Here is a 72,089-nt window from a genome sequence, read left to right as displayed (position 1 = left end):
TTTCCTTGATAAAAACTTCCACACAGCTTCTAAACTGCATCAGTCTCCTCTTTCTTGGGTCTCCTTCAGAAACACAACTTATTTTTTTCCTAGTTAAATACTTTCTCACACTGTATTATTACTGCTATGACTCTTTCTCTAAACTCTATGAGGACTGAGTTCTTAAACTGTGCTTTTTAAAATCTGAACTAACATAAGTCAAAAAGTTAGGTATGTAGAAAACCAAAAAATCTCATTATATATGGTAAGGAAATAGACCTCATTAATTTATCATTTTACATAGTGTTACTTTCTCTCCAAATATTTTTCTGTGGTGATGAGTAATACACTATCAAAAACAACTTTTCTGGAAGTAATTTAATTGCCTTTAGTTGATTAATGTTTATTTTTAATAAACATATTACTCATATTCTGAACACAAAACATTTTAACACAATCGTAATCCTATCAATATTTTTAAAGACAACAATCCTTTCTTTTCCACTAAAATTGCCATTTTATAAGTTAAATATTAATATTTTAAAAATATTATTCCATTAAACATAAAACTGACATATCTTTAGATGAAAGTAATGAGAAATATATACCTATTAGCATATAGAAAATGTCAATCACTATTTCTAAAGAAATTTTAAGGGGGGACAGAGCAAGATGACTGAATAGGAACAGCTCCAGTCTCCAACTCCCAGCGCGAGTGACACAAAACACCGGTGATTTCTGCATTTTCAACTGAGGTACTGGGGTCATCTCACTGGGGAGTGCCAGACAATCGGTGCTGGTCAGCTGCTGCAGCCCGACTAGTGAGAGCTGAAGCAGGGCGAGGCATCGCCTCACCTGGGAAGCGCAAGGGGGAAGGGAATCCCTTTTCCTAGCCAGGGGAACTGAGACACACAACACCTGGAAAATGGGGTAATTCCCACCCCAATACTGCGCTTTAAGCAAACGGGCACACAAGGAGATTCTACCCACACCTGGCCGGGAGAGTCCCACGGCCACGGAGCCTCCCTCATTGCTAGCACAGCAGTCTGCGATCTAACCCAAATGGCAGCAGCGAAGCTGGGGGAGGCGCGCCCGCCATTGCTGAGGCTTAAGTAGGTAAACAAAGCCGCTGGGAAGCTCGAACTGGGTGGAGCTCACAGCAGCTCAAGGAAACCTGCCAGTCTCTGTAGACTCCACCTCTGGGGACAGGGTACAGCTAAAAAACAACAGGGGAAGCAACAGAGGCCTGTGCAGAACCGAACGACTCTGACAGCTTTGAAGAGAGCAGTGGATCTCCCAACATGGAGGTTGAGATCTGACAACGGACAGACTGCCTACTCAAGTGGGTCCCTGACCCCTGAGTAGCCTAACTGGGAGACATCCCCCACTAGGGGCAGTCTGACACCCCACACCTCACAGGGTGGAGTACACCCCTGAGAGGAAGCTTCCAAAGGAAGAATCAGACAGGTACACTCGCTGTTCAGCAATATTCTATCTTCTGCAACCTCTGCTGCTGATACCCAGGCAAACAGGGTCTGGAGTGGACCTCAAGCAATCTCCAACAGACCTACAGCTGGGGGTCCTGACTATTAGAAGGAAAACTATCAAACAGGAAGAACACCTATACCAAAACCCCATCAGTACATCACCATCATCAAAGACCAGAGGCAGATAAAACCACAAAGATGGGGAAGAAGCAGGGCAGAAAAGGTGGAAATTCAAAAAATAAGAGTGCATCTCCCCCTGCAAAGGAGAGCAGCTCATCGCCAGCAATGGATCAAAGCTGGTCAGAGAATGACTTTGACGAGATGAGAGAAGAAGGCTTCAGTCCATCAAACTTCTCAGAGCTAAAGGAGGAATTACGTACCCAGCGCAAAGAAACTAAAAGTCTTGAAAAAAGAGTGGAAAAATTGATAGCTAGAATAATTAATGCAGAGAAGGTCATAAATGAAATACAGAGATGAAAACCATGACACGAGAAATATGTGACAAATCCACAAGCTTCAGTAACGGACTTGATCAACTGGAAGAAAGAGTATCAGAGATTGAGGATCAAATGAATGAAAGGAAGCAAGAAGAGAAACCAAAAGAAAAAAGAAGAAAAAGAAATGAACAAAGCCTGCAAGAAGTATGGGATTATGTAAAAGACCAAATCTACGTCTGATTGGGGTGCCTGAAAGTGAGGGGGAAAATGGAACCAAGTTGGAAAACACTCTTCAGGATATCATCCGGGAGAACTTCCCCAACCTAGTAGGGCAGGCCAACATTCAAATTCAGGAAATACAGAGAACACCACAAAGATACTCCTCGAGAAGAGCAACTCCAAGACATATAATTGCCAGATTCACCAAAGTTGAAATGAAGGAAAAAATCTTAAGGGCAGCCAGAGAGAAAGGTCGGGTTACCCACAAAGGGAAGCCCATCAGACTAACAGCAGACCTCTCGGCAAAAACTCTCCAAGCCAGAAGAGAGTGGGGGCCAATATTCAACATTCTTAAAGAAAAGAATTTTCAACCCAGAATTTCATATCCAGCCAAACTAAGTTTCATCAGTGAAGGAGAAATAAAATCCTTTACAGATAAGCAAATGCTTGGAGATTTTGTCACCATCAGGCCTGCCTTACAAGAGACCCTGAAGGAAGAAGCCCTAAACATGGAAAGGAACAACCGGTACCAGCCATTGCAAAAACATGCCAAAATGTAAAGACCATCAAGGCTAGGAAGAAACTGCATCAATTAACGAGCAAAATAACCAGTTAATATCATAATGGCAGGATCAAGTTCACACTTAACAATATTAACCTTAAATGTTAATGGACTAAATGCTCCAATTAAAAGACACAGACTGGCAAACTGGATAAAGAGTCAAGACCCATCAGTCTGCTGTATTCAGGAGACCCATCTCACATGCAGAGACATACATAGGCTCAAAATAAAGGGATGGACGAAGATCTACCAAGCAAATGGAGAACAAAAAAAAGCAGGGGTTGCAATCCTAGTCTCTGATAAAATAGACTTTAAACCATCAAAGATCAAAAGAGACAAAGAAGGCCATTACATAATGGTAAAGCGATCAATTCAACAGGAAGAGCTAACTATCCTAAATATATATGCACCCAATACAGGAGCACCCACATTCATAAAGCAAGTCCTTAGAGACTTACAAAGAGACTTAGACTCCCATACAATAATAATGGGAGACTTCAACACTCCACTGTCAACATTAGACAGATCAACGAGACAGAAAGTTAACAAGGATATCCAGGAATTGAACTCATCTCTGCACCAAGCAGACCTAATAGACATGTATAGAACTCTCCACCCCAAATCAACAGAATATACATTCTACTCAGCACCACATCACACTTATTCCAAAATTGACCACATAATTGGAAGTAAAGCACTCCTTAGCAAATGTAAAAGAACAGAAATTATAACAAACTGTCTCTCAGACCACAGTGCAATCAAACTAGAACTCAGGACTAAGAAACTCAATCAAAACCACTCAACTACATGGAAACTGAACAACCTGCTCCTGAATGACTACTGGGTACATAACGAAATGAAGGCAGAAATAAAGATGTTCTTTGAAACCAATGAGAACAAAGATACAACATACCAGAATCTCTGGGACACATTTAAAGCAGTGTGTAGAGGGAAATTTATAGCACTAAATGCCCACAAGAGAAAGCTGGAAAGATCTAAAATTGACACTCTAACATCACAATGAAAAGAACTGGAGAAGCAAGAGCAAACACATTCAAAAGCTAGCAGAAGGCAAGAAATAACTAAGATCAGAGCAGAACTGAAGGAGATAGAGACACAAAAAACCCTCCAAAAAATCAATGAATCCAGGAGTTGGCTTTTTGAAAAAATCAACAAAATTGACAGACCACTAGCAAGACTAATAAAGAAGAAAAGAGAGAAGAATCAAATAGATGCAATAAAAAATGATAAAGGGGATATCACCACGGACCCCACAGAAATACAAACTACCATCAGAGAATACTATAAACACCTCTACGCAAATCAACTAGAAAATCTAGAAGAAATGGATAATTTCCTGGACACTTACACTCTTCCAAGACTAAACCAGGAAGAAGTTGAATCCCTGAATAGACCAATAGCAGGCTCTGAAATTGAGTCAATAATTAAGAGCCTACCAACCAAAAAAAGTCCAGGACCAGATGGATTCACAGCTGAATTCTACCAGAGGTACAAAGAGGAGCTGGTACCATTCCTTCTGAAACTATTCCAATCAATTGAAAAAGAGGGAATCCTCCCTAACTCATTTTATGAGGCCAACATCATCTTGATACCAAAGCCTGGCAGAGACACAACAAAAAAAGAAAATTTTAGACCAATATCCCTGATGAACATCGATGCAAAAATCCTCAATAAAATACTGGCAAACCAGATTCAGCAGCACATCAAAAAGCTTATCCACCATGATCAAGAGGGCTTCATCCCTGGGATGCAAGGCTGGTTCAACATTTGCAAATCAATAAACGTAATCCAGCATATAAACAGAACCAAAGACAAGAACCACATGATTATCTCAATAGATACAGAAAAGGCTTTTGACAAAATTCAACAGCTCTTCATGCTAAAAACGCTCAGTGAATTCGGTACTGATGGAACGTACCTCAAAATAATAAGAGCTATTTATGACAAACCCACAGCCAATATCATACTGAATGGGCAAAAACTGGAAAAATTCCCTTTGAAAACTGGCACAAGACAGGGATGCCCTCTCTCACCACTCCTATTCAACATAGTGTTGGAAGTTCTGGCTAGGGCAATCAGGCAGAGAAAGAAATCAAGGGTATCCAGTTAGGAAAAGAAGAAGTCAAATTGTCCCTGTTTGCAGATGACATGATTGTATATTTAGAAAACCCCATCGTCTCAGCCCAAAAGCTCCTTAAGCTGATAAGCAACTTCAGCAAAGTCTCAGGATACAAAATTAATGTGCAAAAATCACAAGCATTCTTATACACCAGTAACAGACAAACACAGAGCCAAATCATGAATGAACTTCCATTCACAATTGCTTCAAAGAGAATAAAATACCTAGGAATCCAACTTACAAGGGATGTAAAGGACCTCTTCAATGAAAACTACAAACCACTGCTCAGTGAAATCAAAGAGGACACTAACAAATGGAAGAACATACCATGCTCATGGATTGGAAGAATCAATATCGTGAAAATGGCCATACTGCCCAAGGTTATTTATAGATTCAATGCCATCCCCATCAAGCTACCAATGAGTTTCTTCACAGAATTGGAAAAAACTGCTTTAAAGTTCATATGGAACCAAAAAAGAGCCCGCATTGCCAAGACAATCCTAAGTCAAAAGGACAAAGCTGGAGGCATCACGCTACCTGACTTCAAACTATACTACAAGGCTACAGTAACCAAAACAGCATGGTACTGGTACCAAAACAGAAATATAGACCAATGGAACAGAGCAGAGTCCTCAGACATAATACCACACAAAGCCATCTGATCTTTGACAAACCTGAGAGAAACAAGAAATGGGGAAAGGACTACCTATTTAATAAATGGTGCTGGGAAAATTGGCTAGCCGTAAGTAGAAAGCTGAAACTGGATCCTTTCCTTACTCCTTATACGAAAATTAATTCAAGATGGATTAGAGACTTAAATGTCAGACCTAATACCATAAAAACCCTAGAAGAAAACCTAGGTAGTACCATTCAGGACATAGGCATGGGCAAGGACTTCATGTCTAAAACACCAAAAGCAACGGCAGCAAAAGCAAAAATTGACAAATGGGATATGATTAAACTGAAGAGCTTCTGCACAGCAAAAGAAACTACCATCAGAGTGAACAGGCAACCTACAGAATGGGAGAAAATTTTTGCAATCTACTCATCTGACAAAGGGCTAATATCCAGAATCTACAAAGAACTCAAACAAATTTACAAGAAAAAAACAAACAACCCCATCAAAAAGTGGGCAAAGGATATGAACAGACATTTCTCAAAAGAAGACATTCATACAGCCAACAGACACATGAAAAAATGCTCATCATCACTGGTCATCAGAGAAATGCAAATCAAAACCACAATGAGATACCATCTCACACCAGTTAGAATGGCAATCATTAAAAAGTCAGGCAACAACAGGTGCTGGAGAGGATGTGGAGAAATGGGAACACTTTTACACTGTTGGTGGGATTGTAAACTAGTTCAACCATTATGGAAAACAGTATGGCGATTCCTCAAGGATCTGGAACTAGATGTACCATATGACCCAGCCATCTCACTACTGGGTATATACCCAAAGGATTATAAATCATGCTGCTATAAAGACACATGCACAGGTATGTTTATTGCAGCACTATTCACAATAGCAAAGACTTGGAATCAACCCAAATGTCCATCAGTGACAGACTGGATTAAGAAAATGTGGCACATATACACCATGGAATATTACGCAGCCATAAAAAAGGATGAGTTTGCGTCCTTTGTAGGGACATGGATGCAGCTGGAAACCATCATTCTTAGCAAACTATCACAAGAACAGAAAACCAAACACTGCATGTTCTCACTCATAGGTGGGAACTGAACAATGACATCACTTGGACTTGGGAAGGGGAACATCACACATTGGGGCCTATCATGGGGAGGGGGGAGGGGGGACGGATTGCATTGGGAGTTATACCTGATATAAATGACGAATTGATGGGTGCTGAGGAGTTGATGGGTGCAGCACACCAACATGGCACAAGTATACATATGTAACAAACCTGCACGTTATGCACATGTACCCTAGAACTTAAAGTATAATAAATAAATAAATAAATAAATAAATAAAAAGAAATTTTAAGTAAACAACTCTTTTATATGTAGGTTTGGGAGACTTTCTTGTAATTTAAGTGAAATCCTCCTACACGTTTCTTTCATTGCTTTCTTTAGATGAATGCTAGAAATGTGCAGATCTAATGCTAATGTATTAAATTATTATTCATTTAAGATATTCCAAGTATTGTAGGTTTTCTTCTTAGCAAAGTCTGTAGTTGATGCCTTAACATTTATTACAGGTAGTCACCTATGTAATGGCACTCAGTTTGAAAAACATCAAGTTAATTCCTGATTGTCAGAGGTTACTTAGTATCTCTAATATATTTTAAAAGATGACCTCAATTCAAGAAAAATGTCAACATAACCATTTAAAGAATTGTGCAAAATACCTAAAGATAGTTTAATCAGGCCTGAATTTTTCCAATAATGTAGTCAAAACACTGCTCAAATCTGGTAGGAGAAACGGCAGTAACATTTCTTTAATTTTTGTTCTGTGAAATCAGTTGCCAAGATAAGACTTTTTCTCTTGTCACTTTTCGTCATATTCTTAAAAGATTGTGGCCAGAGTATGTTCAAGCCCAAATTCAATAAAATATATTAAACATATTATGCTTATATTTTTGTGAATGTTGATCATTTTTTGTTATTTGAGATTATTCACATATATACAAATTAAAGTATTGTAAGGTGAAAAACTATTTTTGTAATAAAAGACGGTTTGTGTAACAACGTGCTTACATTTTTCAGATTTCAGTTTAATAGTAGTTGATTTCTCATTCTATTCCCAGGAAATCACATTATTTTAAGTCATTGCTTATGCCACTTGTCACCATTTTTGCAGGTACTGCTCTGAAGTCGCCATGACCTCTAACCTAGATGGCTGCAATACCTACTACAACTTCTCCCTGCCTTCGCATTTGCTCCTCTACATTCTGTTCTCAACAAAGCAACCAGGGTGATTCACTAAAAACATACAAGTCACATCACGTCACTTCATGTTACTCTGAAGCTCTAACAGATTTTCATCTTCTCAGGATGGAAATTAAGAGTTATTAGAATACCATAAAGAGACTATGTTTTGTCTTCCCCAAAGACCTCCCCCCTACTATACTGGCTTCATATTATACTCTCACCCTTTCTCTTTCTGCTCTAAGCTGTTAGTTGTCTTGCTGTGTCTCCACTATAATATATATGTTGCTAACTCATGGCCTTTATGCATATGGTTCGTTCTGATAATCTTCTTCCTCAGGTAATGTTTCACACTCATTTTATCCTTCAGGCATTTCTGCTATATGTCATCTATCAGTGAAATCTACACTGGCCACTGTATAGCATGCCTCCACTCCCTAACCTTGCCTTGACACCATCTCCCCAATTTATTGCTTCAATTTTCCTCATACAGTTCATTGCCACTTGACTTGACACGTATTTACTCATTATCTGTTTATTGACAGTCAATCACTGGTAGAATATTTAATGAATACAGAATAAATACGTATTAAATGAATGAATAAATTAATACATAAAAGACAGGAGTTGCGTTTTTCTTTTATACCAGAGGCAGATAATCTAAAGCCCTCAGACTAAATCTAGCTAGCCATTTGTTTTCTATAAGTACATATAATTTTGTTGAAAAGAGTCCTCCAAATTTGTTAACATACTGTTTGTGGCAACGTTCGCACAATGGCAGAGTTGAATAGTTGTGAAAGAATGGGAAGTTAGCAAAGACAAAAATATTAAGTGCCTCCTCAAAGAAAAGGTTTGTTCATCTTTTAACTTTTGTTAAATCTTCATATAAATGACCTTTATTCTCCTACTCTTCTTTTTCAAATGGGCAAGAGTAGCTGTTTTTGTATCATTCAATGTTTTCAGCAAGTAATTGAAATAAGATTTTGGTAATTTGTGGGAACCAAGATTTACCTTAGATAAGGGAACGTACTTCTGGAATCACAATTTTCACATGAAAATTGGTGACTGCAAAATGAGAAGTTTCATATTTCTGTAACCATTCTCTAGGAAATATTCCATAACTATATCTGATAAAACTGATACAAAAATACCACAGGCTAGCCATTTAGTGAAAGCTGTTAAAGAGATCATTTGAAAAATAAAAGGGAAGCAATTTGGATGCAAGAGATGACATTTTACTCAGATATGTTGCCCTATCTTTCATCTTTCTGAACTTACATGGACAAGGACATGAGATGTTTAGTTCCACGGAGCAATTAAATATTTAAGGAGAAAGAGCACTAATTGGTAGGTAATGCTCTCATTGATTGTTTCCTAACCAGTTAGTAATTGCATATAAAAGTCATATATTAAGGACTTAATTAACAATACAAATTACTCTGCCAAAAATGGCATATCATTATCACAGAATCTGTGTTGAAGCTGTCTTCATTTTCCCTCATGGTTTTGAAACTTAGTAGAAGAAAGGACTCTAAATTTAATTTGACTATTTCCATGGTTTTTTTTTTTTCTAAATCCATTTGATTGTTTAATTGCTAAAGCCATGTATTCTTTAAGATCTGTGCTTATATGTAGAATATCTTTAGGGAATATGATTGACTGCCCTAGTTTCTGGAAAATGAACTCATATGATAAATGAAATACGATGAAGTTCTTGGATGGAAACAATCAAATTGTCAATAATTTTACATTTAGTCTTAGGAAATCTATGCCATTATTAACAAATCTAACAAAAGAAAGAATACAATAAAAGAATTTTTATCTTAAAATTGGTGATTTTGAATTTTGTGATACTCCCTCTGAATTCTCTTTATTTTACTTAGTGTATTATTATAAGTTGCCCTTACTTGTATTCCCTGTATACGTTAAGAAATATAACTTTTCCACCCATTCCAAAAGACTCCCTTTGTGGCCCAGACCACTAAACTGCTCTTTCTCTCAATAGCTAACCACTGTCCTGATATTTCTTTAGGTTTGTCAAGCAAATTTGTATCTTGAGACACCAGAATATAGTTTTCCCCATTTTTGCTGTGTCTAAATCTCCATCCTTTTCTTTTCTTTTCTTTTCTTTTCTTTTCTTTTTTTAAGAAGCTGTGAAGTTTGCCTTGGAAAGTTTTCCTGACTCTGGGTCAGGCTGATAACAAACTCATGGTGTACTTTAGTATATTTTAGAAAGGATTTGATTAAAGTCTTCAGATGATTTCTTTTAACAGGAGGCTCAGTATATCTGCCTTCTGGCTTTTATTTTTATTTTTCTCCAAGCCATTTATTGCCTGCTAATTGTTCATTTCATCTACCATTTGGTGTTAAAAAGTGGTTGCAATTTAATTCTATCATTTTATTTTAATTTTTTTGGGTGGAATAATTTTACAAAGGAATACTACCTTTCATCTACTATTTGATTAGCCAATGATACAGTTAATACAGGAAAGGTGGAAAAATCACCTCGATCCTTTCTGTCATTTAATCAGTTTTCCAAAAGTGATTTGGATCACTGTTTTTTCAGCAGTTGATCAATTAGTTTTCACATTTATATGAACTCATGGATTTATGATGAGTTTCAATTCATTGTGCCTCTTATCCTTATTGAAGTTCAGTTTGTTCCATCTATGATGAGCAAAACATCAGAAGTTTGGCTCTTGAATTCTTCAGGCATGATCCTAGCAGTCATTGATAGCTTCCTTTCTGTCTGTTTTGTCAAGATGGTCTATACTCAATCCTGTACATTTTCTTCCATAGGCATGAACACATCTATTTCTACACAAAACACATTCTCTTTTAAATTGGGCAGTACTACAACCTGAGTTTATTATATTTTCTAGTTCTTGTCAGGGAATTTAGGATTAAAAGATAAAGACAAAGTTACACAGATAAAACGCTTGTGAAGCCATACTGATATTTTCATCTTCATATCCAATTCAAAATTATAAGACTTTTGTATGACTTCTTCTATATTACCTCTTTGTTGCAATTCATATGCCTTGATAATTCTGGCTCTCAAAATACAAGAGATGATAGAATGAGAACAGCCTGTAATTATTCATTTGTTTGATTTCTCATTGTACATACAACTATCTCAGAGTAACAATACTAATACTACCATCTCTAATTATGATTACTAACAAGAGTTTTGTTATTTTGTTTTGCATTTCTCTATTCTCCAATTTATATTATTTCTAGATTGATGATTTGTATCTTCTTTCCTTGTTCCTGATCAGTCTGACTAGAAGATAATAAATTGTATTAATCTTCTCAAAGTATACATTTTGGGTAAATTGATGTTATTTATCTGTTGTTTTGTAGGGTCGGGTATTCTAAGTGTGACAGGTAGATCAGTGTGGCTTTCTCTCATGCTTTCCTGTCAACCTTGCTGACTTTATTTTATTTTTATTTTCTAGGCTTTCAGCTATTCATCCATTAAAGGTCAAACAAAAATTGCTCCTCAATGTCTTCCCATCTATTTTTAAGGTTGTTTTAAAATAAAATATATTCCTTATTTTAAAAGATTTTACTCACTTAAGATTACAAGTTAATTGCCTAGTGAACTTAAATATGCCTTGAATGTTTCTCAACAGAAATCTTTAAATAGGTAAGTTTACCAATGGCTCATTAAAAAAATATTTAGTTATATTCTTGAAATGTAACAATATAATTAATGCTTTAGAACAGTGCCTAGTACATGGTAGGAACTCAAGAAATGTTAGCCAATATGATTTTCATCTTTTTTAAACTAAAAATGCCCATATATGCGATGCTGTTTGTGAAATACTTGCCATGTGTATTGTTGTAAATTTTTTTTGGAAATAAATAACTCAGATGAAGTAATTGTAAAGTTTTCATTAATGTGACTTCCAAGCCAGTTTTATACTACAGTCGCTGAAAATAATAGGTATGTGATAGATTTTGCTTGGAAAACATTTCCAAATTAACAGAATAAAATAGAGAACCATTTGAAATTATTGTTAAAAGAAATCTGTGAGATTGGGATTTATGCTAATGTGGTCCCCCATCGTAACCCCAAGGGATCCACGTAGAAGCTGAGAATTAGCTATATTAGAAAGAAATAACTTCATAATGATTATTTTTTAAAATAATAATTTCATGTTTCATGAAACTATGCAGAAATTTTGAAAGTGTTTTCCAAGTTAGATCTCAAAATATTTTTCTTTTAAAAGTGAAATAAAAAAGTTTGATATAATAAAAAATCAAATTAGTCCAATGTTTGACCTTTTAAAATTGAGACAATGATAAGAAAGAAAAGGTTATCAAAAAATACAGAGACAGAGTTGAAGGAAAGAATCGTTTATGAAAAAAAGAAAACTCTGATACAAAAATAGGTATTAACAAACTATAATGCACCATACGGTGTAATGTTTGGAAATAAAGTTAATAATAAATTAAATTTCCAAAGTATGGAAGTTTATATATTTTCATTGCATTTATGAAAGAGAAACACCTATTCATTGTCATCTTTTTACTACATTTAAACAGTGTTTTATATCATGTGTCCACTGCTACTGACACTCATAAATTAATTAGTTTAAGATGACATTTTGAAACTTAATACCCACGTTTTGCCACCATTATGTAAAGGTTAAAATGATATGTCAGAGGCTTCTTGGAGCAATTGAAAGGCTAGCAATAAGTAATAGTTCAAGCCTCATGACAGTTGATACAGATTTCCTTGTGATCCCCTTCAACACCACCAGAAAGTTTTATTATTTCCAACTACAGTTTTATTTTTCATACACATTTCTTGACTTCAACATTTTGTCTTAATCATAATCTTTTATAGCTAGACCTATTTAACTTTACATTAGTTTTACCTTGATCATTTTTATGTGCAAATTCTAAAGGAGATGTTTAACTATAAGTATTACTGAGCACATTACTTTCCTTAACTCTTAGCTTGTTGGGATCGGTCATTGGACCCGTTATCTGCTCCTGTCACCTTAGCCTCCTAACTCTTAGCCACTATGTGTGAGGGCATCTCCATCCACATTGGCCAGCCCGCTGTCCAGACTGGCAATGCCAGCTGGTACCTCTGCTGCCTGGAATATGGCATCCAGCTCCATGGCCAGATACCAAGTGACAAGACAATCCAAGGGAGAGATGACTCCTTTAACCCCTTCTTCAGTGAGACAGGTACTGAAAAGCACGAGCCCAGGGCCGTGTTTGTAGACCTGGAACCCACAGTTATTAACAGTTTACTCTGACATCTATAAGCCACCTCTTCCACTCCGAGAAGCTCATCCCAGACAAGGAAGATGCTGCCAATGGCTATGTATGAGGCCACTATATCATTGACAAGGGGATCATTGATCTCATCTTGGACTGAGTTCACAAGCTGGCTGACCAGTGCACAGGTCTATAGGGCTTCTTAGTTTTACCCAGTTTTGTTGAACAGACTGGTTCTAGGTTCAACTTCCTGCTGATGGTATGTCTTTCTGTTGCTTATCACAAGAAGTCCAAGCTGCAGTTCTCCATTTACCCAGCAACCCCCCATCCTCCAGGTTTCCACGGCAGTAGTTGAGCTCTATGACTCCATCCTCACCACCCACACCACCCCAGAGCACTAAGATTGTGCCTCCACAGTAGACAATGAAGCCATCTATGACATCTACCATTTGGTTAGCCAATGATACAGTTCACACAGGAAAGGTGGAAAAATCACCTTGACCCTTTCTATCATTTAATCAGTTTTCCAAAAGTGACTTGGACCACTTTTGGAAAGCTCAATATTGAATGTCCAAACTACACTAACATTAACCATCTCATTAGCCAGACTGTGTCCTCTATCACTGCTTCCTTCAGATTTCAGATTTGATGGAGCCCTGAATATTGATCTAACAGAATTCCAGACCAATCTAGTGCCATACGCGCACATCCACTTTCTTCTGGCCACGGGTGTCCCTGTCATCTCTGCTGAGAAAGTCTACCATGAACAGTTTTCTGTAGTAGAGATCATGAATGCTTATTTTGAGCCAGCCAGTCAGATGTTAAGATGTGACCCACACCATGGTAAATACATAACTTGCTGCCTCTCGTACCCTAGTGATATGGTTCCCAAAGACATCAGTGCTGCCACTGCCACTGCCACCATCAAAACCAAATGCAGCATTCAGTTTGTGGATTGCTGTCCCACTGGCTTCAAGGTTGACATTAGTTACCAGCTTCCCACTGTGGTACCTGGCGGAGATCTGGCCAAAGGACAGAGAACTGTGTGCACACTGAGCAACATCACAGCCATTGTTGAGGTGTGGGCTGACCTGGACTGCAAGTTTTACCTGATGGATGCCAAGTTCCTTTGTTCACTATTCCGTGGGTGAAGGGATGGAGGAAGGAGAGTTTTGTGAGGCCCACGAGGACATGGTTGCCCTTAAGAAGGATTATGAAGTGGTTAGTGTGGATTCTGTTGAAGGAGAGGGTGAGAAGGAAGGAGAGGAATACTAATTATCCATTCCCTTCAGCCCTGCAGCATGTCATATCCCCAGAATTTCAGCTTCAACATCAGCTGACAGGCATTCAGGCTTTTTGGTTAGAATGTTTTCACTCAGTGGTGATCATGTCTTTCCATGTGCATCTGTAAGATTTTTTCATCATGTCTCAAAATAAAGGCTTTAGAATAAAAAATGAATAAAATAAATAAATATGAATATTATTCAGTTACACAGGATACGTTTTAATTTCATGAAGAGATTAACGTAGCCCCTACAAGTAATGATAATTCACACCACTATTCACTGGATTTGGATATACACCTATTTTACGTTTTGGCAAACATAAAATACGAGAAAGATCAGAATAGAAGATGAATGTATATTAATAAGGACAGTATTTTATGAGTATACAGGATCCGTTATATATCCCTACCCATTATGTAAGTCAATCTATCATCTATATCCAGGGTCTGCAAACAACATCCTGTAGGCGAAAACTGGCTTACTGCCCGTTTTCAGAAAAAAAGCTTTACTGAAACACAGCCATGCTCTTTTATTTACATATTATCCATGACTTCTTATCTATTACAGAAGCAAAGCTGAGCAGTTATGACAAACCCACGAGCCATTTAAAATACATATAGCTGGCCGAGAGTGGTGACTCATGCCTGTAATCTCACCACTTCAGGAGGCCAAGGCAGGCAGATCACTTGAGGCCAGGAATTTGAGACCAGACTGGCCAACGTGACAAAACCCCATCTCTACTGAAACTATACAAAAATTAGCCAGTTGTGTAATTACAGCCAGGCATGCACCTGTAATCCCAGGTACTCAGGAGGCTGAAGCAAGAGAATCACTTGAGCCTGGGAGGTGGAGGCTGCAGTGAGCTGAGATAACACCACTGCACTCCAGCCTGAGTGAAAGACTGAGACTCTGTCTCACATACATACATACATACATACATACATAATAAAATAAAATACATATGGTCCTTTGCAGGAAGAAGTTTTCTTATATCTAATCTGCAACATCAATATTTATATATATTGAATCATTTATCTAATCTCTTAATATATATTCACATATGTACACAAATGTGTATACATACATATATATGTATGTCTGAATGTATATACACATATGTATATATTTTTCTGAATATCATTCTTCCAAAAAGAGTTTCTGATGGCACACACATTTGAAACAGAAATAAGATATAACCCTATAAAATAGAAGCAAGACAACAACAAAAATAACAAAAACCAAAAAGAGCAATATTTTAAATGGGATGAATCATTCAATTTGAGCATGATTTTGGTCTGAGATTTCTGGCAGATATGACAATAAACAAAATATTGAGCTACATTGTTCTAATTAGAAAATGTGGTAAATTAAAGCAAATTCAAAAGAACACAAGAATAATTTCCTTCTTATATTCTTCTGTAGATTTATGGATCACAGTCAAGTTGACCATAGAAATATAATCTCTCTCTGTTATTTTGAAGACTTGAGTTTTTATACAGAATGCCTTATAAAGCATATTTCCTGAGGGCTTTATCAATCAACAAATTTACAATAAACGGAAGTTCACTTTATGTGATAGGAAAAAATCTATGACAATATAAGGAGACATATAATTTAATAACATTTTTACACTTTCAGTAATAAAGGAAAATATTTGTAGTAATCTATTGAAATGGGATAAGTAAATATATATTTTGAGTGTCTTTTTTACTTTCTATATTTTTGTGCCTGAATGCTAAAGTTAACATGTATTTTCACACACAAAAAGTCTAATGTGAAGGGTTTATATAAATGATTTTAGTAATATTTTGACTCCATTTAGCTCAGAAAAATGTTGAGTCTTAGATAAATTGTAAGGGTGAAAATAATACAAAAAGTAAGAACTGTTGATTGATAGTATCCTAATCTTTCCCTTGTAAGAAGGAAAATCAATGCACTTATAATTTCTTATTTAGTTGCAATATTCTACAATAACATATTAACATAATTTTGATCATCACATTGACAACTCATGGATTACAGTTGACTTTATGTGATGTGATCATTGTAAATATTAGATTTCTATTTTCTCCATATTGCAATGGATAATCTTATCTATTAAGTAGAATAGGAGAAAAATGTGTTTTTCATCATTTCATATAGAGAAGTTGGTAAGCTTTATACACTTGTTATTTGTTGTTAAAATATAAAGAGACAGCTAAAGTGAAGACAATAGAATCTTTTTTCTTCAAGAAACCATGGCTATTATTATTAAATAATTATCTGGCTAAGTATCGTAATGCAACAAAAAGATTTTGTAATGTACTCCTAATACTTAAGCGGAATAATAAAAAAAAGTATTGCCTCACTTCTTAAAAATGTAAGCAGATATTTTACTACTGTTGTTAAAACTCTCTTTGGAGCCAGGCACAGTGGCTCACACCTGTATTTACTGCACTTTGGGAGGCTCTGGCAGATGAATCATTTGGCCAGGAGTTTGAGACCAGCCTGCCCAACATGGTGAAACCCCCGTCTCTACTAGAAATACGGGAAAATTAGCCAGGTGTGGTGGCATGCGCCTGTAATCCCAGCTACTTGGGAGGCTGAGACATGAGAATTGATTGAACTCCAGAGGCACAAGTTGCGGAAGCTGAGACGGCACACTGCACTTCAGTGACAGAGCAAGAATCTGTCAAAAGGAAAAAAAAAAACTCTTTGGCCAATTTGGCAGTACAACTGCATCTACCACTGTGACCTACTGTGTGAAAAGTTCACAGAGACCTGAATGTCAGTTTTCACAAGTGAGAAAGGAGACTCGGGGTGATATGTTTATATACTGCATGGAGAAATGGTTGTTTTTTTTTTTGAGACAGAGTCTCGCTCTGTCACCCAGGCTGGAGTGCGGTGACGTGATCTCAGCTCACTGCAACCTCTGCCTCCTGGGTTCAAGTCATCGTCCTGCCTCAGCCTCTCAAGTAACTGGGATTATAGGCATGTGCCACTACGCCTGGCTAATTTATTGTATTTTGGTAGAGACAAGGTTTCACCATGTTGCCCAGGCTGATCTTGAACTCCTGAGCTCAGGCAATCTACCCATCTCGGCCTCCCAAAGTGCTAGGATTACAGGTGTGAGGCACTGCAGCCAGCCAAGAAATGGTTTTTCTTATAATCTCCATTGGCCTGTCATGATACCAATAGCCCTTTTTCTTTATGTAGGGAATGTTATTTTATGATTACTCCCCTTTTTAGGAAATGATACACGATCTACTTTCCCATGCGTGCTCCCTGTCACATTTATATGCCCAATACAAAAAAAAAAAGGAAACAGAAAAGGAAAGAAAATAGTTTTGACACGTTAGGCAACTGTCACATCAAGTTTACCAAGACTTTGATTTTAAACAGATAGCCTTTGACTAATAAGAACTGCATTTAGGGGCAATATTTTATTTTCTCGGAAGTAAAAATAAATTACATAAGCTGTTACTAGACTTAAAGAGGCATGTTTTCATGTTTTCCTTTTCTTTATTGTTTTGATACATCTTTGAGGAAATAATAGTAACAGAAACAACAATAAGTAACAGTAATAGTTGGCTTCACTTAATTGAACTCTTATTCTGTACAAAAATCTCTTCTAAATACATTATATGCCCTATCACAGGGAGGTATTTACTAATTATATTCCCATTTTCCCAACAAGGAAACCAGGTCACAGAAAGGCATATTAACATGACCACGGTCACACCATTAGTGAGAAGATGAGCCAGAATTCCAACTGAGGTAGGCAGGTTCCAGAGAAGCTGTATTACTTCTCACTGTAGGAAATGTCTTTTTTGAAAATTCTAAATTCACTATTGTGGCTCAATGACTATGTTAATTACACTGAAAGCTACGTAGCAGAAGGTAAGCTTTCTTTGCTTAATTTGCTTAAATAAATAACACTTTTAGAACTGTGGCAAGATAGACATTAAAATGATTTTATAAGTAATTCATGTCAAGTAGGAAGTAGGAGCTAATTCTATCCTTTTAGAAAATAACCTGATTCTGTTTAACAGATATTGTAAGATACAACAGCTAATGCTTATAGAATGTTTACCCTGTGTCAAGAACTGGCTTCAGTAAGAGAAAAATGAAACAATTTCTATTGTGTTACGGTTGTATCAAGCAAATGTAATCTTTCAGAGTCCATTATAAACAGCACATTCTGATCCATGTTTAAATTATGAAAAAAATCTTTTTGAAACATTCGAAAGGGAAAGGTTTTTTGGGTTATGGATGTTTGCAAGTCAAAATTGCATTCAATGCTAGCAAAAGATAATTTATAGCTGGTGTTTCACTTATAATATTGTCTATCCTTTTTCCTGCCAGAATTCAGGTCATTCATAATAGCAAGTTATGCATTTTATGGGACATTAATCAGGCAATCAGCTGTTGCAGGATATTAAAAAGGGCCTTGCTAAAGAAGAAGAGTGAGTAGAAGATTTCTTAGGCACACTCAATTATAGATACAGCAGTTCATTTGTTTCAGTTCAGATTTTTATCATACTCTTTTGTTGTGTGCCATACTTTATGTTTGTGCACATGTATAGTTAAATGCCAAATCTGATTTCCTAAAATACAAGTCAATTATATATTTAAGTAACCATTTTCCTCTGAATTTATTTTGCAAATGGCTTTCAATAAAGTTAAAGGGATCTCTAGTTACTTAGTGGTGTCCTTGTTCCTATGGTGAAGACTAACAATATTGTCTATTGGATTTAAAATTCATTTTGATTCTTCAAGTTAGTTTCTTATTTAACTTTTGACTTATTAACACTCTGTACATTCCTTAGCTTTTTGTTGTACCTTTAATACCTATACTCCCTTATTTCATAACAATATGATTTTTCTCATGTTTCATAGCTGTTCACAGCTGTCCAATGTTTATTACAGTTAGGGTGGATATACTGCTAGCATATAGGCAATGATTGAGGGGAGGAGATGTACGTCACCGTAGGCTGGCCCTTAGTAAGAAAGATGTGTCATCTTCTCTTTTGCTCCTTTATTAAAAGCTGGAATGTTGGCTTAGTGGCTCGGTATCTTTATCTAAACAGGTAATCCATACTAGGGATAGTACAGCATGACATGGGGGAAACCTGGGTCTTCAACACCATAAAATGTTGATGTTTTCCTTAAAAAAACTATTTAGATTATTACAGAAGGAAAACATGAACTCTAATTTTGGAGTTCCTTGCTAAAGTCACGTATTATTTACTATATCCAAGAGAAATATTGGTATAAACATGTGTTAACATACTACAGAAACAAAACCAAAAAACTATCAACAATCGAAAATCTAAATGACACCCCCACAATGATTAAAGATTAGGTAGGAAAAAGGGCATAGATACTACTCAGACCCTGGTTAAATTATGGTAAGAATGTTCCCTGGGATATTTTGAAAGACAAATCATGTGCAAATTGAGCTTGAAAATTTACTAGAACTGGATAGAAAAAGCAAAAACACGAGAACAAATATTGTGTGATTGTGTTTATTGCTTCTATAATCAACGTTCTACCATAGATGCATTCACACGGGTTGTAAAAATGACCCTGCTCTATAGACGAATGGGAGCCAAGGTTGGCTCTCTGATCCTTTCCCCAACACCTTGTATTAAGATTTCTGGGTCAGGTGTGGGAGCCAACCAATACTATGTGATGCAAATTATTTTCTTCTCAGCCTAGTACTTCAGATGACCTCAACGTGGTATGATGTGACTAAGTTTGGGCCAATGAAATGTAAGCAGAATATCTGCAGAATAATTTACTTCAAAGAATATGAGGCGCTTTCCCTCTCTTTCCTTTTTAACCTGATGGCTGGATATCACCAAGCAACAGCATGTGGGAATGGCAACACCCAAAAATGGATGGAGACTTGGTTTCTGACACCATCCAGCCCACCAGATCAGCCATACTGTTACTTGAGAGATAAAACTAGTTTAAAATACTGTGTTTGGGGAGTCTCTTTTATAGCTTCTTCACCCATACCCAATTATTTATTTTACCAGATTAACAAATGCTAAACTATCAGGCAATGAATTCTAAAACCTTGTAAATAAAAAGTACATTTTATTAATTATAATTTTCCTATACTTTTCTTTTCTTTTCTTTTCTTTTCTTTTTTGAGATAGAGTCATGATCCGTCACCCAGGCTGGGGTACAGTGGCGTGATCTTGGCTCACTGCAATCTCCACCTCTCAGGTTCTAGCGATTCTCCTGCCTTAGCCTCTCAAGTAGCTGGGACTACAGGCACGTGCCACCACATCTGGCTAGTTTTTTGTATTTTTAGTAGAGACTGGGTTTTACCATGTTAGCCAGGATGGTTGCGGTCTCCTGACCTCATCATGATCTGCTCGCCTCAGCCTCCCAAAATGCTGAGATTATAAGCATGAGACACCAAGTCTGGCCTCTGTTAATGATTTCTATACTCCAATTTACCTTTTATTATTCTGTCTACATATCTGTCACAACCATGCTTACATAAATATATTTCTAGTGGTCACTGAATCACCGTATTTGTGTCTTTTGTATGTGGGTTAAAATTTTTGCATGCCTTATGAGTCTTTAAATAATTTTACATAGATCATGTTTTATGATCTAGACAGATATATAAATATATTATATAGTTTTTATTACTATTCCAAACCCAATCATATGAGAAAAATAGAATACATGGAAAAAATAGAAATTGCATTTCTGCAGTGATATGGTTTGGCTGTGTCCCCAATCCAAATCTCATCTTGAATTGTAGCTCCTGTAATTCCCAGGTGTCATGGAGGGATGCCGTGGGTGGTAACTGAATCATGGGGTTGGGTCTTTCCTGTGCTGTTCTCATGATAGTGAATAAGTCTCATGAAATCTGGTGGTTTCATAAAGGAGTATTCTCCTACACAAGCTCTCTTGCCTGCCACCATGTAAGATGTGACTTTGCTCCTCAATTATCTTCTGTCATAATTGTAAGGCCTCCCCAGCTTCATGGAACTTAGTGAATTAAGCCTTTTTCCTCAGTAAATTACTCAGTCTCAGGATATGTCTTTATTAACAGCATAACAACCTAATATATGCAGAAACAAATTACACAAAATAAGACAAGTTCTCTTCTCTTGAAATTCAAAGTTCTGATGTAGTCCTAATAGGTCTCTGTGTATTCAATAATAAAATCCATGTTTTCTGCTTTTCCAGTACTTGTGTCTCCCACTAAGTTTGGGGTCTGATTTTGGTTTTATGCTCCTTTTAACAGCATTTGCAAAGGTGTACTTATTATGTAGCACTGAACTATCTCAGTTCAGGGAACGAGAAACTTAGCAGAGATAAACAGGGTACGTGGGGCGAATGGTCTAAATATCCAGGTCGATGGTGTTATACATAACGGTCATTGAATGAATATTTTGCATGCTCGTAAAACATTAAGTACTTGTCTCTTATCATCTAGCTCCCCCCTATAATATATCAGATGGTTTTATAGAAATCATGCGTTTCATTTAATACAATGCAAATGTATTAGGGAGTTGAAAGAAAACAAATAGTAAATATATGCTAGGCTTCTTTTGTTTTGTCTTTTTTTTTTTTTTTTTTACTTTTCTCTTAAATAGTAAAACAAAATATGTGTTTAAAAATATATTATGAAAATCCCACTTAAAATTATGAATTAATATATTGTAGGCAAAAAAGACACTGAAACAGTACTGCAACTAAAAGTAAAAAATATTAAATGTAATAAGTAAATTAATTCTCATGTTTATGCAATTAATATGTTCTGAATAGTCTTGCAAAATTTTCATGTTGCATTGTCAAAATAGTATTTTGCTATCACTGTAGATTTTAGAAGTGCATAGTAAAACATTACGTATTACCACTGAAACTATTTTACAGCTGAATTAGTCTAACTGAATGCTTAAGTGTTTACTTGGACCACAAATGTACAAGACATTGGTATTGGAGGTAAATTGGTGAAAACAAAATTATTTCTTCATAGGACTTGTATTCTAGAAGTAGATTGCAGTTGTTAAATATATATGTCATCTTGGATGGGTGCTTTAAAGCAGGAAACAGAGCCACTGGGGTGAGAATGTGCTTGAAGTGGAGTAATCAAGAAAAGATTATCTGATGCGGTGACATTTGAATAGTGGCCATGAGGAAATAAGACAGTATATGGTACAGGATCTAAGGGGAGAATGTTGGAGCCAGACAGATGAGGAGGTGGAAGCACCTGAAACTAATTACCCTTATTGTGGAAAAGCCATAGGATGAGGCCAGCATGGGAGGTGTGGAGAGAGCAGGGGGTGGCAGTGATGGGAAATGAAGTCAGAAAGAGAACCAGGGGGATAATTTTGCTCTGAATTAGGTATAACATTTTTGGAAGGTTTTTAATGAAGTACTTTATAATCTGCTGATAGGGATAGGGGGCAGAGAAGTTCTAGGTAAACAGGGACAGTTCCCTGACAAAGCCCCACACTCAAGCCAAAAAGTCTGAGACCACAGCCCAGAGTGAGAACTTCTATCCCTGTTTTCCTGCTCCAATGTTGCCTTTTCCTAAACCACCTACGGCCTCACCCCACCCTATGTTGTGCCTGTAAAGACCACAGACTCAGCTGGCATAGGGGAGAAGCAATTGGACACTGGGGAATATGGCCGGATTATGGAGAGAAAAGGCTTGACCTCAGAGGGACAGCTTGATGATGTAACTTCGGAGAAAAGTGTGACCAGGGACGCTGGACTTTGGGGGAAGATTACCTACACCCCCTCCTCCTCCCCTTTTCAGCTCCCCTTTCTGCTGATATCCACTTTCCTTGGCAACAACACCCCCACATTCGCCATCCTTCAATTCGTTTTGTGCGACCTCATTTTTCCTGGATGCCAGACAAGAGCTGAAGAGTCATGGATGTGGATGCAAAAGGCTGTCACACTGGCCCTTTTTCCTTGCTGGAAGAAGGCAGCCACTGAACGCGAAAAGGCAGAGGCCCACTGAACACTTAAGCCATCTGCGGATGACAGAGCTAAAACAGCACTGTAACAGGCCTCCGGGGCTTTGGGAGTAACAGGCACCCGGCCCGATGCTGCTACTCGGCAGAGTTTGCTGCTGTCTGCACCCACAAGCACTCACTCTGGCTCCTGCACCCACTCACCTGCACACTCCCTCCCACGATGGGTGGAACGTAGCGGGTCCGAGTGAGTGGAGTTTGATCCCTCTGGTGCAGAGGCAGCCCTCCTGTTCCAGCGCTGTTGCACACCAGTTCCCACCCCTTTCGCTCACACACTCCCTCCCGCTGGGAGTTGAGAGCAGCAGGTCGAGTAAGCAAGGCATCCCTGTTGCGAGTCCTGAGAAGGGATTAGGGAAATACTCTGTTTCACTACGTTATGTTTCAAGACCCATCCCTGCCTACGGTTCAAGTAGACTGTCAGATCCAGGAGCAAACAATGAGAGCGTGTAGGGAGGTCCTGCAATAAACAAGATTGAGTGGAGTAAATCTGACTTCAGGGTTATGGCCATTCAGCTGACAAGACGTAGCTGCATTCTGCATGTAATAAAATACATCGCCCAAGGGACCTGTTGAGATACACTCATTTCTAGACTTGCAGGACTCCAGGACGTTTCCTCAACCTTCCTTTACGGCATAATCTATTATGAAGTTTCCAAGTCCATGCATTCAAAGAAAGGAATAAAGAAATTTTCTTCCGATGCATTCTTCTTTGCATCTTGCAACCTAAACCTTTTCTAACACAAGGGAATATAAATATGTTTTGCGTACTGGCTCTTAAGCAGATGGAGTAGTCCACCATAGAAAGACCAAAATTCAAATGAATATCTCAAGAATTCTTCCTGTCACATTCTTTCCTAATAAATAAATATATATATATATGGAGATAGAAATAAATATGGCATAAATAAAAATATGCCCAGCCTATATTCATTCTCATCTTGCCCAAGCAAATGTGAAGATAGAAATGTTTCTTCTAGAAATTGTATAAATAAAATATACAATAATATAAAAATATATACTGTTATATAGTATAGTATATAATATTTAGTATATGTAATATAATGTATACATAGTTATATATAGTATACAATGTATTTTATTATATTTATATAATTATATATACATTGTATATGTATGATATTATATATTTAGGCACATTATATTATATCTAAATGTACTTTGTTTTCTAGAAATCATATATAATATATAGTATATACATAGAGTATAGTATATATTAAACTCTCTATCTATATATATATATGTAATACATAAATATATTACATTATCTATTCATAAATATAAACATACATAAGTAAATACAATAAATGCATAATATAAATATATATGTCTAGAAAAAAACATTTATTTCTATCTTCATGTTGCTGATATAAGATGAGAATGAATATATGTTGAAAATATTTTTATATGACATACATGACAGTAGTCTCCAGAATGGTTGTATGTACTGTCCCGACCCGCGGGATGAACAACGCAGACCCTGGAGGAGGGGGTGGGAATGGAAAGAGAAGAGACACAAGAAATGGAGACAAGACAGTGCTCTGATCAAGTCTCCTTTAATGGTGGAAAAGCAACGCCTTATATAGGCTGACAATAGGGGGAAGGGCTAGGAGCAGGCGGGGAATGAAAGACGTCACCGGGCGCATGCTCGGTAGGCTTAGTCTCTCCGGGCGCGGGAGGTAATTTACCCGCCGGCGGGAAAAGTTCGCGCGCGCGCGGGAAGGTTTGATGATGAAGAACCAGGAAGTGCGCCATCTTGTCTCCGCAATGTGGAGCTTAAGCAACAGAGGCCACAGCAATATCCGGGCTACACGGCTCCGGACAGGTCCCCTTTTTTATTATATTATTAAACGACTAGAAGATTCCCTCGGGAACTGCGCCTGTCTTAGGTTGGAGTGACACATCTCTTCACTGGTACCCGTCATGGGATTAGGCAGTAGCTATGACGGCCCTCCTGTCTTAGGTTAGTGAGGGATGACACTCTCTTACCCGTCATTGGCTGTCCAGTTCAGCGCACAAGGAAGGTGGTTTATAGCAAGTGTAAGTATGGACCACCGTGATCTTCTTGTTCAAGGCGATGATAATGGACCTGTATGGGTTTGGCTTGGATTGCCTCGATTTGTTGCTTAATGAATGTCATGAGCTTATTGAAGATTATAGGTCCTAAAGAAAGTAACAGCAATAAACAAAGCAAAGGGCCTAACAAGGGTAAAATATAGGGGAGGAGTCCATGGAAACCAGTCCAAAATGGGTTTTCAATCATTTCTTTCCGTCGTTTTTCCAAATCTTCTTGCAGTCGTTTGATTTTGTCTCTGACGATCCCGGACTTGTTGGCGTAAAAACAACACCTTTCCTGTAGAGCTAAGCAGATACCTCCCTGTTCTGCAGTTAGTAAATCTAGGCTCTTCTATTTTGAAGCACTACTTCTGCCAGAGAGTCTACCTGATCTTGTAGATCTTGTATAGTACTTGAAATGGCCTGTACATCTGAGATCAATTGGCGAGATAATTTGGTGTATTGAGTAACAGAAACCCCTAGGCTAGTAGCCCCAGTCGTTACGGCAGTAGTTATGCCTAATCCTACAAGTAAAGGGATAAATTGTATTGCTCTTTTGGGTCTTCCTAAAAAGTGATCTATGGCTGGAATAGGTATAGGTTCATCTCCAGGAATAATGTCTATATCTGGCAGAAGGGTGGCTAGGACACAAAGTCCCGTCCAGTTTGTGGGCAAGTATGTGTATGCTTTATTATTGCCACATACAAAAACTGAACTATTTGGGGCACACAGGGAATGGGAAGCATTAGAGACAATAGAGCAATTAGTAAATTCAACTATGCCTACATCAATATCATATGAGTCATTACGAAACGGGGAATAGATGCAAGAGGAGTTAGCAAACTCGAAGGGCTGCACTAAAAAGGGGGGGAATGATGGGGCAGGAAGGATTGGATGTGGAATATGAGTCATTACTGGGTATGGCAAGAGGAACAGGATTTCCTGATGGTAAACATAGCCAGCAATCATTGGCTAAATCAGAGTTGGAATTATTGAGTAGACTATGTGTAACGGTGAGGAGATCAAAAGTCTGTGCATCAATTTTTTCTTTACCACGGGCTTTGGGCAAGGCCAAAGGGTGGTAGTGGAGTTCTGGGAACAGGGACTTTTGTAATTCTTCAAGTTTTTTATGTACCATGATTTCTCGGGCCTTGTCTTGTTGGTCTCCTCCATCAGAGATATGAAGAGGAGGGCGAGTATTCCAGCATATAGGCTGCCCTACAATACCAGTACAGCCAGCTGCTACAAGGTTATTGGTATTTCCTAGAACTGAAGGGACATTACTGGCCCCTAAAGTAGGGGTTCTAGATCTAGTTAGGATAGCAGTATAATATGTTTTACCGCCAGAGGTACATTCTTGATAGGCGGGGTAACAGGAGCTGTGTATAGAATCCCAAAAATAGGTGCAAGGGCAGGGCCCATATTTTCTCCACTAGATATTGTTGGGGTTGATACACACTGCCACTTAAGGGAGTTAATTGGCTGGTATGCAGTGTGAGAGGAACAGGATACAGTTGTGATATAGGTTTCAGGTGGGCTGGCAAAATATCCCCCAGCGCAATCACAAGGCTTACCATGTCGCTGTTGTATTGTAATGGCTTCACGTGGATCGCCAAAGCCGGCATGAACTTGGAATGCCTGGAATGCTTGGTAAGTCAGCACTAGGATCCAGAGGAATTTGTAATTGGGGTTCATCTCTGCAAATAGAGAAAAGAATATTCTCAGGGAGAAAATTACTCCCTGGATTGACTATTGTTAGGCACCTGTCTCACCAGCCGTTCTGGTAGCCATCTGGCTGCATCATGAGTTTGGGAAAAAACACAAACTGAGCCTCTGCCCCAGATTAACACTGGGTCAGGACCATGCCATGTGTTGTCTAATGGGTCTCTCCATTTGACCATGGCAAATTGTTTTTTGGAGTCAGAATGCCAAAATCGATCAGCTGCTGATTTGTTTAAAGTCTAGATTTAAAAAATTCAAAATAAAGAGTGTGTGATTAAGAATATTTCTAGGGGTGCCCTTAGTAGGGTACCATTCCCCCTTCTTTATCTTTTCAATGGTAGTTTTTAAGGATAAGTGAGCTCTTTCAACGATTCCTTGTCCTTGAGGATTATATGGGATACCAGTAGTATTTTATTTGTAATTTTAGGCAAAAGTCTTGGAAACCTTTAGATGTATAGCCAGGACCATTATCTGTTTTTAATTGTTTAGGTTTTCCAATTACAGAAAAACAGTGTAGTAAATGGGCTATTACATGTTTGGTAGCTTCACCTGTTTGTAGGGTGGCTAATATAAATCCACTAAATGTATCTATACATACATGGATGTATTTTAAATTACCAAACTCTGAATAATGGGTGACATCCATTTGCCAGATCATATTGGGAACTAGCCCTCTTGGGTTTACTCCTAAGTGAGGGACTGGCAGATAAGTTATACATGTCTGGCATTGTTTAACAATTTGTCTAGCTTGTTTCCTAGTTATTTTAAACATTAATCTTAGGGTTTGAGCATTAAGGTGGTGTAAAGCGTGAGCGGTCTGTGCTTGATTCAATTTGTATCTATAGTTGTAGCTACAGTCTTGGTTGCAAAGTCAGCCATTTGGTTGCCTTGGGATAGAGGTCCTGGCAATCCTGAATGAGCTCTAATATGTCCAATGAAAAAAGGTGTTGATCTGTTATGTATTACTCGCTGGCATTGTAAAAATAGTTTGGCTGTGTCTGACACATGTTTGATTTGTGCTACGGTTTCAAGTAAAGGTATTGAGTGAGCTAAATATGCACTGTCAGTATAAATATTAAGGGCCTGATTAGGGAAGGCTGACAGCACTGCGATTAGGGCCTGCAACTCCACTAGTTGAGCTGAAGTATGACTGGTTTTGAAGTTAACAGTGGTGTCTGCAAAGGTATATGCAGCAGTCCCTGTGGAGGACCCATCAGTGAATACTAATAAGGCATTGTCTAAGGGTGTTTTACTGGTGATATGAGGGAAGACAAAAGCATGCAGCTTACAAAATTGGATAAGCTTATTTGGTGGGTAATGGTTATCCAAGTTACCAGCGTAAGAAGCGCAAGCAATCAGCCACGTCTCAGTGTTTTGCATTAGCCAATGGATTTGTGGCTTAGAATAAGGTTGTATGATCGTAGAAGGTTCAATTCCAAAGTATTTTTTGCTATTGTCTCTTCCTAGAATAATTAAGTCTGCTATGGCATCATAATAGGGGAGTAATACCTTTTTGGGAGATGAAGGCAAGTGGACCCACATAATAGGGTTATCTTGCCAAAATAAACCAGTAGGTGTTAGTGTTGTGTGAAATATTAAAAAGGTTAATGGCTGTGAATAGTCTATGCTGGTGACAAATTGTTCAGCAATAGCCGCCTCTACTTTAGAGCGATAAAAGCGCCTCTTTTGACAACGACCTAAAGGACTTAGGGTTGGGGTCACCTTTTAGGGTGTCGAATAAAGGTTTTAACTCTCCCGTGGTAAGTTTTAAGTATGGCCGGAGCCAATTAATGTCTCCAAGGAGTTTTTGAAATCATTGAGGGTATGTAACCTATCTTTACGGATGACTGCTCTTTGATTAGTAATTTTTGGTCCGTTTATTTGGAAGCCTAAATAAGTGTAGGGGTCTTGTAATTGTATTTTTTCGGGAGCTATTTGTAACCCTGCCGTAGTTAGTTCTTGCTTGAGTTGAGCAAAACACTGTAAGACTTGTTCTCCTATTTTTCCTGCTATGAGAATATCATCCATGTAATGTATAATGTATATCTGTTTCCATGTTTCTCTAACTAAATTTATGGCTGTGGCGACATACTTTTGACACAGGGTGGGACTGTTAGCCATACCTTGAGGCAACACTTTCCATTGGTAACGCTTCATTGGTTCTTTAAAATTGATAGATGGTAAGCTAAAGGCAAATCGTTTTTGGTCGGCAGGGTGAAGGGGAATTGTAAAAAAGCAATCTTTCAGGTCTATGATAATTTTAAAATATCCTTGAGGGATCGCTACCGGAGAAGGTAGCCCGGGCTGTAAGGCACCCATGAGGACCATAGTAGCGTTTACTGCCCTTAAATCTTGTAATAGTCTCCACTTACCGGACTTTTTCCTAATGACAAATATGGGTGTATTCCAGGGAGAGTTACTTTCTGTAATGTGTCCTGCCTCTAATTGTTCCTGCACTAACTGTGGGCGGCAGTAAGTTTTTCATGGGTTAATGGCCACTGATCAACCCAAATGGGCTCATCTGACTTCCATGTTATGGGGTCAGCGCACCTTTGGGGTGCAGGCATGTCAGTGGCCAACACTAAAAATTTCCAAACCCCTTTGTGTCAGATTGTCCTAGAGTTGGAATAGGCTGTAGAATACCATTTTCTCTTTTTCCTAGTCCTTTTCGGGGCTATACCCTTGGGTTAGCATTTGTGCAGCAACTATATCGTTAGGGCTGCACATTATGATTTTCATCTGGGAGAGCAGGTCTCGGCCCCAAAGATTAACAGGCAGTTGAGGGATAACAAATGGTTTAATGAGGCCCGAATTATTTTCTTTGTCTTTCCAAGTAAGGTATTTAGAGCTTTGTTTGGGATTACTACTTTGTCCAATTCCTCTTAAGTTAGTGAAAGTTTCTGTGGTAGGCCAGTGAGAGGGCCAGTCCTCTTGTTTGATAATGGTTACATCAGCCCCCGTATCTATTAATCCTGTGAACGACTTACCATCTAGCCACAAAGTCAGGGAGGGCTTTTGATTAGTGATTGGCTGTACCAATATATGTCTGAGGACCCGAAACTTCCCTCTCCTCTGTTAGAATGTTGTACTTTATGAGCTGTTTCAATTAAAGGCAGGAGGACTAATTGTGCGATTCTATTTCCTTGAGGAACAGTAATGATATTGTCAACAGCTCTGGCCATTATTTTAATTTCTCCAGTATAGTCGTTATCAATTACTCCTGGAAAAACTTGTAGACCTTTCATAGTAACACTACTTCTTCCTAATATTAACCCAAAGGTATTAGGAGGTAAAGGCCCATATATTCCAGTGCCTAAAGCCTGGGCCCCATCTCAGGCGTTAATACTGTGTGGGAGGTGGCACAGAGGTCCAGTCCTGCACTTCCTGGGGTTGCTCTATTAAGTTTTGAAATGGATTGTTGTTGTTGGCTGGAACAAAACTGACCGCCCCATAAGCTTGTTTCGGGGCCTGGGGCTGGCCCTCATCCGTTCCCTGTTGGGAGGTAAGGATTCCCTGATTGTCAGTTTTAGATTTACATCATTAGCCCAATGTTTTCCTCTTTTACACCTTGGCAAGGCCTGGAACCTTTGTTCAGGGTTTTATTTGAATCTTTACGGCAATCTTTTGCAAAATGTCCTCTTTTGCCACATTTAAAACATCCCCTTTTCTCTGTTTTTTTTTTTATCAAGGAAGTCTTTTACAGTTTGTCCGCTGAAGGCTGCGGCCATTGCTAAGCCTGTTGGTAAGAGGGCCCAATGTCTGAGCAGAGACGGATATACCCAGTTAGGTCTGTTTTCTTTCTATAGGGTCGGATTGCCGCTTGACAAGCTGATTGGCATTTTCATAAGCCAATTGTTTAACATAATCTACACCCGCCTCGGCATTTCCAAAAATTCTTCCTGCTGTTGTTATGAGTCTATGTACAAAATCTGCAAATGGCTCATCAGGTCCTTGTTTAACTCCAGTGAGCGAAGCTCCTGGGCCCCTTTAACAGGGAGTTTTCTCCAGGCTTTTGTAGCAGCCGCCTGGATTTGTGCAAAAACCAGGATCGTATTGCATTTGAGCATCTGTATCAGTATAATTACCCGAGCCAGTTAACATATCAAAGTTCCAACCATTTCCTGCCTGTTGGTTTCTCTTGGCTGTATCTCTGCAATTTTCAAAAAACTCTGATTTCCAAATTAAGTGATCTCCCCCTGAAAGAACTGCTAACTAGTGTGTTCCAATCTGTTGGAGTAAGCCAGTTATCGGCCACAGACTCTACTATAGCAAGAGTATAGGGAGCAGTAGCTCCATATTGAGAAACAGCAGTTTTTAATTCCTTTATGACAGTGAAATCAAATCCATTATGATGTCTCCAGGCCTGGCCCTGTCCATCTATTGTTTCAGTTACCGGGAAGATATCTTTAGGGGAGGATTCTTCTCTATCTCGGCTAGTAGAAAATCTTCCTTTTGGGGCATGTTGTCCGGGCCGCTGAAGTGGGCGAGGGAAACCTCCCATATTCTCTGTATTGGTTACACTCTCATTTCCTGTTTTTAATTTTTGTAGCCTAGTAATTAATGACTGATGTAACTCTTCTAGCTTATTTGTTCTTCTAGCTGAGCGATTTTCTTTGAGTTCCTCTTTTGGATTAACTACTGCCATTACGTTGGGCGCAGAAGCGCCACGTGTCCCATTATAGGGAGGTGGGCGCGAGAAAAAGGGAGGCCAGTTAGGATTATGATATTAGCTGCCTCATCTTCTAACTCATCCCAATTTACCTCTGATGGGTCAGGATTATCATTACTTTTACTGTTTTGTGATGTTTGCAGAATTGGGTATTTTTTAGGTTTTTTATTGTCTGGCACCACTTTATCTTTTACAGAAGGAGCCTTGGCCCCCTCATCATCACTCTCAAGAGAAATAAGGTCCATTTCCTTATCTGGTAGGGGGCTCCTGAGGTCTGTCTGAGAACTGACCTTTAAAATCTCCTCTGTTTGGGCGACCGCAGCCATTACTTGCGGATCAGCCTCCTTTTTATCTATTAACTCTTTGATTAAATTCCAGTAAGAAAAGGCAGTTACAGGAATTTTTTCGGGGCCAAAGGTATTATAATAATCTTGAAAGGCGTCTCCTACTCTACGCCATCTTTTTACATCAATGGTCCCCTCCTGAGGAAACCAAGGACAAGTATATTTCACAAAATCAAAAAACTTAAATAAGTCACCACTTTTAACCTTTACTCCCCGTGTCTTTAAAGCCTCTTATAATTGTCCTACGTAGATTTGATGCTGGCTTAATTCTTGTCCCATTTCGGGCGCGGAACTTACCCTTAATTCCGACGCAGCAGGCTCCCGCGGCGGTTGAAGGGATTTCTCTTTACTTTAGCTGCCGGCCGTCCTATGCGCCCTCTTCCTCACGCAATTCCCTCGTATCCAAGCCCGGCTAGCTCAGTCGGTAGAGCATGGGACTCTTAATCCCAGGGTCGTGGGTTCGAGCCCCACGTTGGGCGCCACGTGTCCCGACCCGCGGGATGAACAACGCAGACCCTGGAGGAGGGGGTGGGAATGGAAAGAGACAAGAGACACAAGAAATGGAGACAAGACAGTGCTCTGATCAAGTCTCCTTTAATGGTGGAAAAGCAACGCCTTATATAGGCTGACAATAGGGGGAAGGGCTAGGAGCAGGCGGGGAATGAAAGACGTCACCGGGCGCATGCTCGGTAGGCTTAGTCTCTCCCGGGCGCGGGAGGTAATTTACCCGCCGGCGGGAAAAGTTCGCGCGCGCGGGAGGTTTGATGATGAAGAACCAGGAAGTGCGCCATCTTGTCTCCGCAATGTGGAGCTTAAGCAACAGAGGCCACAGCAATATCCGGGCTACACGGCTCCGGACAATGTACCCCTAGCAGTTTTGTATGGGATGCTTGATTGAGGTACAGAAAGCATATGATACAACTTTTATTAACAGTTCAGTTTCCAACGTCTGGACTTTACGCAGTATCCGTAAACACCCAGAGGCAAACTGGGAAGGTTCTAAGGTTGGCAAAAACAATGGCAGGCCTTTGAGTTGCTTTCAGATGTACATCCCTGGTTTTGTAGAGGTTCAATTTGGAAGACAATGATCGTTGCTTTTAACTTCCTTTTTAATGGGGTTACAGCGTGAATGATATCAAGAAAATGACCCATTCGTTCAACTGCATTGTCTTCAATTTCCTTTTTTATATCAGGTGATGGATTTTCAGTTTTTCTTTCTGAGTGTAAAACTACATTTTTAGATTGTTTGAGGAAATGAAGCTGAACTCAGAAGACAGTTTTATATTAGAGGTCCAGAGATTCAAAAAGTCTTCTGGTTTATAGGATTATAATTTTGTTTTAAATTTGATTTCTGCCTTTAATCTTGTTAAAGGAGTCTCTGAGATTGGTTGCTATACTTAGTTTGTATCTTTTCATAGTTATCAATAAGATAGCTGTTTAAGACAAGAGCTTTTTGAGAAGCTTTCTTTTTAAATATTGCCAAATTATTTATTGCATAGGTGACTCAAGGCAAAAAACTTTCTTCCTAGAAAGTCTCAAATATAACTTTCCAGGTGTGGAATACCATGGATGTAATTGGTGTTTTTAAAATGACAGCAGAAGATGCTGCCCGAATTATCCCTCCAAAATGTACTCCCAGAGATAGGCTACGATAGCAAAAGATCTTTGCTACCAAGGGCCGTTAAGGATGATGTTTTTGAGTGGTGTCTCCCGCCTCCTCATGAAATTGTGAACACATGAGTATGTGGACGCATGGAGTTGCCGCCAGTCCCAGGCCCACCAACCTGAGACACCAGGCAGGCACTTGTGTGACTGGCTTTCCCAGCACTAACTAGACAGCAAAGGTTGAGATGACAAAACACCTCATGGAGGGGACTTCTTATTAAGACAAATTCCCCTGAGAATTTGGCATATTTGGAGCAAAGAGAGTGGGTCTTAATAATCTGTGTGTCTTGAATTCTCAGTCCTTTTAGACTGGCCACATGATGTCATCTGACAATAACCTGTCTTACTGGCAGGGACTAAGAGAGGGTGTTCTCACTTAGTCACAAAAGCCAAGCTCTCAAGGCATACAACAGGACAAGGAACTTCATCCACTATTGTTTCTCAGGGACTCATGGCACAGTTTATCAAAACCAACACTTGTGTGATGTGAATCCAAAACTCACTAGTCTCTGGGCCCAACTTGAGCAATGTGCTTCTAAGGGTTTTAGGTCTGTGTTTTATAGTTCTCCTCTTTATGACAAATAACATAGAAAGAGACAAAGAAAAACAGAGACCATTTTCAGGAGAAGCTTGACCAAATTGAAAAATTAAGTAGCACATAACAATTGCACTACAAAACTCATAAAATACTTTTAGGTGTAAGTCTTCCAACATATGTGCAATGTCTATGTTATAAACTATAAAACAAAATATTTCATGTTTATTGATTAGCAGACATCATTATTATTAAGATGTCAACTCTCAATGTCATCTACAAAATCACCACAACTACAAAACCAACAAAAAAAGTACTAGAAGGATATTTTTAGTGTTGGAGAAGCTGATTTTAAATTTCAGGTACAAATACAGATGAATTAGAATAGCCAACATATTTTGACAATAAATGAGAACAAAGTTAGATTTCTTATATTTTCTGACTTCAAGACAAATCATTATCAGATTTCATAACTACAGTAACCAAGACAGTATGATATTGAAGAATTTATGGACATGCAAATTTGTAGAAGAGAATAGAGAGTCAAGCAATAGAAATGCTAAATATAGTCAGTGATTTTCAACAAATACGCAAAAATAATTAAGTATAAAAAACAAAATACATCAATAAACTGTGCTGGAACTATTGGATAACCATTTATTAAAAGGGATATTTTTATTATAGAATATATGTTATATTTGACATATTGCATATGTTGTATGTATACGAATAGTCACATATTTATATAACTTTTATATAATTATATAGAACTATATAAACAAATAACATAATTACATAAAAGTTATATAAATATATTATAAAAGTTATATAAATATATAGCTATATATAAATATACAACATATACAATAGGTCATATATAACATATTCTATAATAAGTATATATTGATTATATATTTGTATATATAGTTATATATTCATATGCAACTTATATACACACAAATGTTTTTATATTTGTATAGATAAATATATATATATTTTAATATTTATACATATATATAACAGCCTCTTTTTATACCCCGTGTATACCCCATTTATACTTCACTTCCTATAAAAAACTTAAAACCAATTTTAGATCTAATGTAAGACAATATTTTTCAATTTAAAATCTTGTAGAATTAAGCACACAAGAAAGTCCTTGGGACCTTAACATAAGCAATGATTTCTTAGACATGATACCAAAAACATATATTTTAAGATAAAATAATAGATAAATTGGTCTTTATAAAAATTTAAAACTTCTGCTATCTGAAATATAGTGTTAGGAGAAAGGAGGGGGAAATTACATTTTGGGAGGAAGTATTTGCAAATTATATAAAGGATCTGTATCCAGAATATAAAACAAAAACAAAAAACTGCAAGCAATGTAAAAACAAACAACCCGTTTAAAAAACGGATAAAAATCTGAGCCTGGCACAGTGACTCACACCTGTTATCCCGGCACTTGGGAGGCTGAGGCATATGGATCACAAGGTCAGGAGTTTGAGACCAGTCTGGCCAACATAGTGAAACTCCTTCTCTACTAAAAATACAAAAAAATAGCTAGGGTTGGGAGCACATGCCTGTAGTCCCAGCTACTCAGAAGGCTGAGGCAAGAGGATCACTTAGAACCTGGAAGACAGAGGTTGCAGTGAGCTGAGGTCACGGCATTGCACTCCAGCCTGGGGGACAGTGTGAGACTCCATTTCAAAAAAAAAAAAAAAAATCTGAACAAGTACTTCATCCAATAAGATACATAGATGGCAAATAAGCACAAGAATAGATGTTCAACATCATTCGTCATAAGGTATCGCAAATGAAAAACTGGACAAATGTATCAGAAGACCCCTATTAAAACATCTAAACAAACAAACAGACAACGTGAAGTGTTGCTAAGAACACAAAGTTAAGAAATTCTCATGCACTATTGCTGAATATGCAAAATGTTACAGTTATTTTGGAAAGTAATTTGGGAGTCTTCTTAGAGCATCAAGCATACACTTGCGATATGACTCTGTAATCCCACCCTAGATACCTCTCCAAGTGAAACAAAATACTAAGTTTACTGAGAAACCTATATAAGTATTTATACCAGCTTTGTTTTTAATATAAGCAAAACAAATGTACCTCAACTGATAAATAAAAAGACAAACAAAAAATGGTATTTGCTTACAATAGAATATTACTAAATGACAAAATGTACAAATTATTGACATACACATCATAATGCATTTTAAATGTATTTTAAACGCATTATGCCACATGAAATAAGTGATACCCAAATCGTTTATAGCATGTGGCTTTATTTATATGGTCTCTGTAAAATTACTGGGGCCCGAAACAGTGAATGCTGGGTTAATGAAGAGGCTGGCTACAGTCACAAAGGACATTTAGAGAAATCTCTCCAATGATGGAATTGGTGTATATGTTAGTTTTTGTGGCGATTATCTGACTGTACTCATTTGCCAAAACTCATGAAACTGTAAACTAAAACTGGTGAAATTTATTGGATATAAATTATACCACAATAACACCAATGGAAAAATTCCTACATGATATAGTTACAATTGGCATATAAACAGTCATCTGTTAAAATTTTCCTTTCAGATACACATCCTTCTTGCTGTAACATATTTCAATCTAGATCATTTTCCTTCCTTAGCATTTCCTGTAGAGTAAATCTTCTATGTGTTTCTTTTTGTTTTTCTTCTTGTCTATGAGATAAGGTCTTACTCTGTTAGCCAGGCTGGAGTGCAGTGGTGCAATCATGGTTCACTGCAGCCTCAAACTCCCTGGTTCAGGTGATTCTCCTGCCTCAGCATCTCCAATAGTAGGACCACAAGTGTGCATCACCACACCTGGCTATTTTAAAAAATTATTTATAGAGATTAAGTCTCCCAGTGTTGCCCAGGCTGGTCTTGTGCTCCAGACTGCAAATGACCCTCTTGCCTTGACCTTCCAAAGTGCTGGGATCATAGGTGTGAGCCACCACGTTTTTCAAAAATGTCTCAAATACACTTTTTTTTTTTTTTTTTAAGAAGGTTTTTGCTGGTATAGAATTCTGGATTGATGTTTTCATTGCTTTTTGTTGTTGTTTATTTTAACATAGTCAGGATGTCATTCGATTATTTTCCTGTATCTATGACTTTATTATGAATGGGTCCAGGCAGGTAACGGGATGTCTGAAAGCCAGATTCACTTTATATATAATCACCTGGCTTCTGGTTGACTAAAATATGAGGCAAAATGAAGCTCAGCACAATACTGCAAGTTGGAGAACTGCTGAAAGGATATCTTCTTGGCAGAAGGATTTTGGACTTTTTTTTTCACTTTTATTTCCTACAGCAAGTTTTGTATAAAACTGAGCACGGAAATTCTCAGTATGGTCGCATAAATTACATATCTGCAGATTGTTTTAATTTTTCAGGTAAATACCATTTACATGCAACATCCACGGTTTCTACTCAGGATTCAAACATCTGACACTTAGTATGACTCTACATTCACACCTTGCGTAGAGGATATAAAACTTTGTAGAAAGGGTATAAATTCTGATAAATGGAAACTATCTCCTAAAAGATAATAATCAATGTAATGTAACAAATATCTGCTGTATATAACCTAATACATTCTGAAGTGTAACATTAGCCTATTAAATTTGTGGTATTTCAGCTATATAAAATGACTCAAAGGCATATATCCTCATTTTATTGCACATTAATTTATGTGTGATGGACTTGTGTTGGAAGCGATAGATGGCAGTATTGGTTCATTATTACAGATAATTTATAATTATCTCATTTACCCATTATCCATCTAACCCTATTATTTTTCTATGGTTTTATAGGTAAGTGTGTGAAGATACTTTGAAAAATTAATATAAAGACAGCTTTAATACAAAAATCTCAGTAACCTTGATTTGCGTTTTCTCTCTGTAAAAAGCATTAACTGAGGAATGGCAAAAGTAGGGAACAAAATGCTGTATTTTTTTCTTTTATGTGTGGGTTAGAATGCTCCCAAAGTCCATTATAAATTACCACAGTGTGCTGGTATGGGATCATCCATCCTCTTCAGCTTTCGTTCATTGAGAACATTTGTTCCTAGTAAGCTTTCCAGAGCACTTTCCATAATACCTCCTTAGCCTTTGAAATCACTTTGATTATAACATATTCTTTAATTCTGAAGCTAAATCAAATGCAGTAAGAAATATCTATTTTCCCAAAATAGCTTTCCTGTTCTTCTGGAGAAAAACGAAATTAAATTTTAAGTGAACAATGAAAAACTGAATATTCTATAGACAAGAAAGAAAAGTATTAATTTTAAATAGTATCAGGAATATGACTAAGGGGCATGCATAAAAAAATTATTGCCATGATAAGATAACGTTACAATGAATTAGCCATCTATTGCAGAAGAACAAAACCAAAAAAGACAGTGAATATTGGGTCACCTAGTTAATATTCTTTACTAAATGTTTCTAATACTATAAAGGTAACTGCAACGACCTATTAAGCTTACCTTGAGATGATTGTTGGTGATTGTTTGATAGCTGAATAATGCATGTCACTGATGAATCCATTTAGTTCTGTTGTGTGAGTGTTAGATTTCAATGAGTGTGTTAGATTTCAAAACAAAATAAGGTTTTAAAGTTATACTTTATTTTCTTCTTTATAAAGAGATCAAATATCAATTCAAGTTAATAGCTAGAATAAGAAGGTAACAATTTAACATCATCAAATTGTCATGCAGGCTTTCGGCAATGAGAATACAATGTCATGGAACCACATTAAAGTGCTCCTTTCTTCACCTGCCAAATAATATTTCACACTTTTGTCTAGGACCATAAATAGCAACTGATATGGGAGCAAGTTGAACTTGTTTGTAAAATTAACGAAATAATCAAGATACCGTTGTAATTCTTCCTTTCGAATTAACCAAATTTGAAAAGATAACTCAAAATTATTGGTATTAATTTTTTTCTTTGTATTTTGATACCCACTTTTTATCTTGTGCTGTTTCAATATCAAACAAACGACAGCAAACCTTCTGTTGATTTAACCAATGCTAATTATTACTCTTTTTAAACTTTTTAATGTGTCTTCTTATTGTGAAAAAAAGTTCTCTTTAAGATAATTAGGTATAATTTCCAAATAGCAGTTATCGATTTAGAAAAAGAACTCACTGTAAATAAGTAAATTGCCTGAGGTCAAATAGCAAATCACTGAAAGACGCTTCGAATGAAGAATTCTGATCATCTGCTCCTCGATCTTTCAGCTACCTCATGCACCTTCCAATTTGAAAAGTTTTCTTTTACAGATTCAAAGGCTTTTGAAAATATTTTAAATTAATTCTCAAAACCACAGATTGATGGTCTAAAGGGAAATATTCCAGAATATTCTAGGTACAAAGTAACCACACTTAATGAGCATAAGAATTGTATTAATAATTTATTTGCACTCATAAACCTTTTGACATATTATATTTGAAAATGGACCATGACATGTTTATGATACAAAAAGGTAGCTAAAATTTTACCTGTAAAATTATAGAAGCTCACACGAAATTGAACCTTAAAATATATTGAACTCTTAATTATTTCATGAAAGCAGGAAGAGACTTCCTTAAAGCAGTTATTTCACAATTAGAACTCAGACAACAAAAGCACAAACAATAAAAAAATGATAATTTAGACTTCATCAAATTTGAAAACTGTTGTTCATTTAAGGAAACAATCAAGGAAGTACAAAGAAAAGTTGTATTATGGAAAAAACTTTAGAAAAACTTAGATCTGATAAGGTATTCAGCATATATACAGAACTCATAACAACTCAAAAAAAGTCCATTAAAAAAAAAAAGGCGGGCCGGGCGCGGTGGTTCACGCTTGTAATCCCAGCACTTTGGGAGGCTGAGACGGGCGGATCACGAGGTCAGGAGATCGAGACCATCTTGGCCAACACGGTGAAACCCCGTCTCTACTAAAAATACAAAAAATTAGCCGGGCATGGTGGCCGCGCCTGTAGTCCCAGCTACTTGGGAGGCTGAGGCAGGAGAATGGCGGGAACCTGGGAGGCGGAGCTTGCAGTGAGCCGAGATCTTGCCACTGCACTCCAGCCTGGGCCACGGAGCCAGACTCCGTCTCAAAAAAAAAAAAAAAAAAAGGCAAAGAATTTGAAAAAGTGTCTCTCCAAAGAAGCTGTACAAATGACCAACAAGCACATAAAAAGATGTTCAGCATCATTAGACATTAGGGAAATGTAAATCAGAACTAAAATAAAGTGTCACTTCAACTCACTGAGATAGCTATCAAAAACAAAAAACAAAACACAAACAAACAAACAAACAAAACAAAGAGACAAACAAACAAACAAAAAAAACCCAGAATAATAGCCTGGGAAGGATATGGAACAGTTGGACATCTTATGCATTGCTGATGGGAATGTAAAATGGTGCCACCCTTATCCAATAAAGTTGGTCCTCAAAAATTTAAACACAGCTGGGCTGGGAGCGGTGGCTTACACCTGCAATTACAACACTTTGGGAGTCCCGGGCAGAAGGATCACTTGAGCCCAGGAGTTGGAGACCAGCCTGGGCAACAAAGCAAGAGCCTCGTCTCTACAAAACATAATTAAAAACAAAAATTAGTTGGCCATGGTGGCACATCCCTTTAGTCCCAGCTATTTGGAAGGCTGAAATGGGAGGATCACTTGAGCCCAGAAGTCTGAGGGTGCAGTGAGCTATGATTACACTGTGGAGCTTGCTCCGACCTGGGCAACAGATCAAGACCCCCTCTCTAAAATCAAACAAAATGAAACAAAATGTTGAACACTGAATTACTAAATAACCCTCAAATTCCAAGCCTTCATATATATCCCCACAAAATTAAAATCAGATATTCAAACAAATACATTTACAGATATGTTTACAACAGCACAAAATGCAGATTGGTGGTTTAAAGGAGCTGGAGGAGGCGGGGAAGCAACTATTTAATGAATATGAAGGTTTATTTTGTAATGATGAAGATTTTTTGAAACCAGATAGAAGAGGTAGTTTTACAACAGGGCAAATGCCATTTAATTGTTTAATTTGATTGGTACTAAATGCCATTTAACTGTTCACTTGACATGGTTAATTTTTATATTGTCAGTTTCACCTAAATAAAAAATTGCCAAGAAAATATGCATCTTAGAATGTTTTTAGCCAGACTGTACCTTTAGCTAAATCTTTCCATGTAGATAGACTAGATTCCAAAGGTAAAAACTGGCAAGGATGATGAAGACATAGTTCAAGGTTACTCTCATTTGGTTTATAGCCTCATTAGCCAAAAAGCAGTGCAAAGGAGGACATCCAACTTAAAACACAATATGCAACTTTATCTGGATTTCTGTTGCCGTTCTTATACAAACCTGCCCACATTTGAATAGAACTAGTTCAGACAGCGAAGAATACTCAATCAGAGAAGGAGCTGCTGCCTTAAGTTACATTAGACTTGTAGAAGACCATGTCAGCAATCAACAGCCCATGTCCTACCAGGTAAGAAGGTTCTTCATATATCATAGTTGTATAATTCTTCACCTTATTTATATTTTTTTTTTACTAGGACTTTGGTCCAATAGCAGTGGTAACTATAGAACTGTAAAAGTAGTAACCTAAATTATATTTCTATAAATTGTATCCACAATGTTTATTTGACCATGTTGTTGCTTGGAAGGCAAACAAAATAATGTATAGATGGCATATCAACTATAAAAAATAATAAAATCAACCATGGCTATCAGCGAACATTGGTACAACGTATGAGCGTAGCTCTACGTTGTGCAATCACACGTGTAGGTTGGTGTCAGTATGACTGCGATCAAGCCATAGAACTCTTCCATTATCATAAATATCCCCCTCGTGCTATTCCTTTACAGTCCCGTTCACCATCTTCTCATAGTCCTTAACTCTACCCTTCAGCAACCACTCATTTGTTTTTTCTCTTCCATAATTTGGCCACTTTTTCTTGTTATGTAAAAAGTTTCACATACTATGTGACCTTTTTAAGATTAGCTGTTTTCAGTCAGCCTGATGGCCTCAAGATCCATTAAAGCTGCCGATTGCATCAGCAATCTGTTACTATTTATTGCTAAATCATACTCTATTATCTGGATGTACCAAGTTTATTTAACCACTTGTCCATAAGGGAGCACTTTGGTTGTTTCCAGTTTGGGACTGTTATAAATAAAGGTGCTATAAATATTTGTGTAGAGATATTTGCATAGACACACATTTCCAGCTCCCTGGCTTAAATGGCTAGGAGTGCAATTGCTGGATCATATGATAAGCATATGTTTAGTTTTTTTTTTTTTTACAAAATTTCCAAACCACTTTTTAAGCTACTTCTAAAAGTGGCTGTTCCATTTTACATTTCTACCAACAGTGTAGGAGAGATTCAGTTTCTTTGTATCCTCACCAACTTTGGGTACTGTCACTTCAAATTTTTAAAATGTTTGCTGTTCTAATAGTTGTGTAGTAATATCACTTTGTAGTCTTAATTTGCATATCCCTAATGGCTAGTGATGCTGGATATCTTTTGCTGTGTTTATTTATCATCAGAATGTGGTTTTCAGTGAATTGTCTCTATGTATCTTTTGACATTATATAATTGGATTTTTTATTGCTGCATTTTGAGAGTTCTTTATGTATTTCAGATATAAGTCCTTTTTTCAGATATGTGCTTTTATAATACTTTCTGTCTGTAGCTTGTCTTTTCATTCTGTTTACAAACTAATGCACACACAGAATAATTTTAATTTTGACGAAGTCAATTTATCTCTTTTTATTAACTGATCTTGTTCCTGGTGTTATATATAAAAACTTTTTATAAACCATAGGTTATAAAGGATTTTCTCTATGTTATATCCTAAAAGTCTAATAGTAAATTTTTTCTCATTAAACTTTTTTAATGGGTCTCAAAATTCTGTGACAAATTTTTGGTCATGTTGTTTCCATTAAAAAGTACTGCTTTTAAAAACTAAAAACTTAAAACTGCCACACCCCAAAAAGAAAACCAAAGTGGTCCACAAAACATTCTCCTTTCCTTCTGAAAGTTTTGCGATGCATTGTTATCATTAACCAGTCTTTTACTACTAAACTTAAATGGCCAGTTGAAACAAACAGTTCTCAGGCCGTTCTTCCACCACCGATTAAGATTAGGGTGGCAGTGTTAGGCATAACATTCATCTATCCTTCTGAGCTTTCTGTGCAGACTTGGTGACCTTGCCAGCTCCAGCAGCCTTCTTGTCCAATGCTTTGATGACACCCACGGCAACTGTCTGTCTCATATCACGAACAACAAAGTGACCCAGAGGTGGATAGTCTGAGAAGCTCTTAACACACATGCGCTCGCCAGGAAGCTTATCAACGATGGCAGCATCATCAGATTTCAAGAATTTAGGGCTATCTTCCAGCTTTTTACCAGAACAGATATCAATCTTTTCCTTCAGCTCAGCAAACTTGCATGCAATGTGAGCCATGTGGCAATCCAGTACAGGGGCATAGCAAGCATTGATTTGACCTGGACGGTTCAGGATAATCACCAGAGCAGGTGCTTCCAGCTGCTTCCATGGGTGGGTCGTTTTTGCTGTCACCAGCAACGTTGCCACGACGAGCATCCTTGACAGACACGTTCTTGAGACATTGAGGCCCACATTGTCCCTAGGAAGGCTTCACTCAAAGCTTCATGGTGCATTTCAACAGATTTTACTTCAGTTGTAACACTGACCGGAGCAAAGGTGACCACCATACCAGGTTTGAGAACACCAGTCTCCACTTGGCCAACAGAAAAGTACCAATATCACTCCTTGGGCTTGTCAGTTGGACAAGTCTGTGGTAGGATGCAGTCCAGAGCCTCAAGCAACATGGTTCCACTGGCATTGCCATCCTTACTGGTGACTTTCCATCCCTTCAACCAAGGCATATTTAATATTTAAGTCTATGGTTGATTTTTATTTAATATTAATGTAGGATTTTTTTTTTTTTTTATTTCCCTTATGAATAGCCAATGACTTCAGCATCATTTGTTAAAAGTACCATCCTTACTCCAGGAATTGCTTTGTACCTTTGTGAAAACTCAGTTGGCTATCCTTGTTTGGAAGTTATTTCTGGGTACTCCATTCTGTTTTGTTTATCTTTGTTGTATCTCTATTTTTCAAAACCATAATGTCATGAATACAGTAGCTATATAGTTAAGTTTTCTAATTGACTAGAGTGAGTCTACCCATTTTATTATCTAAAGTATTGCTTTAGCTACTTTTATTTCCTCCTTTTTTTTTTTAAAGGGAGTCTCACTCAGTCGCCCAGGCTGGAGTGCAGTGGTGTGATCTCAGCTCACTGTAAGCTCCGCCTCCCTGGTTCCCGCCATTCTCCTGCCTCAGTCTCCTGAGTAGCTGGGACTACAGGCGCCCGCCACCACGCCCGGCTAGTTTTTTGTATTTTTTAGTAGAGACGGGTTTTCACCGTGTTAGCCAGGATGGTCTCGATCTCCTGACCTCGTGATCCACCCGTCCCGGCCTCCCAAAGTGCTGGGATTACAGGCTTGAGCCACCGCGCTCGGCCTATTTCCTCTTATTTCTGTATAACTTTTACAATACAACTTTTAGAATACGCTTGTCTAGAAAAGTCTTATGGGGATTTTCAGAGGAATTGCAATGTACATTTCTCTCAATTTGGGGAGAATTTACATCTTCACCATAATCCTTCCAATGTATAAACTTTGTGGTGCTATTTATTTAGATTGTCTTTAATATTGCAATATTCAGTATAAAAGCACAATTACATATATTTTTATTTTGTCTATTGAATTTTTTAGTTTTAAAGTTTCCACATTTTTAATCTTCTAGTTTTTTCATGCGTCTATTTCTGTGTTATACTTTCTTTTTCTTTCCACTTGTCTCAAATGTATTTGTAATTGCTTGTTGAAACAGTTAATAGTAGCTGTGTTAAATTTCTTTTGTGATCATTTAAATGTTTCTGTCATCTTAGTTTTAGTATCTGCTGATTTTCTCATTGTATTGAACATGAGATCTTATAGATTCTTGCTATAATGAGTGACTTTCAATTAAAATCTTGACATTTTGATAGTATGTGGTGAGACATTTGACCTTATTTAAGATTTGCATTTTAGCAGGCATCCTCTGACATTGTTCCAGCAGTGGAAAGGTGGCATCAACTCCTTACTGCTACATTGGAATATGAATTTATTATGCCAATGTTAGAATTAGAGTTTTGAAACACACCCTACTTCTTACATAACCTAAGTAATATTGAATTTCTGGGTTCACTAATAACTATCATAGATCTTTTTTAAAATGATGATGTCCATGACACAATATTTTAATCAGTGTAGTTTTTATAATGGATTGATAACTAGAATGACAGTCACCCTGCTTACTCTTCCTCAGGAGTGTCTTGGTAGTATTATTATTTTGCTTTACTATAACATTCAGGTTCAGCTTGTCAATGTTCTTTATGAGAAAACACCATGTAAAAATTTTTAAATTGCATTCAATTTATCAATTAACAGCCAATTGGTACCTTTACAGTAATGCGTCTTTCACACCCATAAGCAAATTATCTTTACGTAATTAGGTCTTTTCTAATAATCTTCATTGAGAATTAAAATTTTCTCTGGGTAAATTTTACATCATTGTTATATTCCTATCTAAATATCCTTGCTTTTATTTATAATGGTTTACTTTAATATATTTTAATTATATTTTTTCATTTTACTGAGAGATATAAGAATGTAATTGAGGTTCTTTTTTCAAGCCTAAACTAAGCAAATTGAACTTAAATATCTTGTTTATTAGCATTGCTGTTTTATAGAAAACCCTTTGTGCTCTATGCAGGTAATAGAATCATTTCGAAAAATAAAAGTTTTTTTCCTATCAAAATTCTAATATTTCCTCCTTATATAATAGTACTTAACCTTGTATTTTCTTGATATAATGCAATGGTTTTGAGTTTCAGTACAATAATAAATAAAAGTGTTTAGCAGTCATCTTTGCTTAATCTATGATCTCAAAAGATAAGCATTCCATATTTTTTATTAATGTGTTTTATTTACTCCACACATTGTTTGTGTCCCCGTCTGTAAATAGCCTTTGTTAGGACAAAGTATTCCTGCTCTTTTCTTGTTTCAGAAGATTTACATGAATCAACAGATGCTACATTTTTATATTTTATATTTTAGATTATTTTCTGCATCTATCAAGATCATATCTTTTTGTTACCTTTTTGTTTTGATCATGTATTGAAAGTTTATCTACCACTGCAGTCCTACACAAATCCTGGTGAATGTAATATTTTTGTTTGGTTTCTCTGTAGGTTTTATATGTCATAGGAGTTGATTTTCTAAAAATTTTTGTTTAGTATTTTGCTTTTATGTTCATTGAAAAAAATGGATTATCACTTTACTTTCTGTTCCTTATTAAATTTTGGTATTAAGGTCTTATACAATAATAAGGTGGAAAGAGCTTTCTATTTCCCAGTTTTTGGGAGAAGTTCCTGTAATGTTTATTACTTTTTCAAATTTGGGCAGAATTTAATGGTGAAAGCATATAGAAATACAAATTTATCTGGAGAGAGTTTAAATTGTAGATTAAAGTTTTTAATGATAGAGAATTAAATATGCATCTTTTATTAGGGGAGTATATAATGATGTAACTAGTGGCCACAGCACTCCCTGAGGAGCTCATTATACTTGTCAGATTTTGGAGAGAGTTTTTTCCAACACTTTAAACCATGGGGAAGCAGAGACATTTCCTTGTTATTATCTTTTAAGAGGTGAATTTTATTTTTCTAGTTCTTTATCTCAGTGAATACGTAAACCATTTTAGGCAGAATATATGTAGAAGTTTTAGACCCTACTCCTCATTGTGTGTTTATGCAAGGCTCTCCCTTATCTTCTCAAGCCTGCCTTAAACATTTTAAGGTCTTTGGATTCTCAGGGCATTTATTAGCATCAGAGACCGCTTAGCTTCCTTGATTTTACCTGTTTTATTTTTAGCTTTGAATATTCCGTTTAGTTTGCTTCCATCAAGGACATATATTTAACATGATGTGAGTCATTATTTAATAGCAAATTTGTAATGTTTCATAACAGAAGGATTTTTTCAGAATATCTTCTCAACTGTATTATTGGAAATAGCTTTTCCTGGTAATACTCTGCTTTGACTACCTCCTATTATACAATTAGGGTCATAAATTAAAAGTTCAAAGCACAATTGAATTATAAAGAAGTTTTCCAAAATAAAATCACTGACATCTAATTTACTAAGAGCAACTCATTGAAAACCTATAGAGAATGTTATTGCCAAGTGACCCACAAATGCTGCCCAGAAATAAGTGCTGCTGAAATAGTTGCCAAAATCTGCTTAGACAACATGCTGGCTTATAGTATATATTTATGATATGCATGATTTTGTAGGGATATTGCATATTTTTATTCTCCTGTTTAATTTCAGATTATTTTCAATGTCAGACAAAAATTCCCATGGCTCAAATTCAATTTATAGCACCCACACAGTTCTCATTACAAGTTATGGAGCAGTTCTCATCTCTCTTTGCGAGAATGTGCTTCGCTTCCATTGTCTCATCAGCCATATTTAGTAGAAAATTTTCATTTGAAATAAACTTTTATTCAACTAGCATTCGTTTGAGAAGTCATATCACCAAACTCAAGAATGTAGATTGCCCCATGACCACAGGGGAAAAAAAACTGAACATTTTTGACATTACTAGCAGGTTTTGTTTCTTTACAAAAAAATTAACATGCAGGACAACAGCATCGTTGTGGCCATGTTGATATCACAGCTCCTAGTTATTCACTAATTATCAATACTTAATATTCTATTAGGACTATACATGAAATAAAGATTAGGCATTAATTGTTTGGTTTTTCAATTGGAATTTACCTACTATTGATTGAAAATTTGAATTTTTAAAAATAAAAGTTAAAACCATTGTTTCTAACTCGGAAAAATATTACAATACAAAATGAAAATATCAACATAAAAGCATGGACATAAGACATAAAAAAGATTATCATTTAAATCATTCAGTATGTAATTTTGCCTATTATTTTAGTTGATGTATGATATGGTCAGATGAAACAGTGCTAACGTATATTACCTACGTGATGAATCATAGGAAGTTTTCTGTTCTGAAGTTGCTGAGAATAAAACGTATCTCACCTGATCTAGAAAAAACTGGAAACTGTGGCTGTCATATAAGCTCAGAATTGGAATAGGCGAAATTTTTAGAATCAGCAGTAACTTTCACTTTCTAGAAAAATTTTATGTCGTCTCAGTTTCCTGGTACTTGGTTTGAGAATCACTCCAATTCGTCAGTAACAAGTTTAGAATAAACTGATTTCTTAAATCCTTATAAATAAATTACCAAATGATGCTATCTAGATTCTAGTTGCTAGTGATGACTCTTGCCATTTTATAAGTGTTTAAGTAGGTACTCTAACAGAACATTTGTAAAAAATCTTGATAGACAAGCCAGATACTGGGGTGAACAAAGGACAGTAAGTATCCTGGTAGCTTCTCATGCCTTCTTTTATATTTCTGTGACCAAATATGGTCCTTGTGGCTCCTATCACTTAATGATTATCAAGAAGGTTTTCATTACACTCAGCCATGAGTTTAATCAGCCATCAGACTTGTTCTTGCCTTGAATTAATCATCTTAATTTCTCTTTGGATCATTTCCATTGAAAAGCACATTTTGCTTTAGATTAACATGATTTTCTTGTCTAGAAGCAATAGATCAATTCATTTCCAATAATTTCCTAGGAAAATGATGCTTTATACCTTTTTGTCCATTCCAGTAAGCGAACAAAGCAATGGATCATCTGGTTAGTCAATAAAACTCCTCAGAAAATTAGTTCTGAGACAGAACCTTCCCAATATTCTATTTGGGTCTGGATGATATCACAATGATTTTGATTTCATGGATAATGTAAAATGTTCTACATCTAACATGTAATATTATACATGTTAATTCCAAGATCAAACATGTTTCTTCCAGTTATTGCCTCTGGCAAACTCTCCAGGCCATATTGTCCATCACATTCAATATAAGAAGAAAACTGGACTCTTCGGTACTTAAGAAATGAAAAGTTTATTTGTTTTATTTCTAAAGGCATCAACACGAAAGTTGGATCTGAGATTAGGACTGCTAAAATGAATTCAAACACTAAGGTTCTGTTCTTCCATATCCAGAGATGTATGCACATGAAGGCTCCTTATAACTAAGAGGAAAAAGATCTAGTCTGGTAAAGAATCAAGTTACAAACAAACAAACAAAAGTAGGCAACATTAGCTATGTTTAAATAATAAAATAAAGATGTATACTCATGGTTTCCTGATTCAAGAAATTGAAAAACTTGTCCTCTATATTTTATTCCATCCTAAATTCTTCATATTAAAGTATTTTATGCTACTACATGTTTTCAAACATTTTCAAAGCTGATAAAGGACAGATGTTCTCATCTGAGTGTAGGTAGAAGGCCCAGAATATTTCTTGGTCGTAGCCCACCCCTTTTACTATCTGATCATTGAGGACATTCCCTAAGGAGTTACTTGGTACTCAGGAGGAATCCCAGAACAACCATTTGAAAGTCAGGAATCTCACTGATAAAAAAGGATTAAAAAATAAAAATGCTTAAAGGAGTCATCCTAAGATGTTTTCTAAAACAAGACAATCCATATTCTTGAGTAGTAGAATAAAAACTGATAAAAAATGAAAAATTAATAATACATACAAGATGAATATATTTATTTCAATTTCTGTTTAATTTAGACCTATAAAATAGTTCTTGTTTATATTAAATGGACTAATCATTTGCTGAAGATTCCATTGTTTTTGGTTGTGGAAGTGTTTACCATGTTCCTTCATAGATAAAATTTTAAATATCTTGAAATACTAACCTGGGATTAAAAAAAAATCCTTCTCAAAATGGTGCAGAAGTTAAATGTGCAAAGTGAAATCATTTGTTTATATTTTAAATTGAATTATGTTTAAGAAATATGTAAGCATATTTTATTTTAGACAAAAGTCAGGTTCATCTGTTTTCTATTTTGCTGCTTATACTTTTTATGTCTCATCTAAGTAACAATTGCCTAACTAAAAGATGTAAAGACTTACTGCTGTATTTCTTGTAAAAGATTTAGTGTTTTCACCCTTAGATTTAATTCTATGAAATATTGAGTTAAATTAATATATGATTTGAGATAGGATTGCAACTTTATTCTTTTCTATGTGATATCCAGTTTTCACAGCACAATTTTTTGAACAGATACTTTTTTCCCTACTGAAATGTTTTGATACCCTTGTTAAAAATTAACTGACCTTAAATGGAAGGTTTTATGTCATTACACACTGTGAAGGTTAATATTAAGTGTTAACTTGTTTGGATTGAAGCATGCAAAATATTGTTTCTGGGTGTTGCCAGAAGGGATTAACCTTTGAGTCAGTGGACTCAGAGAGGAAAACACATGCTCAGAAAGACGCACTCACAATGTGGGTGGGCACCATTCAGTCGGCTGCCAGCTGCTAGAAAAAGCAGGCAGAAGGAGGAAGAAGCAGACTTGGGGGGTCTTCCTGCTTTTGTGTTTCTCCTGTGCTGATGCTTCTTGCCTTTGAACATCAGACCCCAGGTTCTTTGGCCTTTGCACTCTTTGAACTTACACCAGTGGTTAGAAAGGGGTTCTCGGGCCTTTGGCCACAGACTGAAGGCTGCATTGTTCGTTTTCCTACTTTTGAGGTTTTGGGACTTGGACTGAGCCACTACTGGCTTCCTTGCTCTTCAGCTTGCAGATAGCCTGTAGTAGAGCTTTACCTTGTGATCATGTGAATCAATTGTCCTTAATAAACTCCCTTTCACATATACATACATCCTATTCTGTCCCTTTAGAGAACCCTGATAAATACAAACACACACACACACACACATTTATGCAAAAAAAAAAAAAAAAAAAAAAAAGGTACTGGAGTTTTGGTAAGAATTTTGGCATATCAATTTGGGAACTGTTGCCATTTTAACAAAATGTTTTCTGATATATAAACATGGATTACTTTTCATATATTTAGGTTTGCTTTGATATTTTTAGTAATATTTTGTAGTTTCAGTGTACAAGTCTTACACCCACACATCTTTTGTAAAATTTACCCTCGTTTTATTTTTTTCAACTGTAAAGTGTCCGTAATACCCACAGTGATCTGCAGAATCAATGTGATTCCTTTCCAAATTCTAATAACTTTTTTCACAGAAATGAAATTGTATTCTTAATTTTATTTTGGATTGTTAATTGCTAGAATATAGTAATGCAATTTATTTTTGTATATAGATCATGTGGCTACAGCCTTATTGAATTCATTTGTCATTTCTAATAAATATTGTGCAAAGGTGTTGGTTTTTGTCAAATTTTTTTAAAATATAGAGATGATCATTTATCTCCTTTATTCTATTAACATAATGTATTACACTCATTGATTTTTAAATGTTAAATTAACATTGCATTTTTAGCATAATTTGTGGTCACGGCACAATTCTTTTCATATATTGCAGAGTTTGATTTGCTGGTATTTTCTTGATAATTTGGGAGTGTGTATCCATAAATATATTGTAAAATTTTCATTTCTTGTGAAGCCTGTCTGGTTTAAGCAACAGAGTAATTTTGGCCTCATAAAATGAGTTAGAACGTAGTCAATTCTTTTCTATATTCAGTTAAGTTTGTGAAGAATTGATGCTTATTTCTGTTTAAAAGTTCAATAGAATTCATCTTTGAAGCTGGCTAGGCATGGGATCCCACTGGTTGAAAATTGATTACTAATTCAGTATTCTTACTTATTGCATATTTGGATTTTCTACTTCTTCTTAAATGACTTTTGATAGTTTATGTTTTATTAGGAATTTGTCTACTTTAATATAATGGGATATAGCTTTTTTATAGTATTTTCTTGTAATTCTCTTATTGCTTATTTAAATGTTTTGTGTACTTTCTCCATCATGCTATCTGATCAGTCCAGATAAAGTCTTGTCATCCTGGTTGATTTTTCAGGAAATAAACTTTTGATATTTCTAATTTCTCCTATCTTTTATCAATAATCTATTTCCACTGTAAGCTTTATTATTTTCTTCTTCTGCCTGCTTTGGGTTACATTTTTTGTACTTTTTCTAGTTTATTAAGGTGGCCATTTGGGTTATTGATTTGAGATATTTTCTTCTTTCATTTAATATGGTTATTTACAGCTATATGTTTTTCCATTGGTACTCCTATAGCTGCATCCCTTCACTTTTGATATATTGTGATTTTGTATTTATTCATCTGATGATCTCCCTTGTGATTTTCTTCTTTTTTAAATTGGTTATTTAGGAGCACACCACACTATTTGCACATATTGTTCAATTTTCCAAATGTACTTTTGTTACTGTTAATTTTATTCCATTATATATAGATAATATATTTTGTTTAAGCCATTCAAATATTTTGAGGTTATTTTATAGCTGAACATATAGTCTAAGAAAATATTTTATATGCAATGGAACAAACTGTGTATTCTGCTGTTGTTGCATAGTATATTCCATGGATATTGGTTAGAATTGGTTGATTTTTTTGTGTCATTCAAGCCTCCAATTTTTGTTGATTTTCTGTTTCCTTGTTCTATGTATTGTCAATAGTAGGATATTTAAGTCTCAATATTATGGTTGAGATAGTATATTTCTCTCATTAATTCTGTAGGTTTTTAAATGTAATTTGGAACATTGTTGTTAGGTGCATATATGTTTATAATTGTTACATTCTTCTAATAGTTGTACACTTTTATAAGTAAACAATGTCCCTGAAGTAGCTGGGATTACAGGTGCACACCAACATACCTGGCTAATTTCTTTTGTATTTTTGCAGGCAGGGTTTTATTATGTTGCCCAGACTGGTCTGGGACTCCTGAGCTCAAACGATCCACCTGCCTTGACCTCCCATTTTTAGAAGTTTTATGTATGTGGAATATAATGTGAATAAAAAGACTAATTCCTTATGTTCATAACAATTAAAAGTTAGGGAAGATATAGACATTAAGCATTTATTTGAATATATTATTATAAAGGATGAGAGAACTATGAGGTTCCTGGAAATTTGGGGAAAAGAAACAAAATGTCTCTGAATAATTGACATTTAAATTACAATATACAATCTGTACAGATTATATCTGGGATGAAAATATTAAGATATGAATGGAAAAGTACATGTAGATGTTATGTTAGTGATCAGCTGTGCAAAGGTACTGAGGTTAATGGGAGTAACTTAAACAGGCAGGTTAAAGAGAAGTGTAGAAAGGCAGAGGGAATGCCTGATGAAGGGTAGGCAGATCAAATTCATTTTTATTATTTTAAGAATAGTAAAAAGTATGTTTTATATTAGAAAGCAACATAATCAGATATTTATTTAAAAATATGTTCTGGCTGCAAAGTTGATTACTGACATATGTATGTGGATCTCATAAAGTTTTACAGTGGCCAAATTGAGAGATGATGGAAGCATTAACTAAAGTCATTAAAAATTCAAAACTTTATGATTAAAAGGTATATTAGTATACTTTCCTAAATATAGTCATATTAACTACGTCTTTATGATTTGAACATATTGTTGTAAAATAAATAAGTAAAAATATGTGTAAGAATTAGTAATATGATTATATCAGTATAGTTAATGTTAACAATGCAAAGATACCAGTCATTTCTACACACCTGTCATGGCAACATCTTAATTTTCACATCAATTTTAAGGTAAACAAGCCAATTACAGGGTATACAAAGAAATATTCAACACTAAAATTTTATAGGCCTACCTTTCCACAGAGTAATTAAGCATGTTCTCTCAGTTTAAAATTAAAGAACAAAGAAATATACATAATAATTGAGAGAATAAATATTCAAGATTCAGCAATTATTTTGTGAATGATTTTTAAATTTCATTTTTGTGTTAAAAGTCTGTCCTAGATACAGTGCTTAATCCTAAATGAATGACTAATATTAAATATTGTCTGAAGCATTACAGTTTTAATAAGATTTGTTCTGATAAATCACATGGAGTCCAAAGGAATTCACCCATCCACTTAAATGCTCATTGTTATTAAAAGAAGAGAGAATTGATGTCAGGGTGGTTTTTAGATTTACCAGTTCCCAGAGCAGAACAAATTATTTTCTGTAGGCTAAAAATGAAAACTATTTATCTTCGTCCTTGTCTCCAAACTATATTTCACAGCTCATGAGACTCAAATGGGAGGCACTTTTCAATAAAATTCATGCTTCATTTTTTTTTTTTTAACAGTTAAAAAACAAAAATGTCGATAGTGGGTGGAGGAGGATTTCAGAAAGAGGGGCTACAGAATAATTCATCATATAATAAAGACATGAGATTAATGGTCTTGAATTTTATAAAAGGCAGATATTATGTTGAGAGTTAAAAAAGCTGGCACTGCATTTTGAAATGACGGTAGAATGAAGCCTATCTACAGAATGGTTATTCATAACACAGTAAAAAGATTTTGGAGGAATAGTAATAATGAGGCATTTTTATGCAAATGTTTAACCATCTCTCATTTCCTGAATACAAAAATGCATGTCTATAATCAAATAAACATATAAAGTGCCCATTTTATATGCATATTTTGTGGATTCAATTGTGCTGACTCCCAAATTCATAAGTTGAAGCCCTAACCTAAAGTGACTATATTTAGATATGCGGCCTTTAACAAGGTAACTAAACTTAAATGAGGTCCTAAGGGTGAGGCCCTAATTCAATATTACTAGTGTTTTTATAAGAGAAAGAGACACCAGGGATGTGCACACAACCAAAAGACCCTCTGAGGACACGTCTAGCAGATGCTTTCTGCAAGTCAAGGAGAGAGACCTCAGGAGAAAATAAACCTGCCGATATCTTAACTTTGACTTCCAGCCTCAAGAACTGTAAAAAAATAAATTTCTGTTATTTACATCATGTCGTCTCAGGCATTTTGTTATGGCAGTCCTAGCAGACTACTACACATATTAAAAGAAAAGGTGATTCCGTGAAGGAGAAAAAAAAATTAGGAAAAGTTACTGTATTTGTTTGCTATAAATGTCATAATAAAATACCCCAGGTAGTGTGGCTTAAACAATAGAAATTGATTTTCTCATTGTTCTGGAGGCTGCAAGTCTAAGACCAAGATGCTGACAGATTTGGTTTCACCTGAGACCTCTCTCCATGGCTTGCAGAAGGCAGGCTTCACTGTGTAATCAGATAATCTGTGTGTGCACTTCTGATATTTCTCTGTGTCCTCATCTCCTTCTCTTGTATGGAAACTGGACTTACTATATCAGAGCCCACTCTAAAGACCCTATTATAACTTAATTACCTCTTTACAGGCCATATCTTCAAATACAGTCACATTCTAATATACTAGAGGTGAGGACCTCAACATATAAATGCTGGAGGACATAGTTTAGCCGTTTCAGTTACCTTTATATAACTCCTTTTCAAAACAGGGTTAAAAAGGTGAAATCAAAAGAGTATTCTAATTTTGAACATATAATCTACTAAGATACATTTTAGTGGCAGATAGCTACACGGAGAACATATAATTTATGTACTTGCTTACCTTGCTTTGTTTAAGATTTTTAACAAAAAGTTTGCTACTAATAAAATGGAAAAATAGATGTATACAATTTTATTATTTAATGTCAATATTTTATAGTTTGAGACATTAGGTGAGAATTAATGTTTCTTTACTGGATGGTAAACTAGCCACATCATTTTTGTTTTGTTTTTGCTTTTATTATGAAGAAGTGATGGCAAAATATCTATAAAACAGGTAAATTATATGTGAACCTCTTTATCTCCTTCAGAAAGTATCAACTTATTGAAATTGGGCTTTATATCACTTCAATGCCCCAATGATTATTTCAAATCAAATTTCAAATATTATATTGTGGCATCCATGAATAATTCTTCAAAATATGGAATTAGAAAAACTTTTTTTTTCTTTACACAAATGCGTAATCACACAAACATGATCCTACTGACCACATTTAGGGTAAACTTTTCATTTGAATAAATGAGATATTAGAAGTAAGTACATAATTTATTATAACTAATATTACGATGTGTTAAAATTTTCTTAAGGATTTTGAGAAATTGTTACATTTATGTTCTATATGTGAAACGAAAATTAGAAAGAACATTCAAAATCTTACTCAAATTTTAGATGTTATTTAAGTCTAGAATAAGATTTATCTAACCAGAATTCTGTGAGGTATCACTAAAGGTTATAAAAAGTAAGATGATACAATAAATCAATTATTGATTTCTACATTAGTACACAATGACAGCAATTGAGAAATCCCATTAGCAATTTCATTCATGGTTTTCCAACCCTTTGTATCAGCATTCATTATGACCATATTTACTTTATTGAGTCAGTTCTACATTACATAGTAGTGACCAATGATAATTAGTGAATGTGGGATTGCAGGCAACTGATGTTACTCCCTCCTTCTGGAATAACTTACCCCAACCTCTTTTTATAAGCTTCTGACTAACTTAATGAACCAAACAGATTAAAATGGTGCAAGAGAAAACCCAAAGGGCATTTTTACACTAAAAGAAGCATTTTCTGTGTTCTAGTTCAGCTGTTCCAATGATATGTGGTATTGTTATCAATGTGAATTATGTAAGTCAGAGGTAAAATATATGATAAACTTTCTGTGATTTTATGATATTTGACTGTTGATTTATTATGAATATTTATTGTATTGTTTAAGGAAGTTAGTCCTACAATTATATTCGGGATTTTTACATGGAAATTGTGACACAGAAAATGATCATTTGAGGCCTAAGCTTATAAGTAATTATTATAAAGTTAATGACACATAATAATTTTTTAATCATTCAGCACATTAATGGGACAAAGAAAAAAGAAACAAAAGAAATGCTAGTTATTAATATATTAACTATATACAGTATAAAATATTACTATATTTTATATGAGCTGATAATCCAATCAGGCCTGTGCCATTTCCTATTGTGTGTGAAACAATGTACAAATGCAGAAAGGTTCCTGCAAAGGAACAGGCAATGTTATCACAAGGTGACATTTATAACCTGACAGAAGATGCTGAGGGTTCTTTTTCATTTATTTAGTTTTGGTAATAACAGACAAGCAAGTTTCTTTATCCAGACTGACGTGTCAGCCATGATCTAGCATTTGCAAGATGTGTAATTACTTTGACTTTCAAGAAAACGTCTTCTGATCTAAGGAACTTTCCCAGATATCAAAGGTAAAGGTATATTTAAAGATTTGTATTTATATTTGAACATAACATGCCTTGAAAGAAGTCTTTTGGATCCATAATATATTAGCATATATGAGGGTTCTCCAAAGAAATATACCTAGTAGGATATAAATAAATAAATAAATATATATACATACAAACGCACACATGCATATATTTGGGATAAAGCATTGGCTCATATGACTGTGGAGGCTGAGAAGTCCCAGAATCTGCACTTGATAAACTAGAGAAACAATGTATTGTTCCAGTCTGTGTCTGAAGACCTGAGAGTCAGGAGAGCTGACAGTATAAGTTCCACTGCAAAAGCTGGGAGACCCAAAATCCACACACACACACACACACACACAAAGCCTATGTTTCAGTCTCAGTCTAAAGGTAGGAAGACACCAATGTCTGGACTCATGGAGTCAGAGAGAAAGAATTTTCTCTTATTCAGCATTTTTGTTTGTTTGTTTTTGAGATGGAGTTTTGCTCTTTTTGCCCAGTCTGGAGTGCAATGGCGTGATTTCAGCTCACTGCAACCTCTGCCTCCTGGGTTCAAGCGATTCTCCTGCCTCAGCCTCCCAAGTAGCTGGGATTACAGGCAGGCATCACTAACTTTTTTATTTTATTTTTATTTTTAGTAGAGACAGGATTTCAACATGTTGGTCAGACTGGTCTCTAACTCCTGACCTCAGGTGATCCACCAGCCTCGGCCTCCCAAAGTGCTGGGATTACAGGCATGAGCCACCGTGCCTCACCCTTATTTAGAATTTTTGTTCCATTTAGGTTTTCAGTTAATTGGATGAGGCCTACCCATGTTAGGAAGGGCAATCTGTTTGTCTTAGTCTACCAAGTCAAATGCTAGTGTTTTTCCAAAACACCCTTGCAGATACACCCAGAATAATGTTTGAACAAATGTTCAGGCACTGTGTGGCCCAGTCAACTTGACACTCAAAATTTAACATTACAAGTTGACCCATTACCAACTTGGCATCTATATCCATCTCCTTAAACTGTATGTATTCTTCAAATAATGTCAATAAGAAGATCTTAATTCTATCTGACACAACAGAACTATCCTGTCTATAACTGAAAACACAATAACCCCTTCCACAGAGAAGGAGGTAAAGTCCTTGAATGATGTTTATGCCTTTCCTTGATACCCTGGAAGTTAAGTACTATGATGTAAAGCTAGCGATACTTAGATACAGTGCTATAACATAATCTTATACTACAAGGTAAGAGAATAAGAGGGGAAGACAACAAAGATGTTTGTTATATACACACAAAAATATTCATAACAAAATAAGGAGAGAAATATACTTGACAATTATAGTCTTTATTACTATAACTGATCACACAACCATAGTTGGCATTTGCAATTGCCTTTTCCACTACCCGTATTGTATTTCTTTCTCCTTCAGCAAGCACCTTTGCTGGTTATGGCTTTTTACCTGATGTACTGACTCAAATCTTAATTGTTGAAAGGTGGGGACCAGTAGTAATTTTTCCTGGATAGGGTCCTTGTAATTTTCCATTGATATTCATCACAAGGCATGACAACATTAAGCGGTGCCCTGAGGGATGTCTTGTATTTCCAATATAGTTTTTCTTATCTTCCCTGTGGAGTAGTCATCCAATTTCCCACTGGTAGTTAACATCAATCACCCAGCCAGAACTGTAACTTCCTGCTTTGCCTGTTAACTCACAGGCATGAGAAGTGCAAAGCAGCTAAGTGGAAATCATAACTTCTAGTTTAATAGAATCATTATTGCGACTCCTGGTTGAAGCATACCTCCCTTTGGAACTAAGACTTCTAGGCTAGCAGAGAATAAAGTTGTAGAAACACGAAGCAATACTTTTGTTCGTGGGTTACTACTAACAGTGACTGGTGCTACTTCCATTTCCACTGCTTGATTCTGGAACCATAAATCCCAGCTATGGGAGAAATAGCTCTCTAGATAGATAGATAGATAGATAGATAGATAGATAGACAGACAGATAGACAGATAGATATGTGTGTGTGTGTGTACACACAGATACATACATTCACACACACACACACACGCACACTGCTCTGGACCCAATATACAAACAGGAGAGACCAGCAGTAATTCCAGATACGGCACAATTTTCAAGGGGTGGTCAGCCAGCTACCTGCTGACTGGTTGATTACATTGGACTGATTCTGTAATGGAGGGGGCAGCATTTTATTATTATTAGAATAGACGCTTACTCTGGATACACATTGGTCTTCCTTAAACAATGATTCTGACAAAGTTACTATCAACGTACTTACAGAATGCCTTCGTTCGTCATGGTACCAACAGCACTGCTTGTGATCAAGCAGCTCACTGCACAGCAAAGAAACTGTGGCCATACGCTCATGCTCATGGAATATACTAGTCTTATGTTTCTCATCATCTTAAATGAGCTGGCTTGAGAGGATGGTGAAATAGACTTTTAAAAACTTAGCTACAGCATCAAGACTTAGTTGCAGTGTCAATTGTCCGGCAGCAATACCTTGCAGGTTTGGGGCAAGATATCAAGATATATACCCATACACACACACACACCCTATATATACATATATGGGTATATAGATATATAGGTGTGTGTATATATATGCATGCATATATACACATGGGTGTGTGTGTATATACAGGTGTATATATAGTGTGTGCATATATATATGGGTGTGTGTGGGTATATATACACATAGATACATTCAGACACACACCCATATATATACACACACCCTATATATTTTATCTCTCTATATATAGATGGTATATACACACATCTATATATATACATCTACATCTATGTATAGAGTTTATGTATAAATGTGTGTATGCATAATATGTAATATATATAATACATGTACACACATACATATGTATACATACATATACATATACACATACATGTATATACACCCACATGTTAGTTCCTTTGTGGAGGAGATACATATATATATATATATCTTTAATTCATACATATATTTTAAAATTAAATTAAAATTCAGAACATATGCAATCTTCTTGAAATCTTGCCCCAAACCTGCAAGAAATTGCTGCCTGGCAATTGACACTGTAACTAAGTCTTGATGCTGTGGCTAAGTCTTTAAAAGTCTATTTCACCATCCTCTCAAGCCAGCTCATTCAAGATGGTAAGAAACATAAGACTAGTATATTCCTTGAGCATGAACGTATGGCCAGTTTCTTTACTGTGCAGTGAGCTGCTTGATCACAGGTAGTGCTGTTGGGACCATGACTTGAACTAAGGCATTCTGTAAGTACATTGATAGTAACGTTGTCAGAATCACTGTTTAAGGAAGACCAATGTGTATTCAGAGTAAGTGTCTATTCCAGTAATAATAAAATGCTGCTCCCCCTGCCCCATTATAGAATCAGTCCAATGTAATCAACCTGTCAGTCAGTAGCTGGCTGACCACCCCTTGAAAATTATGCCATATCTGGAATTACTGCTGGTCTCTCCTGTTTGTATATTAGGTCCAGAGCAGTGGCTGCAGACAGGTTGTCTTTGTTGAGTAGAAATCCATGGTATTGAGCCTGTGCATAACCTCCATTCCTACTATCCTAAACACTTTGTTTATGAGACAATTAGGTGATAACTGGGTGGCTAGGGGAAAAGGTTGACTGGTATCCACAGAGCTGGTCATCCTATTTAATTATTAAAATCCTCCTATGCTAATTCGGTGAAACCCCGTCTCTACTGAAAAATACAAAAAAACTAGCTGGGTGAGGTGGCAGGCACCTGTAGTCCCAGCTACTCTGGAGGCTGAGGCAGGAGAATGACGGGAACCCAGGAGGCGGAGCTTGCAGTGAGCTGAGATCCGGCCACTACACTCCAGCCTGGTGACAGAACGAGACTCCGTCTCAAAAAAAAAAAAAAAAAAATCCTCCTATGCTAAAATCACCCTTAGGTAAGCATTTATATTTTGCACAAATATATTTGTGGCTTTTCCCATACAGAAAAAAACCTACCTCTTCAGATTTCCTTGTCATCAATTTTTCTATCAGGTTTCTTCACAGTCCCTGACTATCCGGTCAAACTTTTGACCACATCCCATTAATAAATACATAATTGCGCATCTGGCCATTTTTCCTCTCAAACAAATTAAACAATCAAGTACACTGTTTAAAGTTCTGCTCACTAGGGGTGTCCTCCTTCACCACTGTCCTTCAGGAATGTCCCATAAAGGGCCTGTAGTGCTACAGCTGTCCAATTTTGAGTGGTTCCTGAATATGAGGCTGACCTATAAGTAAGGTAGGCCTGAATCTTCTCTTCTTAAGTGTGGGCTGAGAGAGAATGCAGTGTAGCAAGAATGAGAGCCATAGGCATTTGGGCCATTTCTTCATTTAACTTGTGCTTTCACAGTTTCCTCGGGGCTGATGAAATACATACTCCTTCTATGCTTCCGTCTGATAATGGGATGCTGAGTACATCCAACTCTATGGGTTGGTAAGCCATATAACACCCAGTTCATGATGGTAACTTGGTGGCCCATGGTTTAAGTGTTCAGTCTCTATTAAATCATAGTATAGGGGCAAAAGCTGTTTCAAAAAAGGAGAGTAGTTATCTGCAGAGGATGGTGGGCCTTTGCTGTAAAATTTTAAGGGCTGACTATAATTCATCTCTAGTTATTAGCCAAACCACATCCCTATCTACCACTTATCCTTCAAGCAGCCCTGGACCTGCTGAATCATGTGTCCCGAGTGGCAGAGTAACCTAGACTTGTAGAACCTTCTCTTTTCGCTAATCAAAACTGGCAACTCTTTGGTTCTCTTGGAACAGCCCAAATGGGGAATATTTTGCTTATTAAAACCAAAGAGGCCCACCAGGCATTGTTATCTCTTTCTTTCATTGTGGGGAGGGCCAAATGCAACAATCTATCCTTCACTTTAGAAGAAATATGTCACCATGCCTTATACTACTGGACCCCTGGAAATATATTACTGAGGTAGGAGGTCCCAGAGGTTTTATCAGATTTACTTTCTACCCTCTAATACATAAATGTCCTACTAATATATCTAGAGGAGTTACCACTACATCTTACTCATTAGTTCCAATCAGAATAACATCAACAATGTAATGGAACAGTGTGATATCTGGTAGAAGAAAAAGGAGATCAGTACCTCTGCAAACTGAATTATGATATAGGGATGGAGAATCAATATACCTCTGAGATAGAACAGCAAAGGTATATTGATGGCCCTGCTAGATTAAAACATAAGCAATTAAAAAATGTTTATTGTGGTGTTAACAACCATAAAAAATGAAAACCTAATCTTTATCAAAAGGTTGAAAATTATAGTATATTAATAAGATGGTGTACATGTACACCATGGAACACTATGCAGCCATGTAAAAGAATAATATCGTATCCTTTGCAGCAACATGAATGTAGCTGGAGGCCATTATTGTAAGTGAAATAAAGCAGAAATAGAAAACCAAATACCACGTGTTCTCACTTATAAGTGGGAACTTAACTTTGAATACACATAGACACAAAGATGGGAACAACCGGGGAATGCTTGACAGGGAAGGTTGGGAGGGTGGCATGGGTTGGAAGGCTGCCAGTCGGGCACTATGCTCATGACATTGGTAATGGGATCATTCATGCACCAAGCCTCAGCAATATGCAATTTATCCATGTAACAAACCTGCACATGTACCCTCTCAGCCTAAAATAAAATAAAATAAAACAAAATAAAATAAATAAGATAGCTATTGATATTTGGTGATAGCAGTCAATAAATTATATAAATACAAACTTGTCAAAAAATGGAGTACAATGCAGCAAGAAAAGTGAATCCACTGTAGCTACAAATGTAAGCTTCCTTAATTTCACAATATTTTTGAGGATGAGAAAATCCAAGTTGGAGAGGTATCCAAACACTATAACGCTATCCATAGAAAGCACATCCAAATATTATATGCTTTTAATGAAACATCTCTATGTGTTAAAACTATAAGAAAAACGCAGCACTTTGGGAGACCAAGACAGAGGATTGCTTGAGCCCAGGAGTTCAAGACCAGCCAGGGCAACATAATGAGACCCCTCCATCTCTACAAAAAAAGAAAAAAAAAAAATGACAAGCATGGGGGAATGCACCTGTAGGCTCAGCTATTTAGCAGACTGGGGGAGGAAGATCACTTGAGCCCAGGAATTGGAGGCTACTATAAGTCACGATTGTGCCACTGCACTCCAGCAGGTGCCCTATAGCTAGGTGACAGAGCAAGACCCTGTCTCAAAAAAAAAAAAGGAAGGAACAAAACCCTAAAGCAAAATAAATAAACTTTCAAGAACGGTTAACCTGAAGAGAAATAGAGAAATAAAGTAATCAATGCAAGCACACATAGTTTTTCACAGTTATTGACAATAAGCAATTAATTAAGCTGTGTTGCATGTGAATATCTGTTCTTTTGTTATTTTCATATCTTATATGTGATGTACGAAAGACCTAACAGTAAAATTTTCGGAGACATTTAAATATATAGAGGCAAGCGATTTTAAAATGAGAAATATCTCCAAGGCTAGCCATGTCTATTACCACCCTGAGAGATGCCTCCAAAGGCTGAGTTATATCAAGACCTGTTGTAATATCAGCTGAGTTGGGAGGCTGAGGCAGGTGAATGGCGTGAATCTGGGAGGCAGAGCTTGCAGTGAGCGGAGATCCCACCACTGTACTCCAGCCTGGGCGACAGAGCGAGACTCCGTCTCAAAAAAAAAAAAACAAAGTAATTTCGATCACTTTTTTGATCTTGAAGCTTACTTCACGATGTAATTCAGCTTGGAAAACTGACCATTCTCAGATGTGATTGTGTACTTTTTTTGGTAAGCCTAATAAACTTACCAGGAGAATGATTGTGCATCTAGGAGAGTGATTTGTTCCCCCTCTGGATACACCAACATAATGAACAACAGACAAGGTCATTCAGGCAGCAGGTGACAAGGTCATTTAGGCAGCAGGTGACAAGGTGATCAACATCCATTGGAAGGAGACATCCTGTCATATGGAACTGAGATATGGTCATTGGTGGTGAGACTTAGCCTTTCCAAGATGGCTTACTGACCTGGGAGCCAATTGCCTTCCGTTAGGATTCTGCAACACTCAGTCTAGGTAACAAGAAGGAGATAAAAAGACCTTTACACTATTCTAACTCCCCATTTCATGCTTCCTTACAGAGGCATCAATATTTTTTAGATTGTTTTTTCTAATATTTTCTCCATCATGACATACTCATATTTTCTTCATTAAGATTTGTATTTGCATTGCTGTATTTTACTTCCCTTTTCATTTCTTCCTTCATGATCTGTGCTTTCATTTCCTTCATCCTTTATTTCTCTTATTCTTTAATTTCTCTTACTGCTCTCCACATTTCTTTCACTGTCTTCAATCAACTTAGTCTTAATTTGAAGCTATTATCATGTATTCTGTTGTATTTTGACTTTTTTGCTATATTAATGCTATCTGAAAATTCCATCGAGTTATATTTCATTGAGTTACATCCATAATATGTTATTCTTTTCAATGCTCCTTTCTTCATTCACCTCAGTCTTCATTCACTACACTCTAATTATTATTTACTTATATTTAAATAATTTTTATCTCAGTCACATTTCAGTACTCCTTTCTACTCTTCTGTTATACTGACTTTTGATTAAGAGAATAAGATATCCAACATAAGCCAATATACAGAAAGGTAGCATTTGCTTTTCAAATAAACACCAAAAATTATTATTATGTTATTGTATCTATAATTCAGTCATCTCTCTAGAGTATAAGGAGCTGTATACCTGTATAGGATACTTGTGTTTTTTCTTTCTTTCTTTCGTTATCTCTTTTTTCCCTTTCGTTTCCTTAATTTCTTCCTTCTTTCACTTCTTCCTTTTTACTTCCTCCCCTTTTTCCTTTTATGAGAAATTCTAATATTATAGGTTCCATAGAGAAAATTACAGATAATTTTTTTAAAGAACAAAATGGTCTGTTTAAAGCAAGAGTTTACATACTGACGTACAACATCACATCCAAACTGGAATTTTTATTCACTTAAACATGTAGTTGTTACTAAATGTATTTTTGACTGCTGACATATTTGAGTAATTTAAATGACTGTTTAATGATATCAATTATATTTTGGCAGTGTTAGAAAAATTGCAATGGTTATAAGATATTAAATTTGTACAAATTTTAAAAGATCAATCGTGAAAAGTAAATCACGCTGCAAATGTAAATTCATATTTTTAGAAGCTTAATTGAAGATATCCTAAGAATGTGCAAATATATATTGAATAAATAGAGTAGATGCAGATAGAAAGCCTTGATTAAAGAAAAAATACATGCTTGAACATCTGAAATTTCCAGCCTAACTTTAATAGCTTTACTCAAACTCTCCTGAAATATATTCGTTCAAATTATTTTGTTTTCTTATGTTTATTAAACTAAAAAGTCTGAAATTCTACCTATAGCAACAGTATTTATTTTCATTAGTACTGTTTATTAAGAAAAAGTCTCAATAGCTTACTTTTTGATATTCTAATTATTTCCTCTCACTGTATTTCATTCTGAAATCTGTTTTAATTTTTTTTTTTCCAAGATGGAGTCTCCCTCTGTCACCCAGGCTGGAGCTCAGTGGCACGATCTTGGCCCACTACAACCTCCGCCTCCCGGGTTCAAGCGATTCTCCTCCCTCAGTCTCCCAAGTAGCTGGGACTACAGGCACCCGCCACCACGTCTGGCTAATTTTTGTATTTTTAGTAGAGACAGGGTTTCACCATATTGGCCAGGCTGGTCTTGAACTCCTGACCTTGTGATCTGTCTTCCTTGGCCTCCCAAACTGCTGGGATTACAGGTGTGAGCCACTGCTCCCAGCCTATTTTAATTTAATTTGCTAAAGACTTATTAAGCTTTTGTTACATACTAGATATATTTCTGGATAATAGTGACTATTTGAATACCTCCTGTCATGGAACTGCAGTTAAGGCTAGAATACAAATATTAATCAACGAATTATATATATAAATGGAGATATCAAAAAGAAGAACTAAAAAGCATAGAAAAACTAGGGGATCAAGCGATACAAGATACAATATTTAGGAAGTGACATATAAATAGAGATTCAAATTCATGAATTAAAATGAACCCTACTTTATTTCTGAAAAACTTCTATTTTTCTAACAACCAGTTCAGTCTCACAGTGTGTAGCCAGCTTCGTGATTTTTCCCCCTTTTTTATGCTTTTTGTGTTTAACATTATTTTACCAACATACGATCAGAACATGTTTTTCTTCTTTTATTTAAATATTACTTCTTTGTCAAGCTTTAGAAAATTTTATAGTATTGGCTTGTTTAACCCAAACCAAGGGTATTTATTTAATAGGTATATTTGATTGACCTTAGAGTGGTCCCCGTATTCAAGTCCTGTATAAATCCTTGCCCTCGAATGTAGAAGGAATCTGTGACTTGTTTCTAACAACAGAATATTGTGGAGATTGGTGTCACTCCTGTGCTTAGGTTACAGTATCTACACACAGAGCTTCCTCTTGTACCAGAGACACTCTTCCTTTTTACCTTTGGGGAAATAAGCTCACCATGCTGTAATAGTCTATTTAGAGGACTGCAGAGAGCACTTCTTGTTTTTGATCATGAAATGGAAATGAAAGTTTAAAAAACTATGTGTTGTTTTAAGTCATTAGCTTTGTAACAAGCTGTTATGAAACACTAGAAGACTAATACAACACAGAAGTGTTTTTATTTACTTTTGTTTCCATAAATAAAAACACAAACTTTTTTTCCTTTTTAGATTTTGTAGATTTCTTCTTTTAATTTTTCTGTTGTGTAAGTTTAGGGTATGTGCATCTTGTATTTTTTTCTCTGTAATGCTCTATATTTTTTCTCAGTAACTATTCTTAATTTTTTGATAATTACATATTACAAACGCTTTCAGTGAGGTGGTAATAATCTTAATTACATACTATACTTGAATTTCCTCATTCATTTTAAATAATTTCCATGCTTACAGAACTTTCATTCTCATCACTGACACTTTTATTCTCAAACTACATTGTTAATTTTTTTTTCATTTTGACACATCCCTGAATTACAATTTTAAGTAATTTTCCAAGAGTTTGCACGATTAGACAAAGGAAAACAATTAGGACAAAAGGAAAGAATAAATATGGACACACACACAAAGGAGAAAAACAAAAAGGAAATGGTAGTGGTACAGACAGGATGCAGAAAAATACTGGGTAGAAAAGGATGGTACTCAGGAAAAACCCCATCATCAAGCTTGGAAACCTGTGGTGCTAAATGGGAACAGACATTACTGTTTTCACACTCAAATATTGCCTTTTCCAAGACCATTCCAGCCTGCCACACCCTTATCCTGTGCCTGTATAAACCCCAAGCTCCGCAAACAGAGGAGTAGAGGAGCAGCGGCAGAATGCAGAGCAGCACATCACAGAAGGAAAGAAGAGGAAGAGCATCTGAATGTCAGGAGGAATTCGGCTGGGGACAGTTGGAGAGGAGATCAGCTGTGGGATGACTGAATTCCAGGGAAGATCACATTCCCACTCCATCTTCTCTCCAGCTCTCCATCCATCCCACTGACAGCCACCTCCACCACTCAATAAAATCCCCACATTCACCATCTTTCAAGTCAAAGTGACCTGATTCTTCCTGGATGCCAGACAAGGACCCTGATACCAAGAGGGCAGGGTGTTAAGGCTGTCACCCTGACTCTCCACTGAGCTGGTTTAATACCTAGTCATCCTTGAACAGCAACTGCTAAAAGGGCATTAATTGTAACACACCCCTAGACGCTATAGTGGGGTCAGAGCCCAGAATCCAGGGAACTGCCCCTCTGCAAGCTCCCCCTTCTATAAGGGGTTTGAGTAAATGACAGCCAAGCAAAGGAGCCACACGTTTGTCACAAGTCCCGCAAGGTGGTCAGGGAACACTCCTGTTTCATTAGGAACCAGAAACAATTACTGGGTGCTCAAAATATGGTAAATATGGCATCCATATATAGTTTAACCTTCGTTTCTCTAATGTATTAATTTTATTTTAAATCTTCACTTAAATTTTCTAAATTACTTTTAGCTAATTGGGAATTTTTTAATCTAACATCTTATTTTGAATATAAAACTACTTTAATTTTTCTGTTTGATTATGAAGACACTTTAGTTTATAAACTGAATAAAACTTGGCTTTTACCAATAGTTTTATCGTAAACCATCATGTTTTTCATTGTTCCGAGAGTTGTAAATTTGATCTTGAATTTGATGCACATGTTGTCTAGGTATATGTCTTATGGCTTTAAAATAAAAAGGAATTGTGTTAACTTTTAATTTTCATTTTATGATATTTATAATATAGCCTTTGTTGCTATATATATATTATATATGTATATATACACACACACACACTTAGTATTTAAATAACTTACTTATTTAATTCCTTTAATCCTTTCTAATTTTTTCAAAATCTGGCAATGTGTATGTGTTATGTGTATTGTAGAGGCCAAAGGAAGAAATTTGAAGAAATTTGCCTTTGGCCATGGAATCATTATATACAATGGTCTATTGTTGAGGTTTTTTCAAAAGAATGTGAACATGTTTTATTTTTCCTCCTTTACCCGCTTTACAATTAGAAAGATTCAGATCCCTTGAGTGTAAAATTACTTTTTAAAAACTGTACTGAACTTATAAAATTGCTTTATATTTTCAAAGTTGCATCACAGTTTCATCTCATAAATGATCTCATTTTTCAACATTAGTTTTTGCAAGGCATAGCTCAATATAATCATAATGGCTTAGATCAGGTCATGAAATCATCAAATTCCTCTTGTCCCTTGTGCTTGTGACCCACAAAGGTATGAAGAAAACAGACAATATACATACAGATGCATACACTACACTATGGAAGGAATGTAATCAAGACTATTCTATTTTTTAGTACTAAGCTAACTCAGTATTCGTGGCTGACTCATTACAACAAAATAGACTTACTTTTCAGATTACTCTGCCTATGGAGTAATTTGAAGTGATAGTAAATTATTTTGACATATGATTTTCACAGTAGTACCAATAATGGTTACATATTGGTAACCATTGGTTACCTATATATGTAATTTGGTTACATATACTTTGGTTATTAACACTATGATTAGAGTCTGAGGGGTTGAACCAGAAGACAGCTAGATTTCCCACTACAATCACAGAAATGTGGAGTCCAACAAAAAAGACTTTTAAATAGTGAAGAAACAGAACATCTGTGTGGGTCTGGAGAAACAGAGGAGTAAAATCAATCAAATTACCGATATAGGCCAGTATACTAGCGTCCCTTGAATAACGGGGTTTATCTGCAAGGCACATTCCCAGATAGTCATTGACAGTTGTTCAAGGTGCATTCTCAGATTAAACTAAAATTTGGCAATCGGTATTCTATAACCAGAGAATGTGAAGGCTGAGCTGACACACTTGCTACCTTGCATTTACACTGCTTCTCTAGCTAAGCTACAATCTTCCATTTTTTATTTAAAAAATAAGATCAAGGGACTGCTATTGTACATTATCTTTTGTCCAGTATTTTTGTTTGTTTGTTTGTTTTTTGAGACAGAGTCTGGCACCGTTGCCGAGGCTGGAGTGCAGTGGTGCTATCTCTGCTCACTACAACCTCCGCCTCTCGGTTCAAGCTATTCTCCTGCCTCAGCCTCCCATCTACCTGGGATTACAGATACTCACTACCAAGCTCAGCTAATTTTTTTATTTTTAGTAGAGATGGGGTTTCACTATATTGGCCAGGCTAGTCTTGAACTCCTGACCTTGAGATCCACCCGCCTCGGCCTCCCAAAGTGCTGGAATTACAGACGTGAGCCACTGCGCCTGGCCTGTCCAATATTAAAGAAGCAAGTTACACAGACTTCAAATGCATAGACAACTAAGAGCAAGACCTTATTTCTTATAATAGAAAAGTTACAAAATAACAGACGATTAATATATAAACATCACATATTTAACCTTTGTACATATTTCAATAAACCATAGTTCATTTCAAGAAACTTAGTTTACTAAACAATGATTGAAAAACAGTTTGCCTTTTATTTGAATTGAAGCTACATTTAATTATCTTACTCTTTGGAATTCAGAAATAGATACTGTTGATTCAAAGATAGTGACCTCACAGGAAAAGTGCTACCACCCAGGAGGAGATGACAGAATGAGCTGATTGATTCTGTCATCTGGTGATCGTGATTGTGACTAAGTTGAAAATCACTTTCTCTGTTTTCTACTTTCCTTAAGTGAAGAATTTGAATTGACTAATTAAAGGCATGCCATTTTTGAAAGATTGAAGCAAAAACAGTTGAGTGTTCCTAAGGCATGATATAGAACTTTTCACTAACGACAGTATGGGAGAAAATATTGGACATAAATATACAAATTGTCTGTAACTAAGAATCTCTATTGGGATAAAATTCTTGTTTACCTTTTTAGATTCCCTCAGTTTCCATGTTTCTTATCTCTCTTTGCACAATTCCCTTTGCTCAAGACTTCTCCACTTTCGGACTTAGATGAAATAGCATTAAAGATGAAACAAGATGGCCACACGTATGTGACTGGCACGGCTCAGCCCTGCTCCTCCTGTTTTTCGCTCCAGCTGGCTGGCTCGGGAATACTCTCACAGTGATAGCAGAAGAGCAAATCTGAAAGTTCAAACACTCAAATGTGTTTTCAGATTTCTGCATGCATTACATGGGCTAACAACTGGTCAAAGCAAATCACATAGTCAAACTGAAAATCAAAGATCTGGAAGGTAGACCCCATTTTTTCTAGTAAGATGAACTGCCTAGTAACATAGAAAAAGGCGGTAAAATCATGAAAGATGAAAAATATAGGGCTGCCATGTTATCTACCTCGTTTATTTTGATACTCTAGACCTAAGGGGAGTAGTGGATTAACACTGGTACTAGTCTCTGGGTGTCGTGCCATCTGTTGTTGGTTTCCTTAATGGTGACATACTTATATTTGTTCAACTAAATTCATTTGAGTATAATGTTTTCAAGACAATGGATTGATATACAGTATACATAGCTTCTGTAAACAACCTGTGTATTAATCTTGTTGACTTAGCCTTTAGCAATAGTTGTTATCTATCCAGCCTTCATTAAAGCTACACGTAGTTAATAATCCAGGGTCTCTTTCGTGTAGCTTCGTCTCCATTGTTTTAAGTGCTCTAATTTTAGGAAGTCCATGGTTTTATATTAAACTGATATGGTTATGCTTAAAACAAGCATGGGACCTGGAGAATGACACACAAAATATCCAACCAATGTAGTTTCTTTTGTCATTTCTCTTGTTTGAACAGATGTACTGTTCATTCTTCTACTGCTGTAGAGACAGGTTCACAGGCAGATACTGACTAGGAGACATCTACTTTGAAAACTAATAAAAATATTTGGC

General features: G+C 36.3%; 1 long non-coding RNA gene, 1 other non-coding gene and 1 pseudogene across 2 annotated transcripts; 2 read left to right on the top strand and 1 right to left on the bottom strand.

Moving 5' to 3' along the window:
• Positions 1-12,749: 12,749 nt before the first annotated feature.
• LOC117095621 lies at positions 12,750-14,226 on the top strand (annotated as a pseudogene).
• An 18,221-nt stretch (positions 14,227-32,447) lies between these two features.
• Positions 32,448-32,520, top strand: TRNAK-CUU. The gene has a single exon. It is a non-coding gene; the product is annotated as a tRNA-Lys (tRNA).
• A 10,615-nt stretch (positions 32,521-43,135) lies between these two features.
• Positions 43,136-60,071, bottom strand: LOC117096671. The gene is made up of 3 exons (XR_004442580.1): positions 60,058-60,071; positions 59,480-59,484; positions 43,136-43,354 (listed from the first exon to the last, which is right to left on the bottom strand). It is a non-coding gene; the product is annotated as an uncharacterized LOC117096671 (long non-coding RNA).
• Between the last annotated feature and the right edge of the window lie 12,018 nt (positions 60,072-72,089).

The sequence above is a fragment of the Trachypithecus francoisi genome, unplaced genomic scaffold (genome assembly GCF_009764315.1).
Source record: "Trachypithecus francoisi isolate TF-2019V2 unplaced genomic scaffold, Tfra_2.0 Lachesis_group14, whole genome shotgun sequence".
Lineage (NCBI taxonomy): Eukaryota > Metazoa > Chordata > Mammalia > Primates > Cercopithecidae > Trachypithecus > Trachypithecus francoisi.
The sequence above is the reverse complement of the archived record's forward strand: the minus strand, read 5'-3'. Positions and strand labels throughout refer to the sequence as shown.